We start from the raw sequence: 64,182 nt of genomic DNA, 5'->3' as shown, positions 1-64,182 counted from the left end.
CCCCTGCTCTTCCATAGCCACGTATAGTAAATATCAACAATGTATAATTAATTTACTGTGACAACTCTAACGAGAGAATAATGTAGAGTCATCTCTTTTTTTTACAAGGGTAACACACGCGCACACAACGACTCAATGCTAACGTGTTTCTTTTTTTGTCTTTGGTCCACGTATTGCTCGTTGCACGTCTTCTGTGATCTCCCCCAATCCTACAACAGACATTCGGTTTTTTTTAGATGGAAAACTTCCACTAACTTAGGCTGATTTCAAATAGGCAGCCACCAATTCATTTACATAAGAAGGCACTTCCTCAGGCCAAATCAGTACCCCCACCCAGTGCTAAACTAGTCCCACTCCCAACTAGATGATGGGAATAGTTTTATAAACCGGAGGGGTATATATGAGGGACCGAAAAGGCAACCAGAGGGGGGTGAATGGGAGCCGATTAAAAATCTTGCAAACAGAAGCTTCGGCTTTGTCCCAACGTGCACGCCCAACCCAAAAGTCCTAGGCACAGTATGGAGTAGCTATGGAGAAAATACACCATCACGAGAAAGCCCTAGGGACAGACAAGATCCAACGCGGAAGCAAACACGAAGAGCAGCACAAAAACAGCACGGTATAACTCACTGGTTGATCCGACGCTTGAATTTGAAAGGCGTCGGTTCAACCGACGAGCAGAGCCGGCAGCAGTCAAAAAGTGAGCACTGGTTGATCCGACGGATGGGTTTGAACTGCGTTGGTTCAACCGGTGTTATACATCGGATGATCCGACAAAAACAACTCTAATCGTCGGTGCAGTTGTCCAGAGACGCCTCAAAACGTGCTTAATGAGCACCGGTTAAACCGACGTTAGCAAAACCAAAGCACCGGTGCAGTTGTCCAGAGGAGCAGCAAATCGAAATAACCTGAGCACCGGTTTAACCGACGTCTAGGAAAATCTATACGCCGGTTGAACGAGCGAAACAGCAAATCCAGAAGTAGCACCGGTTGATCCGATGCATGTAGAGTTTAATGCACCGGTGCGACCACAGAAAAACCCAAAAACCCTAACATGTGAAAACTCTACTCACCGGTTGATCCGACGCAAAAGAATGTAAGCATCGGTTCAACCGGCGATAACGAGAAATCCTGCCCGAGCAGAACAGGGTTTTTCCAGCCCGCGATCTTTGAAAAACTTGACGATTTGATGATCAAATCAAGTCCAAAGGAGCTCAAATTTTGGGGAGATGAAGATGATGACTTCAAGAACACATCCCCAAAAGATTTCAATGAGAGTCCTCACGGATTAAGAGGAATCGAAGGAAATCGGAGCAAGAGCGGGGTTTTCTCAAGAACGCAAAAACTTCGATTCGAGTGGACTCGTGATTCTGGGGGGTTTAGCACTAGGCTAGATGGATTAGAATCACTTCAAAGAGTCACGTGCTCATCAAGAACCAACCCATCATCTAGTGTTCAAGAATCGACGAAGGGAAATCGAATTTCAACCAAACGAAACACAAGATGAACGAATTTGAATCGAAGTCAAAACCTCGGAGGGCACAAGGAGGGAAGGGCCTCCTTTCCCATCAAATCTCAGAGCAAAAATCTCAACAATCCATACCTCAACTTCCTAGAGAGGAGAGGGAGGAAGAAGTGAGGGAGACAGGGCGGCGCCAGGAGGAGGTGGTGGCGTGGTGCTGTCTGTGGCTGGCACGCGGGAGAGAGGAGAGGGGTGAGGGGTATTTAAGGTGCCCACGCAGGGGGTCCAAAATACCCTCGACTCAAACTAGACACTAAAAAGCCCGTAGGGGCAAAACCGGAAAAAGATACAAGGACTCATCCGACGGTCGAGGTTCTTTCTTCGAGTCGAAGTCTTCTCCGCGATGCCGCCGTGTGGATGAAGATCCGGTCCGCGGTTTTGGAGGGTCCGCGAAACCCGGGTTGGTGGCCGGTTTTGAGAAAACCGCCAAAACTCCACGCGCGGGAAGATTCCCGCCTCCACGCCGTGGCCCTAAACGCCGTTCCCGCCTCGGCCTTCTAACGGCCCTAGACGCCGCCCGATGCCCGTCACCTCCTCGCCTGCAGCGAGGCCCTAGACGCCGTCGACGCCCGTCGCCTCCGTCAGTCCCGAGACCGACGCCCTTGCCTCCACGACTTGGCGTCTTCAACCGCCGTCCGCCTCCTTGGTTTTGTGGTGCAAACCAAGAAACCCGCCTTCCGTCGCCGCTTGCTCCCTCGATCCAGGAGTGGACGCCACAGCTACCGCCCGGCATGAGCTCCGGTCCCGGCTCCCCTTCACCGCCATCCACCGCACGGTCCATCGGCCATAGCACCTCCACGGCAGCTCTCCGTCGACACTTGACGCCCGTGTATCTGCAATCCAAAGACCAAGCGCACGATCACACCGCACGGTTGACAATTCACTCATCACAAGTAGGATAGAGTACTCCACATTCCTCAATCTCCCCCTTGATAAGTGCATTGTCAACACACCACAAAGCGAACCAAGAGAGAAGCAAAAACCGAGAAGAACAAAGAAGAAAAGGAGAACTTGAACAAGTGACAAAAGCTCGAAAGAAGCAAGAACAAGTCACTTGACCAAGCGAAGATCGATTCCCTAAGACAAGGGCAACGGCTCGACGCAATCGATCAAACACAAGCATGACTCCTCAAAGACAGAGGCAGGGCTCGACACAGTCATGCCAGAAGCGAAGGGAAGACCAGGAGCTAAACAAAACAGAAACTCCATGCATTTCCCCCTTACCAGTGCAACTCTCACCACATGTATGCACTCTCAAAGCCCTGTGCACAACAAGTTTTTGTTCGACACTTTCCCCCTTACCAGTGAAACTCTCACCACATGTATGCACTCTCAAAGCCCTATGTACAACAAGTTTTTGTTCGACACTAACTTATCCCCATTATTGGCCCATGCACACATCAAGGCTTAGACCTAAAACTCCCCCTGAAATTGAGACTCCCCCTAAACATATGATATGCAATGAATGCAAGGCAGGAGGTGTAAGTGAAAGCATTCAGGGATACAAAGATGTGAGCAACAACTAGTCACAAGCACGTGTGCATCCATAAACAAGATCTGCATCTAGCACAACATGGTATATCAAATCAGTCTAGAGCTAGGCAAGTTCCAGTTTAGGAGAAATAAAAGCATCACCCATGATCTAGCACTAACAAGTAGGGAATGAAAGACAATGCTAATCAAACTCATACATGTGAGCCAAAAACATCCAAAGCATGTTGTAAATATTGATTTTGCAATCTCATTATATCAAGCAATTTTAATGTCAGGGGTTGAAAGCTTGTCATGCTTTACTTAGCAACGAGGTCAAGCCTATGCCAAAGGCAGTCAGAAGCTTAAGACACTCGTTTCAGTCATGCACAGCCTTGCCCGGGTTCTCACAAGTGCAAAGTGAGCCGTCCCGAAAGCTCGATCAGTGCGACAAGTAATCTCACCTGGATCTTTTCATTCCATTTCAAGCACAATTCAAGCAATTTTATCAATTTTAGATCATATCAAGTATTAGTTGCTGAACGAAAGGCTACACTAGCATGAATGAGATAGCAAAGCATATCAACACGCCCTAACATGCTAGTAGCCAAGACAGGGTGACCATGTTTTCAAATTTTCAAATCAAAATAGCTTAACTCAGATGATGTCATATACACAGTGGAGCAAGCTATACATGATCACATTTATAAACTCACACTAGCAAGCACTAGGAGATCATAGCAATGTATACAAGAATGCTAGTGCAAGTGAGGCAATGCAAAATGCATAAATGTACAATGCATATGCACAATGCAACTACCAATCCTAGAAAACAAAGAGAAAAACAAACAAGACCTACAAAAGCTAACCAAAGAAAAGTCAGCAATCAAAAGGGGTAACAAACCCCAAGCTCCCCTCGCAAGCGTGCAAAGGTGTCCTGCTCAAGAGGTTTGGTGAGGATATCCGCGGTTTGCCTCTCTGAAGGGACATGGATCAAGTCTATCTGGCCTCTCTCATGATTGTCTCGCAGGACATGGAACCGGATATCTATATGTTTGGTTCTGGAGTGTAGGACAGGGTTCTTTGCAATGCTAATGGCGGACATGTTGTCTACAAAGATGGGAACCCTATCGTAACTCAGACCAAAATCCTGCAAGGTTTGTTTCATCCAAAGGATCTGGGAGCAGCAACTAGCGGCGGCAACATACTCAGCTTCTGTGGAAGAAAGCGCTACGCTAGCCTGCTTGCGAGATGACCAAGACACCAAAGATGTACCGAGAAATTGACAAGTGCCGGATGTTGACTTGCGATCCAACCGACACCCACCAAAGTCGGCATCAGAAAAGCCCACTAAAAACAGAGAAGAATCCGCAGAGTACCAAAGAACAAATTTTGGGGTGAATTTCAGATACATGAAGATGCGTTTCACCACCTGCCTGTGGGAGGTACGCGGCGAAGCCTGGTACCGCGCACAGAGGCCGACGCCGAACTGAATGTCTGGCCGCGTCGCCGTCAGGTACAGGAGGGAGCCGATCATGCTCCTGTACTCCGTCTGGTCCACCGCCTCGCCGTCCAAGTCCTCATCAAGCGCCATCGAAGTGCTGATCGGAGTCGTCTGAGGAGACAAGTCACTCATGTCTAACTTCCGCAGCAAATCCCTGGTGTACTTGGCTTGATGGATGAAGGTGCTCAGGGAAGTTTGCTTGATCTGCAGCCCGAGAAAGAACTGCAGCTCACCCATCATGCTCATCTCGAACTCCCGGGACATCTGCTCAGAAAACTTGGAGACAAAAGCGTGAGAAGAGCCACCAAAGATGATATCATCTACGTAAATCTAAACCAACAGAAAGTCAAAGCCAGAGCGCATGAGGAACAAGGTTTTGTCAACACATCCCATTTTAAAACCTTGAGTAAGTAAGAAGTTTTTAAGCCTATCGTACCAAGCTCTAGGCGCCTGTTTCAAACCATAAAGAGCTTTCTGAAGTTTGTAAACACGGTTTGGAAACTTGGGATTTTCAAAGCCAGGGGGTTGCTTCACATAAACCTCGTCTTCAATAAAACCATTCAAGAAGGCAGATTTCACATCCATTTGAAAAACTTTAAAACCCTTAGAAGTAGCAAATGCAAGAAAGATCCGAATAGCTTCCAAACGAGCAACTGGGGCAAAAAGTTTCCTCATAATCAATACCTTCTTTTTGGCAAAACCCCTGGGCAACAAGACGAGCCTTGTTTTGAACAACCACCCCATCCTCACCCTGCTTGTTTTTGAAAACCCACTTCGTTCCGATGGGATTACAAGCAGGTGGAGGCTCGACTAAAACCCAAACTTGGTTTTTTTCAAAATTTTCGAGTTCCTCATGCATGGCATTGACCCAATTGGAGTCAGAAAGTGCGTGTCCAACATCTTTGGGCTCGAAAGAGGCAACAAACGCTGAATGAGCAAAGCCAGCGATACTTGTTACCTTGGGCCATGTGACTCGCTCGTTGAGGTCACCTAGCATCTGTTGAGGTGGATGACGACGCTGAATGTGTCGCGGTGCTTCCCTTGTCAAAGTCGCTTCCTCCTCAACCAAAACTGGTGCCTCTTCAAGTGCAGCTAGGGAAGGCTGAGTCACATGCTCGATCGGCCCCCGTGAAGTAGATGTAGTCGGATCGGGGCCGTCATCATCGTTCGAGCTCGTGGCAGAGGCTGCTTGGTCCACAGCACGCGTGGTAGCCTCAGCATCACCCTCCTCAACTTATTCCTCCTCATCTTCAAAGATGGAGGTGCCGAGCTCATCATCTCCTGCAACTTCAAAGACAGAAGCATTGCAAGGTGCAGTCTCGTCGAAAGTGACTTCACAAGTCTCTCTGACGATGTTAGAATCAATAAGCAACACACGGTATGCTCTGGAATGAGAAGCATAACCGAGAAAAATGCCGTCAGACGAGCGAAACTCAAACTTATCAAGATTTCCTTCTTTCAGCACAAAGCACCGGCAACCGAAAACTCTGAGATGGTCAACACGGGGCTGGCATCCGAATCGCAACTCATAAGAAGTCTTGTGCATGAAAGCACGCAGGAAAATGCGGTTGGACACATAACAAGCGGTATTGACCGCCTCAGCCCAGTACTTTTGAGGAGTCCTATGCTCGTCGAGCATCGTCCTCGCCATCTCAACCAACATCCGATTCTTCTGTTCTACAACTCCATTCTACTGTGGAGTGTAAGGGGAAGACTACTGGTGTTAAAGATCTTGATCACTGCAAAAGGTGTCAAAATGAGCGTTTTTGAATTCTGTGCCATTATCACTGCGAATCGCCCGCATGGCCTGGGGTAACTCGTTTTTCAACCTCAAGATCAAGTCTCGAACAAACTCGAAAGCCTCATCCTTGGTTCTCATGAAAAATACCCAAGAATAGCGAGAAAAGTCATCCACGATCACAAGAACGTACCACTTCCCACCAACAGACATCACCCGAGAAGGACCAACAGTGTCCATGTGTAGCACCTCTCCAGGGTGAGCGGTCATCACCTGATTGACAGGCGGATGAGAGGCGGCAATCATCTTCCCGTGGCGACACAGATGGAAAACAAGGTCCTTTTCAAACTTCAATTTGGGCAATCCTCGGATTAGGTCAAGTGAGCTAAGTCTAGACAACAAGTCGAAGCTCAAATGTCCAAGTCTCCTATCCACTTCCACATATCAGAAGAAGGATCAGCCAAAAAGCAACAAGAAGGGCCAAAAGGAGTTCCAGAAAAATCGACCAAGAAAACTCAGTCACGAGGAACGATATGGCAAACCAAGTCTCCTCTGGAATGCAAAACTCGAGAACAGCCCTCCTTGAAGCGAACTTCAAACCCCTCATCAAGAAGTGGCGAAACAGAGAGCAAATTAAAGCCAAGATTCGAAACCAAACCAACCTCTCTCAGAGTGAAGCGATCAGAAACTCTAACAGCGCCAACACCACGTACCTTGCCCTTACCATTATCCCCAAAAATGATGTATTCTTTGTGGCGCGTTGGGGTGAGGCTGGAGAACCATTTGTCATTCCCGGTCATATGGCGCGAACAACCGGAGTCCATGATCCACCTGTTCTCCAAGCCTCCGACCTGCACATCAGTAGTGAGACAAGGGGTGAGCAAATGTCTCAACACTGGGGTTAGCAAAGTGAGAAGCAAACTAGTGTCGAGCCATTAGCTAACAGAAGGGTTAGCAAGATCAAAAGCGTGTCCCCTATCCCGTCTACTGCGAGGCTGACGACCACCACCGCGAGGAAAACATGGTTCATAGTAACCTCCTCCAAAGCCTCGGTCCCGTGGTCCATAGCCGTACTGAGGACGACCAGGAGTACGACCGGTAAACAGACCACCCACTGGAGCACGGTAACCACCACCATCTCCCTGTCCTCCACCTACACAGCGCGCCCTAGCATCTTGCCTACCACCATGCCGAGAAGGACCATGCACCCGAGCAGAGTACATGTCCGGGTTGTGTCTCTCCTGCTCATGCCTCACAGCCCGCTTCCTCCTGAAGCAAAACTCCTCCAGGTGACCCTCTCTATCACAGTATTCGCAGTGGTACCTCACCTCTCTCTTGGGAGGTGGAGGCCTCGCCTGCGGATGGAAAGGAGCAGCCCCCTTCTTTTGGGCAACCTGGGCTGTGGCAGCATGGAGCGTATCGAGGGGATTCGTCAGCTCATTGGTCTTTGGAACCCAAACCTGCTTCTGTGGAGGTGCTTTCGATGGTTCTTTAAGCACACCATCCACGGGGTCAACAAGCGAAGGCTGTGTGCCCGTGCTAGCAGTGTTCAGAGCACTTGGAGCTCCAGCAGCCTTGCCGATCTTACCATACAACTTGTCAAAGTCTGACTTCGTGTATGTGTAACCGACCCCAAACTCATCACCACGATTGAACTGCTTAATCATCATGCCCAACTGTGGCTCACTAGCAGAGACCCAACTAAGAATCACCCTAAGATAGGTATTCTCATTCTCCAAGTTGGCTTTCTCTACCGCAAGATTATCCAAATTAGAGATCAAACTAGGACAAACATGACAATCAATAGGTGGGCTAGACTCCCCGACCTTAGTCTTCCCCAAAGACTTAATCAAGGCGTTCTTCTCATCTAGCTCCGACCTAAGCGTGGGACAAAGCTTACAAGCACCAAGCAGAACAGGCCTAGATCTAAGCTCCTCTAGTTCACAAACAACATTGGCAAACTTAGACTGCAAAGAAGCTAGATCAGACTTAAAGATAGGACACTCATCGTATTCAAGCACATCACTAACAATGGGAGCGTCCTTAACCAGTTCAAGTTCATGCTTTGCCTTGGCTAGCTCGTGAGACACGTTAGAAAGCGAGGTCTTGGCAACATCCATGTTCGCGACGGTCTCATCATGCTTGGCACGGAGAGCAACAAGATCATTCATGTGAGATATATAGCCAGCACACTCATCCTCACTAGATTTCTCCCTAGCACAAGCTAGCTCAGCCCTAAGCTTTCTACGCTCTCTAGCTGCTTCCTTAAGCAGCCTCTTCTGGTTGTCGAGAGCGGCGTACAACTCCCTAACCTTAGTATCAAGGAGGTCAATGGTGGAGTTTACCTCTGAATCACTCTCGGATCCAGGAGAAGAGTCGACGTGTGTCGGTGTAGCATGTTCACCTGAAGACGCACGAGCACCATTTGCTTCACCCGCCATGGTGCAGAAGCTCTTGCGCCGACCGGCCGCCAAGCAAAGGCCGATGAAGCCAGTGGCATCCTTGTCCCGCTTCTTCTTCTTCTTGTCGTTGTCGTCAGAGGTCGGTGAAGAAGAGTGGTCGGTGTCGGAGCTCTTGTCTAGGTCGTTGAGCTGCGCCAGGAAGGCCTTCTCCCGCTTCTTGGCCTTGTACTGGAAGCGCTTCTTGAGCGACTCCTTGTTGAAGCGTCCTCCCCGGTCACGACTGCGGTGCTTATGGCGCCGACGCTCCTTGTTGGAGCCTCCCTCGTCGTGGTCGCGGTGGCGGTAGTAGTTGGGGTTGTTGTTCTGGCCACCGCCGGACTTCTTGGGGCACTCGGCGATGAAGTGATTTGGATCGCCGCAGTGGTAGCACCCGGGGTTCTTCCGCCTCTGCCGGTTGTGGTAGACACGCTGGAACTTGCTGATGAGAAGGCACAAGTCGTCGTCGCCCAGCGTCTCTAGCTGCTCATCTGTAACAGAGGGCAGAGAGGCAAGAGAAAAGCCAAGAGCAGAGTTAGCGTTAGAGCTCGATCCATCTGGGCCAGTCACAAGAGCGACACTCTTGGAAGGAGGGGCACCATTGAGCTTGGCTCGTGTCTGGTTATCCACCTCCGTGGCCTTGAGCTTGCTGAAAAGCTCATTCACGGTCAGAGTCTCATAGCCAGCAGACTCGATGATCGTGTTCACCTTGAGATCCCACATAGAGCGGTCAAGTGCGTAGAGCAACTTGAGGGCCTTCTCATGCTCTGTGTACTCAAGGGCATCAGCAGATCTGTTCGCATTGACTTTGTTCACAATCGATTGAATCCGATTGAACATGTCGCCAACTCTCTCACCCGGCCCCTATGTGAAATTCTCATATTCACGCCGGTGAGTCTCGAACAGTCTGGCCTTGACCTGAGGTGTGCCCTCGTGGTAATTCTCAAGACACGTCCTAACTTTATGGGCTTCCTGAAAACCCTGGACGCGTGAGAACTCCGCACGACGCCCGTCACCTCCTCGCCCACAGCGAGGCCCTAGACGCCATTCCTGCCTCGGCCTTCTGAAGGCCCTAGACGCCGCCCGACGCCGGTCACCTCCTCGCCCGCAGCGAGGCCCTAGACGCCGTCGACGCCCGTACCTCCACGACTTGGCGTCTTCAACCGCCGTCCGCCTCCTTGGTTTTGTGGTGCAAACCAAGAAACCCGCCTTCCATCGCCACTTGCGCCCTCGATCCAGGAGTGGACGCCACAGCTACCGCCCGGCATGAGCTCCGGTCCCGGCTGCCCTTCACCGCCGTCCATCGCACGGCCCATCAGCCACAGCAGCTCTCCGTCGACACTTGACGCCCGTGTACCTGCAATCCAAAGACCAAGCGCACGATCACACCGCACGGTTGACAATTCACTCATCACAAGCAGGATAAAGTACTCCACATTCCTCAATATACAACCTGAAAATAATTGAAATTCACATACAACTTTAATTCATGGAAGATAACAATTATGGGGGCCTTTTCAAACTGGGAACCCATTAGAACTGTTCTGACTTCTGACAATACTTGCATAGTCTCCAATACAATCCAAGACAGCCCCAATGCTGATGCAAAATTCAGAGCCTGCAAGCAGCCATGGCATCGGTTGTTGGAATTAATTCAATAATTCAATGGAAAAGAATTAAAGCCCAATACTAATGCTAGGGAATTATGAGGAGGTAAATATTGATAATTGAGGAGAGTGATGGTTGGGTTGTTATTGGTGATTAAAATAGAGGATTAATGGCTGGTTAATGATGCAAATTGATGGCCATTGTTGCACCTTAAAGTGTCCAGGTTCATCCCCCTTCCTCTAGGATCAACTATATAAGGAGACCAGCCTCCTCTCATTCCAACACACCTCAAGCACTCTCCCAGGTACTCCTGCTAAGGAGACCACTCCCTTCTCCCTCTGTTGCTTTCTGCATTCCCATCACTAGCACTGTGCGCACAGTTCTGGCGAGAGCAGATCTCTAGAACCTCTGCATGCTGAAGATCCTGCCTCGGGATAGCAGGCAATCAGATTTTTGGGGAGCGTCTTGACGTGACTGCTCACTTGTTCCTTGAACGACTACATCCTCTACATCCTGGTGGCTTGAGCAACTACGTCCTCTACATCCCGGTGGCCTGAACGATTACTTCATCTACTTCTCGGTGACCGTTCGTTGGACTGCACTGCGAACATCTTACTGCATCGACGTCGTTTGGCTATATCAAGCAAGGCCAGTCGAATAGCATGTCTATTACAGCTAGTGACGGCGCAACCGGTGCTTCTGGCACTGGTCCCACCTTGGGGTACAGTCTGAAACTGAAGTGTTTCATTCTGTTTATTTTTGTGTTAATCTTGAACACTTGCACATGCTTAGATTCACTCACTATAGTCATGGAAATATTGTTCAATTACATATTTAATTTTGGAATTAAAATATATCCAAAATTGCCTATATTTGTAACATCTGTTGCATCAGCCTTTTTTTTAGGATCAACATGGGGAGAGCATCCCCACCTGATTTTATTGAAGGGCTTTAGGCAAGCCAAAATGTTATTGAGGTTCAACAATTTTACAATAGCCCAACACAACACAAAACCTAGACCAGAGAGGACTATTGCATCGGCTTGAGTCGGATCAGTGATGTGTGCCAAGTTTCCAACACCCACCGCCACAACTTCCGCGAGATGATCCCTGATGATAAAGCCCCTCCCTCCAGACTTCAAATTTTTGTGGAAAGCACCATCGACATTGGCATTCAGCTAGGTATCTATTGACGCAGGTTAGGTTAAGACACGAAGTGCTAGAACATACGGATTACAACGATCTTCACTGACGATCTCTCTGCGCCAACCGGTCAGACCGCCTAGCGTGATCGGTTAGACCGGTTGTTTAGAGAGGATCGCGTAAACCAAGAACAATGAGCTCGGAACAGGCCACTCAAGACACCTTCAAACGCTGTCGAGACGTATGAAGAACACCAAAAGGGTTGAAAAATTTAGGGTTGGAGGGAAAGGTAAAAGTAGATTGTATTCATTCAATTGTGGTTCAAAAACCCTCAATCGACCGCATCTTTTATTTTTATAGGCCGGGAGGTCATACTCCTTCCAAATTGGTTTACATTAGGACTCTAAATTACAAATCTAAACCAACTCGGACTCTACAGGCCTAGACCGGTCTGAACGGTCGGCCCGACTGGTCAGACCGATCGGCCTCAATATTTATCAATTTTGACTATCAACAGTATCCCTCCCTTAGCTTGGATCATACAATAGTTCTCGCAGCTATTCTCTCACGCTGCAAAAGATTTCAGAGAATTCCATCATGTATCTCTGAATCTGGCTACAAATCTGGGTAGCAGGACTTATACAATCCCCTAAATTCACATAATTTCTTTCCGACGGTAGCACCTAAAGAGTTGCAATGATCAACCGCTGCAATTCTTGTGAGTATGCCAATATATAGAAGTACCCCTTCAAGAGATGATAAATCTGCCATTGTTGTCTATGGTTCGTCCAACATGATGGCACATCGGGCATCTTGTGAGCCATACGCCAAGCAAACATTTTGACCTTATTTGGGCAACACATCTTTCAAATTTTTATCCAAGCGAATGAAGTGTTAGGGTATATTAGGTAACTTCGGATATAGTTAGTTTAAGATTGATCATAATTCTAGCGCCGCCACGCGGGACAGCCGATGTGTAGTCCAAGTGGCACCAAGTCGGATGAAACCGGGTTGAAAACGGCTTTAGGAGGTCCCGTGCCCGGTTTTATGAGATCAGGGAGTCCGGGCGAACGATTTTGTAGTTGAGGGAGGAAAAAAATTCCACCTTTAGTCGTGGGAGGAAAAAAAGGACTTTTTTTCCTGCGCACGGGACTAGCAAAAAGGACTTTTTTTCCTGCACACGGGACTAGCTCCAGCTAGGCGCGCGGCCCAGGCGGGGAAGTTCGCGGGCAGGCGGCTTTTTTATTTTTATATTTTTTAAAAATATTTTTTACAAAATATATTTTTAGTTTCACATTTTACAGTTTTATACACCTACCGCCCGGCAGGGGGGCGGCAGGGGGGCAGGGACCTACATGTAAATAAATATAATTTTTTTTTGTGTGGAGGCCCCTGGCGGGAGCCTGCCGCCCCCCCTGCCGGGCGGCAGGCACCTGCCGCCCGGTGGAGGGGCGGCAGGCAGTCCGCCCGCCCGGCAGGGGGGCAGCAGGCTCCCCCCCCCCAATATAAAATTGGTGCTTGCACTAAAGGTGGCAACAAACCATGTGCCCAAGCATTTGGGGCTGACCAATTTGATACAATGAACGAAATTTAAATTGAACGTTAAACAAGATACCACATAAGATATTACATTAAAGGTTTCATTCATTACCACCAAATTCTATAGAAATACGCACTGCCAGGGGCGGGCCCACCTCAATTCAAGGGTATTCAGTTGAATACCCATTATTTTGAGCAAAAAATTTTGTATATATACATGTATATGCTATGTATACACTGTAAAATGATAAATAACAGCAAAATACAACGATTCAGTGTATTGTGGCCCAAACTCGTCTCCCTCTCCGCCTCAACCAGCCAGCCCAACGGCCAAATGACACAGGCAGCCCAATAGCAGTCCCAATCCACCTATCGCCTACCCCAAACTCCCAAATGGGCAACCATGCACGCTCCTCCTGCTCCCTGCCTCCCTCACACGCACGCTCGCTCTCTTGCTCGTGCTCCCTCACACCCGCGCGCTAACCCTAGATCGGCCGTCGGCGCCGGCACTCCGGCAGGCGGCGGGCGGCGGGCGGGCGCCGAGCGGCGGCAGCAAGGCGCAGAGCGGCGCGACAGGGGGGGGGGGGGCGGTGCGTGGCTGGCGGCCGGCGGCGGCGACCGGCGCACAGAGCGGCGGCACCGCGGTAGCCAGGGCGCGGAGCGGCGGCCAGGGCGCGGCGCGGCGGCTGCCAAGCGCCAGCGCGCGGCAGACAGCCGGTCACCGCATCGGGCATCGTCCTCAAAGCGAGCCAGTGAAGTGAACCAAGGTGAGGATTGACGAATTTATCCATATTTCGTGAAAATGTGTCATTGCAATTTATGATTACTTATAATTTTGTGAAAAAATAGCTCCAATGCAGGGACGGCCAGAGACAGTGAACCAAGGTGATTTGAAATTTATTTATAATTTGTGATTACTTATAGTTATGGATTTGTGAAAAAAGTAGCAGTAATGTATACATGTAGTCATAATTTTCTAAATCTTTAATCCTTCTAATTTGTAGGTTTAAACTATGAAAAGGAAGAAGGGTGGTAGTGCCGCCATTGATTTGAAATCTTTCTTGCAAAGAGCTGCGGCAAAGAAAAAACCTCTTGAGTCAGAGGTTGTTGCTCCACCTACTAATGAAAATCAAAGGCAGATAGTGGTATTTCAAGGGCAGAGTAGCAGTGGGACAAACACCATACCTCTTGAACCAGAGAGAGATGAGGGAAAGGATTCAAACAATCAAGGGAACTTCAGGGAACTTTTGTCTTGGCTGGCAGGGAATATTGAAGAAGTTAATATGGTGGTTCTTGAAAATGCTCCACACAATTGCCAGATGATTGACCACAAGATTCAGAAACAACTTATTGCTGCTTGTGCTCAAGAAACAACCAAATTTATTATAGAGGAACTTGGTGATGAATGCTTTGCCATTCTTGCTGATGAGTCTTGTGATGTCTACCAACAGGAACAATTGGCCCTTTGCTTGCGTTATGTCAATAAAAATGGAGAACCTATTGAGCGGTTTCTTGGTCTTGTGCATGTTGAAGATACTACATCATTGACTCTTAAACAAATAATTCAGTCCTTACTTATCAAATATCAGTTGACTTTATCCAAGATACGTGGTCAAGGGTATGATGGAGCTAGTAATATGAAAGGTCATGTCAATGGTTTAAAGAAATTCTTGATCGAAGCTGAATACATGATTGAAGCACTGAAATTGGGTGAAATTGAAACTGGCCAAGGATTGAATCAAGAGATGGACTTAGCAAGACCAGGTGTCCCATCATTATATTTGTTGAATGTTCTAGACATGCTGGATGGGAAGAATTTCTTAAGAATGTCACTTCTTTCTGTGAGAAGCACAAAGTTAAAGTTGTTGATATAGATGGAAAGTATATTCCTATTCAAAGATCAGCTAAGTTCTATAGAGGTGCCACAAATTACCACAGGTTTCATGCTGATATGTTTTTGGGTGTCATTGATAGGCAACTTCATGAGCTGAATAGCAGGTTTGATGAGGTAAACACAGAGCTATTTAGATGTATGGTAGCATTCAATCCAGCTAATTCTTTTTCTGCCTTTGATAATGAGAAGTTAGTTAAGCTTGCTGGGTTCTATCCTCATGACTTTGATTTTAAGAGAGGAACCAACTTCGTTTTCAACTACGCAACTATATTAATGATGAGAACTTCAAAAATTTGAGAAGTCTAGCAGAATTGTCTATGATGCTAGTTAAAAGAGATATGGTTTCTCGGTATGACATTGTGTACAAACTTCTCAAATTGGTTCTATTTCTTCCTGTTGCAACTGCTGGTGTTGAGAGAATTTTTTCTGCAATGAACACTATCAAAAACAAGTTAAGAAGCAAGATGGGACATGATTTTTTGAATAATTGTTTGACCACATTCATTGAAAGGGACTTCTTCTTGCAAGCGAAGGATGAGAACATCATCAATTATTTTCAAGCTATGAATGACAGAAAAGTTATCTTGTAATTTGTAAGCATCCTTATCAATGCCATTTATTGTTTTAGTACCTCTATTTTCTATATGTTGAACAATTTTATTTTCTATATGTTGAACAATTTTAGAATTCAGGTTATGAACAATTTATGTTGTTAGTACTAAATCATGTGCTACTAATATGTATGCTGGGCTGTTAAATTTTTTTTTCCACTTCTAATAATTTTGAATACCAAGGTCCCAAATCCTGGGCCCGCCCCTGCGCACTGCTAACTAATTAAACAAGACATTTAGGCATACTACATACACAGTGTAATGCAGTGCGTATTATATTTAGGTTTAATTAGTTGGCAGTGCATATTTCTATAGAATTTGGTTATAATGAATGAAACCTTCAATGTAATATCTTATGTGGTATCTTGTTTAACGTTCAATTTAAATTTCGTTTATTGTATCAAATTGGTCAGCCCCAAATGCTTGGACACATGGTTTGTAGCCACTTTAGCACAAGCACCAATTTTATATTTGGGGGGGAGCCTGCCGCCCTACTACCGGGCGGGCGGGCTGCTTGCCGCCTGATTGGGGCGGCATGTGCCTGCCGCCCGGCAGAGAGGCGGCAGGCTCCCGCCAGGGGCCTCCGCGTAAAAAAAATTATATTTATTTACATGTAGGTCCCTGCCGCCCCCTGCCGGGCGGTAGGGGTATAAAATTGTAAAATGTGAAACCAAAAATATATTTCTATAAAAAACATTTTTTAAAAATATATAAATAAAAAAGCCGCCGCGGGCAGCAAGGCAGGCCAGCGGGAGCAGCCAGCCCAGTTCGACCACCAGGCCAGCGGGAAAAGCTGCTGGGTCCGCAGGCCAAGGGCAAGCAAGCCGGCAGCTGCCCAGCAGCAGGTTCGGTTCCCTGCTAGCACCGCCCACGAGGCCCTTGAGGGCGTCAGCTGCCCAGGCCCACACGGCCCACAAGTCTTATTTCTTTTATTTATTTCTTTGCTAGGATTAGTTTATTAGCTTTTTGTTGGTACTAATCCCTATTTTTACTTGCTTGCTTGCTTGCTTAGCTGTTGCTGTTCAACTTCTGATTTAGCTAATATTTATTAGTTCTTGCATGCTTAGTTAGTGTGTGTTAAATAGTTCTTGTTACTAGAGCTTTTCATGCTTAGTAGATAGAGCTTTATTTCTTTTGTGAATCCTTTTGGAAATATTATTCGGGATTTTTGGTGAATCATTGTTTTGATATTTTGGTAGATCTTTACTTCCATTTGTGTCGAGTTTTTCCTAACTGTTTCTAGGGTGACTTCGTCACGAGTTGGCGTGTGTCACCTTGACGATTAAAAGAGAGGCGTGTTAGGTTGAATTCGAAATATAGGCCTTGTTCTCTCACAGAATTATTCAAGACTCCTATCCAGCCCCTCTGGTTACCTATTTTGGTCCTACACAAGTTCTTGCACAATAACTTACAAGTCCGTAAGTCAAGAGTTCAATGGGAATAGGTAGAATTAGGCCACGAGAACTTATCTTTGAAATTTCCATATACAGAAAAATCGCTGTGCACTATGGTCATTTTTTTATTTCAATAGCTTCTTCAAACCTAAACTTCTGAACCTAATGCAAAGTTTATTAATTCCAAACCAAATGTCTTTCACAAAAAATAAATCCCAAGCAAATTATTTGTGTTTTCGTGTCCATACTGTCCATGTAATCAACATGTCACCTGTCCAGAGAACACATTGAATAGGCTTGGCCTATTCATAAAAGTGAACATTTAGAGTCACTCAGAATGATCTTGAATTTCCTGTGTTTATTTATGACAACTAAAATCAATACCTTGCCATCATGAATTTTTTGAGGATGAAAATCAATCTGTGAAATTTGAGTTGCAAGGACGATAAGAAGCATTATTATTTCAAAAGGCTTGGACTAAATGCCCTTGACTTTTCTTGTTTCTCGTTGCAAGTATTATCTTCTATAATGCAATTTTGCTGCTAGAAAAAAAGTAAGGACCCTTGGCAATAAAGCCCAGCTGTTGATCAAGGGTTTGCATGCAGCTACTCTGTAATGGCGTAATCCAATCCGGCACCTCTTGGAGATGGGATTCTTCGATGAGATCTCTGTAATTGAACCAGCAGGAGGGGAGTGGGAGTCTGGATCCATCAGCTTCATCTTCGTGGCTTTCACATGCGTGTCGCCATCACCATGGTGGTGGTGCCGCCGTCACCATGTCAATTTTGTAGAGCACCCCCTAAATTATAATTATCTATCTTACACCCTCCACTATTGCAAAAAACGATTTGTAGCAATGCTCCGCTTTTTTTTCCAAGGGAGGGTTAAAAAGTAATCGATCCGTTGCTACAAATGGAGCGGGGTTAGCAATGGCTGACCCGCCCTTGAAATACATTTGTAGGGGTAGATGACGGTGTCACGCGCCCCTAAAAATGGACGCCATTTTTCGGGGTGGGTCATGGGGTGACCCGCCCCAACAAATTTCTAGGGCGGGTCACCCCATCACCCGCCCCCAAAAAATTTGAACGCAGGGAGGGATGGTTTAAAAAAAATTGCCTGCGGCGGACCTGCTGGCGGCCACTTGTCCCTTATCCTCTCTTCTCCCATTCTCCACTATCCTCTCTCTAGTTCTCCTTTATCTCTCCCCACGATCACCCCTCTCTCTCCCTCCCTCCCTCCCCTATGCACGGCGGCCGGTGGAGCACGGGCACGTGGGCACGGCGGGGCCGAGCACGTGCGCGGGTGGGATGCTGGCGGTGCCGGCGAAGGAGTCCATGAAGGCGTCGAGCCCTATGTTGATGCTCACTAACTATCATTTCCAGGCGTCAACTTGATCAGAAAATCATGAGAGTTTATATTTCTTACACGCATCCTTATTCAATAAAGTCCCTAAACCACACTCTACCTTTTAAAAAATACAAGTTATATTTTGGAGCTAATATGCAGGTTGCAAACACACTTTGGCCCGATATAAAATCACAGAAAATATCAGAGCGACGATTTAGGCTCAAATGGATAAAATGTAGCCCAAGAACCAATCCAAATCAAGTCATGACAGGCCAACCCCAACATGGATCAGACAAAGAGGCCCAGGACAGCCTGCCAGAAGAAGTTGGGGGCGGTTGGTGGCTCGGGCAGGCCGACCGACCTACAGGTCGGCCGACCTAGCCCGTGGGCCCCACCGCCTCAACCAGGGCATGTGGCGCCTCCCCATTAGTCCCCTACGTCGGTTGTGAAGGTTCTCACCCGTGGCTCCCTGCTATAAATACAAGGAAGGGGGAGTAGAGAATGAGAAAACACACACACACACACACACCTCACACCTCTCCTTTCTTGCTCATCTTGCATAGTCTTCAGGCTTAGTAGAGTTTAGGAGAAGTATAGGAGTCATCGAGTCGCCGGAGTTGCTCGAGAGTCTGGTATGGGTTCATCTCTACCTCTCTCTTGTAATATTCGGTCGTTTGTAATAGAATTAGACTATGGTTACCGGTATCTGCTTGAAATATGTTCTGAGTTATATCGGATATATGCTTCTTGATATGGTTGCGTTATTATTCAATGCTTACATTGCATGATCGCCCTGTGCTGGAGATGGTTAGTGTTTTGTTCTTAGAACTCTATCAACTGCTCAGTATTTGTATGATTGCTCTAGTGTGATGTCTGTCCATCTGGAGGGTGGGGGCTCCGCGCGGGACGCTAGAGTATCCCTTACTAGTGTAGACATGGTGTCTAGATTAGCTAAGAGTTGCTGGATGTCAACTATACCCACGGTTTGTAGAGGTAGCCGGTAGATGGTGACAGCCCTGTCCGAGCCCGAGTAATCCTCCATGTTCGGTATGGGGGGTAGGAGGTACATAAAGTCGCCGGGGTGTACGGGCTTCTCCCGTTGCTTCGATAGCGATCTCCCTGTTGTGTAGTTTAATATCTGACGAGCTAACCAATGAGAAAGTATAGATATAGCTAGCCTAGCACAGTTGACTCGAGCTCTGACTTCTGCCTTGCTCCCGACCTAGAGCATCTTTTATTTTTTTATTTATTTATCCAAGAGGGTAGTTTGTGTGTGTGTTACACTACCTCCTACCATGTTATTATCTTACCCCTATTTATGCATGAGAATATCCAATCTAGATAAAGTTCATCAACTAGTCTATATCTCTCCACTCACCGCCTTCCCTGCGGAAATATAAATGACATCCCGGTATACTCCCGGGTAAAATGCTACAGCGGTATTCCGTGCGCTTGCAGATTTATTCGTGGTTCATGAAATACTGCCACCCCAATTGGCGTCTGCGGGCGTCATCGCTGTTTCCCAGTAGTAATGTTGGTAGGCACCAACACCCTATCAAGCCGCTAGACTACGGTGGCGGCGGATCTGGCGCATCCGGCACGTCGTCGAGCGTGGATGATGTGGCGCAACCGCTGGCCGTGGCGCTGACGCTACCGCCGACGAAGCGGACGTGGGGGTGGTGGCGGCCGACGATGAAAAGATAATTCCTATCCGCCATGTGTTTAATTTCTGGCTGTTCACCATCCTCTTTTCCCGGTTGCCACGTGCAGTTCCCGATGAGGTCTCCCTTGCGATAATGTTGCCATATGTTGTTTTAAGTTTGTCTAATTCACCCCTCCCCCTTTTAGGCTACGAATACCGATTCTTTTCAACAAAGAAGTTAATTATTATGACTTCATTCCGTAGCAAATGAAGCACACAACAATAATTACTGATCCATGACGAAATGTTTCAGGCACATATGTTCTGCCAAAAGTAACAGGATATCTGCTGCCGTCACGCACCAAAGCCTTCCAATTATCATTTTTGGAGTTTGAATTGATATCCCATAACAAAAAAAAACTTAAAATAACAATGTTTGATTGTTTGAAGCAAAAAAAAAGAGGTGACGTTGGATACAATACTTTGTAATTTTCTATCTAAAAGGTAATACCTTGTCATGCCGTTCAACACTAGTGATATGGGAAATCTAGATCGCAATCAACAAGTCATACGCCTTTTCCTCTCCTAGAAAGCAACCTGAAGTAAAGTGTATGCTCATTTGGCTGAAAAGGAAACTCTTCCAGGTGTAAGGCAATCGAAAGGACTGAACACCAAATGTCACCACCAAAAAGAAAACATAATTCCTAACCTCCTAACTGCGATACTCTTGATCTCTTTTTTTTTTCAGTAAGATCCTAGCATATATGCAGCGATCTTATTTTCGGTTAAAGAAGAGAGATCATGTGATGATATAATTCTGAAAAATATTTTAGCGTGTACAATGAATCAAATGATTGGGCAGCCTTTGGGATCAAATGTTTGAGCTTCCTTTGAGTTTTATAAAGCTGGGATCCAACAAAACTACAAGAGGAAGGGGCATCCTAAAGGCAAGCGAAGGCACATGCCAATCATCTATCTGAGCCCAACTAATCATGTGAAGGTACTTGTGCCTTTGGGCCCATGTAACGAGTTAGATGTGTGCACTCAATTATTACTTACTATCCTTAATCTATACTATATCTCCTCCCTTTTAATCATTAGAAGGTTCGTCTATTTGCATCAGAGGACAATCATAAGAGGCCTTGAAAGGTGATCTTTCGCCCAACACGCGCACTCCATTTGATACTAGTTGTACAAATAAACTTGGATTTTGTTGCGATGCATTGCAGCAAAAGTAGATTCCGCGCCGTTCCTTCCACGCCCTCTCATGCTTGTTACATGCAGATGTTCATCATGTTAACACAATAACACTGATGAAGCCTTTTGTACAACTATACAATCGAAACAGATGTGTTTTGTGGATTAGTTGTGGGGGCAGAAAGTGGATGGAGATAGTGTAATTTCTGATGTGGATTCAGATGCTTAAGATCATGAGTTATTAGTTATCGCACAATTAGATCAATCAAACTAATTGCAGATCAGTGTTGTCTTTTCCCTGGAAATTATCATCCAAAAATTTCTACTTTCTGAAGGACCGTGAATTGATAGCACTAGGTGATTAAGTGCTTATTTAAGAAAAAGATAGGACAATGCCCAATTCGTTCAGCTAGCATCTTGCACTAGCTAGAGTGCATGGCATTATTATATGCCTTCTCATTTTATTTGATTAATTAAAGAAACAGTGTTGATGTGAATCATGTGACAATGCTAATTCATCAGTTCGTTGCTAAGCATGAATTAAGTTATAGATTAATTTGATTCTCACCCATGTGGCATATGGTTGGGCGCTATAGAAAAGATTTGAAGAAGATATGAGGAATGTTGAGTACTCTATCCTGCTTGTAATGAGTGAATTGTCAACCGTGCGGTGTGATCGTGCGCTTGGTCTTTGGATTGCAGGTACACGGGCGTCGAGTGTCGACGGGGAGCTACCGTGGAGGTGTTGTGGCCGATGGACCGTGCGGTGGACGGCGGTGAAGGGCAGCCGGGACCGGAGCTTGGACCGGGTGGCAGCTGTGGCGTCCACTCCTGGATCGAGGGCGCAAGCGGCGATGGAAGGCAGGTTTCTTGGTTTGCGCCACAAAACCAATGAGGTGGACGGCAGTTGAAGACGCCAAGTCGTGGAGGTGACGGGCATCGGTCTCGGGACTGACGGAGGTGACGGGCGTCGACGGCGTCTAGGGCCTCGCTGCGGGCGAGGAGGTGACGGGCGTCTGGCGGCGTCTAGGGCCGTCAGAAGGCTGAGGCGGGAACGACGTCTAGGGCACGGCGTGGAGGCGGGAATCTTCCCGCGCGTGAGGTTTTGGCGGTTTTCTCAAAACCGGCCACCTACCCGGGTTTCGCGGACCCTCCAAAACCACGGAATGGATCTTCATCAAGACGACGGCATCGTGGAGAAGACTTCGTTCCGAAGAAAGAACCTCGGCCGTCGGATGAGATCGTGTACAGGGGGTGCTGCAGGCCAACCGGTCTGATCGGTCCCTGGCACCGGTCTGACCGGTCTAACCAACCGGTCTGACCGGTCCAGCGTATCGGTCTGACCAGTCCCGCGGGTATAAATACCCCTTCACTTGTGTTAGGTTAATTGCGGCTTTTAGAACTTATCCGTGAATTCTCTATTCCTCCAGGCCGCTGCCCCAGTGTTCCCCTCCCTCTGTTCCTCTCTTTAGAGTAGATTTTGTCCATGGATTATTGAGACCTTGAGTGGGATTTGATTGGGAAAGGAGGCCCTATCCTCCTCGTGCCCTCTGGGCTTTTGAATCGATTCAATCCCCTCGTTTTTGTACCCATTTGTGATGGATTTTGGCTTCGTTTTTGGTGCACACGATTGCGACGGTTCCATGAGTTCTTTGCTGTGATTCTCGTGCTTCTAGCTCTGTCCTAATCCCTCTGGAATCACTAGCTCGTTCGAATTCGATTTCTTGAGTTTTAGAGAAAACCCCACTCCTTTTGATCTCATCCCGAAATTCTCGTGCTATGGATATCCTTAGGGTGAGATCTCTTGGGGATATGTTCTTGGGGTAGAAACGAAGCCTTCCTCCGAGTTTCATCAATTTTCGTGGTCGTTTGGTCGAGATTCATCGTTTGAATCCAAGTTTTCGGGGGTTTTCTGGGTGCCACCGGTCAGACCGGTAGGCAAGACCGGTTAGACCGGTCTGCAAGTTTTTGAACAAGCCGCGACCGGTTAGACCGGTCCAGTGAACCGGTCAGACCGGTCCAGGCAGATCAGTTCTGCAGCTTTCCCGATTCGCTTCCGATTTGCTTCGTGGTTTCGCTCGCTCGTTCGAGACTTTTTGTGTTGGTTTAGCTTTTCCATAGCTATTCCAAACTCTGGTCAGAACGCTTGAGGGCTTGGGTGATTTTCGGGATATAGGCCGACGGTTTAAATTTCGAAGAAATTTTGATCGGCTCCCATTCACCCCCCTCTGGTCGCCGGCTTCGGTCCCTCAAGATAAAACAAACAAATTAAGTTGCAAGGATCTGCATTCTGCAGCACAAAAAACTGCATTCTAAAAGCTAAACAACTAGCTAGTGAACCATAGCTTGACGATGTCGATCGCAAACCGACGAGACGAGGTAGCATTGATTGTACACCGAATTTTTATAGAACAGGGTATTCGTAGATCACCTAGTACGCTAGCTATCGTCAATTCAACAGGCATACCGTGATTGAATTTTCTCCAGTGTGTAGTGAGTGGAACGAACAACTATATAAAACAACTATATTAGGTATTAGGGGGCATGTGAAGTTCCAGTGCTTGTAGTAGCCTTCAACTCTGGCACCTACAACTTTGACCTGGACTTGGACTGTTAAATCAAGCTAGGTATCATGGACAAAACAGATCACAGAGATATTCTGTGCAACTTGTCATTAGGATAACGAGAGCCACAGTTTGGTCGGTTTGGACCTTGTTGTGTGCAAAATTAATTAAGCAAACTAATGAATCTCAAGTTGAAGATCACCGTGATAAATAATGTAAGTGAATTTATGTTCTAACTCACTGATCACATGTATAGACGACGCGATCCACCATCCAAAACTTCCTGTTGGATCACATTTTTGTGACATTGCAGCGTATTTTTCATTAGAGTGGTGAACCACTCCGTCAGAAGATTCATGTGATCCAGCAGGAACATATGAACCTGCGTTACTTCTAGATCACATCAAGCCAAAGGATGCTAGCCCAGTTGGTTAGTTACTCCGGCGGCATCCCTCAGGTCCTGAGTTCGACTCCCCGTGGGAGCAAATTTAAGGCTGAGGGTAAAAAAATCCCCTTGCTGGCCCCGTGTGCCAAAGCACTGGTTGTGAGACGACCCAGGTCGGCCTGAGGACCCTTACATGGCCCAGGCAGGTAGTTCCCAGGGGTTACGTCTCCCAGTGTCAGGGCGGGGTCAGGGTTCGGGGATTTTCTCGGTCGGGGAAGCCGAGACTTCTTCTTAAGCTAATACCGGTGGGGCGGTCTTTCCCCACCCGGCCGAGTTTTTTCTAGATCACATGAACCATCCGAGAGTGGTTCACCTATTGTTAGATGAAATTGCACCCTCAATGCTAGAAACATATGTGCATCTATATATGCTTCAATAATTCACCCTCCTTTCCCTCTCACAAGCCTTGCTTGAAAGCATAGTCCCTAAATTAGTTTGGGTATCATGGTATAACTATTTGCATTTTAAATTTAAAAACTATTTTTTCTGTCCTTAATAAAGTGGTGGTGCTCTCAATTTCGTAGCTGGATCTGCTCACGACTTGGCGATCTTTATTCTTTGGTGTAAAGCAACTCTAACTATACATCATTCAATATCCCACATTGCCATTTGCCCTTATTAATGCCCCTTTTTTGGGCACGTCTGGGTTCGAGCTCGGGCGAGCGAGCTCCCACGACGGGAGGCTCCGCCTAGCTCGGTCTCCCTTAATGCTCTATTTTGTACTCGGCTGTAACTATGGTTGTGGGAAGCAACTTCTGCATTCATGACTACCTCCTTATTAACATCAATACATCGAGTTTTTGGTGGTTGCCACTAACACACTCTAGTGCAAAGAAGTAACCAGACTTATGAAGCATTCCATTTCTGTTAGTCCCACTGAAAAGTTACAGATGTTAATGTGTTCACTACTAGAATTCTAAAATTCAATTGTTTTTTCAAATGGATGAGTTATTACCAGTGTTTTTTGTTATATTTTTTTTTCAAAAATCCAAGTCTTCTTTTTAGCCTCAGTGAGATAACTGCTAAGGCTTATTTGTCAAGCGACTGATGTTTTATTAAATGTTAGTTGGGGTTTCTTGGTTGTCAATTTATTAAACCTCTCCACTTGATAAGAAATTAGAAGAACAACCCTTGGCCATTTAAGAGTAAAACTCAGGAAATCTTTCGTATCATTTAGTGGTTTCAAAAACCCCCTTGACGACGCTTAAAAAAAAAACCTTGACGAGACTTTTGTACCTTCCATATATTTGAATTTGAATTACTCAGTTTAAAAAAGCACGATTTTGGAAGTTCAAATGACATTTGGACGTTTAAGAAAACATAAGAACTAATAGTATTGGGCCCCTCACGTTGTTGCTGAAGTTCCTTTTTGGTTGGTTAGATCGAATCAATGGTGGATGCTGGGAGATTGAGAGCACGCCGTGGACGGATGCAACTTGAGAGCACCGGAGGTCGGTCACGTTGATCCCATCATGCATCGTGCAGTCACCCTGCCCATGCCACCACCGGTCTAAATCATTGGTTGACCGCTTTTGCCGCCCCCACACACCACAACGAATGAATTGAATCCAATTATGTGGGACCCACGCATCCATGCCTACTACCATCACTGTACCTCCTGCTAATCATTCCTAAGATTGGCCATTACCACCTCACCATTTGTTTACTTGTTGCTTCTTTGCTTTCCCGCCACTATATATACTCCCTCCATGCAACCGCCCCATGCACCTCCAGCAGCAACCACCAACGACCACAACCAACTCTCTCTCTCTCTCTCTCTCTCTCTCTCTCTCTCTCTCTCTCTCTCTCTCTCTCTCTCTCTCTCTCTCTCTCTCTCTCTCTCTCTCTCTCTCTCGTCTCTCCTGTGCTGTGTCATTGTGTGTGAGCGAGCGAGCATGGACTTCTCCTACTTCTTCTCGTCGTCATCAGAGAAGAAGTCGTCGAAGCGCCGCCAGCAGCAGCAGCAGGACAGTGGCAACGAGACGAGGTACCTCGGGGTGAGGCGGCGGCCGTGGGGCCGGTACGCGGCGGAGATCCGGGACCCGGCCACCAAGGAGCGGCACTGGCTCGGCACGTTCGACACGGCGGAGGAGGCCGCCATCGCCTACGACCGCGCCGCCCGCAACCTCCGCGGCGCCAACGCCCGCACCAACTTCGCCTACCCGGACCTGCCGCCGGGCTCCTCCGTCACCCCCTACCTCTCCCCCGACCTCCCCGCCGACCAGCTCCAGCACTACTACGCCAACCCCCTCGTCACCGCCGCCGCTGAGTCGGCGCCGCCGGCCTGCGGCCAGCCCGCTCATGGCGGCGCCGGCGGCGAGGCCTACCACCAGTACCACGTGCCGGCGGAGATGTCGTACGGCTCCGTAGACGCTTCGATGGCCTACGGCGGGAACAACGGTGCCGAGATGGACATGTACTTCGACGGCGGCGCCGCCGCCAGTGGGGGTGACAGCAGGGCGTGGTGCGACGCGTCGGAGCTGGACTTCGGCGGCGGCTACAACGACGACGCGGCGGCGGCGGCGGCCAACGCGTCGCACGGCGTGTACTTCGAGGAAGGGTATGTGCACAGCCCTCTGTTCTCGCCGATGCCGGCGGCCGATGAGGTCAACGGGTTCCAGCTCGGCGGCTCGTCGTCCTCGTACTACTACTGATCGCGATGGGTTCTCGTCGTCGCCGGCGGCTCGGCGCCCGCTGGAGGGGACTGCATATATATCCTCCGGCGTGGCGAGTTGTTTGTGTGTGTGGTTCGTTGCTTAACTAGTTGTTTGACCTGCTGTGTATTTTAATCATCAATTCATCATCATCGGAGTGCGTTGTGAGTCAGTGGACCCGGCCGGTCTTATGTTTTGGTGATTTGGGCCTGAAGTTTGTATGTGCTTGTTTTATCTGGCATCAATTGTATTATGTGTAAAGTTCAGTCGGCATGTATTCTGTGGTGCTGGCGCTTTCAGTGCAATCTCTTAATTTGCTTCAGTGCAAGATACTCGTTGGTTTACAGGAAGGTGAAGATTCTCCTCCATTGTTCAAGGTTCTAAATAGATGTCTTCAGAACTTCAGGAAAGAATTTGCTTTGGTTATTGAAAGTGATCGGGTGCTCTAGCCTAAGAGGGGGAGGGGGTGAATTAGGCACTAATAAAAACTTAGACCTATGGCTCCAACTAGTTTGCACAAAGCTTAAACTAAAACAAGCTATCTAGATGTGCAACTAGATTGTTCTAGTGTAAAACCCCTATACCAAAAGAGTTTAGCAACCTATAGCCTTTCCTATCAAGAAACTATTCTATGAAAGTAAAGGCATACAAATTACTAGAATGAAATGCGGAAGCTTAAAGAGCGGGATAGGAGATAGCAAACTCTTGACGCGGGTGTTTATCCCGTGGTTCGGTTAGCCACAAAGGCACACCTACATCCACGTTGTTGTAGCACTCACTAAGAGTATTGCTACTCGGCCACCAAGTCTCTTCCGTGAACACAATCACGGTCACCTTGGCCCCGGGTTCCACTAAGGAGCTTCTCCACAAAGGATGGGGGTCTCCACGTCCCCCGCACAAAGGTGTCGTCGCCGCTCCACACCAAGTCGGAGGGTCGATGACGTTGCCGACGAGCTCCACGCTCCAAGGTGCCGGCGCACCAAGCTCTTGTTTTGGTTCACTAATGAACCACAGCACAAAGGCTCTAAGCCTTGCAAACTCACTCACTAAGAGCTAATCCTTTACACAACACTCTCAAAGTGTGCTAAGGGCTAAGGATATGATCTTGATGCTTTTGTATGGCTTGGAGATGTTCTTGGGTGTGTGTGGGATGTCCAGCAACTCCAGCAATCTTCAAATGGCCGGGGTGAGGCGTATATATAGGCCACCAAGTCTTGTAGCCGTTGCTCCAACGGTTAGCTGAAAATCTGCGTACCACCGGAAGAACCGATGCCTCTTGGCAGGGTAGCGTCGGTTCATCCGGTCACTCATAACACGAAGTAGCCGTTGGACTCCTGATGGCTGACGCAGAGACCACCGGTTGAACCGATGCTTTGCACCGATGCCTCACCGGTTCAACCGGTGCTGAAGGAATCTTCTCCTGGATGCTGACGTCATTACACCGGTGGTATGCACCGATGCACCGTCGGTTGAACCGGTGCTGAAGAAACTTCTTCTGGGCACTTGACATCGTCTCTGGTACAAAGGACGGCCATTGCACCGATGCCCTATTTTAGACCGTCGGTTCAACCGGTGCCTATAGGCTGACTTGGCTTCGATTCCCTTCTGCACCAAAGTATCAAGGCGTCGGTTCTTCCGACTACCATCGGATGCTCCGATGCCCTGGCGTCGGTTCTTCCGGTGCTCCTGAATCGAAGAGCTTTCAGGGCGCTGCCCTGAGACCCGCGAGGGGCGGCTCCCCCTCGACCCCCGTCCGCTAACCGGGTAGCGGAACCCCCGTAGGGGCAGTCCATCGGGCCTTGCTACGCCTATCTTCTCTTTCTCTTTGTCATCACTTGAACCTAAAAGCCTGAGAATGATTATCTTAACAATCATATTAGTCCAAGTGTTGTGTTGTCATTCGATCACCAAAATCACTCGAAATGGCATCAATGGTGCCATGTTCGTTACAATCTCCCCCTTTTTGGTGATTGATGACAACACAATCAAAGCAATCATAATTTGCATAAAATTGACAAATTTAACAACTTGATACCAATTGAAATTAATTGAAAACCGCTTACGCTTGCTTGGATGTTTACCACCATCCAATGACGACTTGGCCTCCCCCTAAAACCATGATTCCCCCTTTTAACCTCCCCTTATGTTGATACTTCTCCATCATGACTTGATTCACTTAGGTATTTCTCCCCCTTTGGGATATACTTCTTCAATTTGCTTAGCAAGGAGCATGAAGAGCTCAAACTAAAATTTGAGAGCATTAATGATACTAATGACTCTTTGGAAATGAAGCAAACTATCCCTTGTGCAATTCCTATCTCTAGGGTAGATGCTTCAACTTCTTGCATTAATTTAATTGATAATTCTTGCTCTAACCCTTGCAATGAGAAATGCAATGAGAATGTTGTTGTAGAATCATGTGATGATCTCATTGCCAAGGAGAATGATGAGCTCAAGCAAGAAGTGGAAAGGCTCATGAAGGACTTGTATAGATTGAAGGGCAAAAGCATGAAGAGCAATGTCCAACCTTCTCAAGATAACCGTGAGAACATGGTGAAGAAGCTTGAGAAGGGGTCCATCGTGACTTGCTCTAAGTGCCACAAAGAAGGCCACAAGTCCAACAAGTGTCCTCAACCAAGAAAGAAGCTTTCGGATGAGAAGAACAAGAAGAAGCTAACAATCAAGAGTTCTCTCATCTACACCAAGCCCAACCGGAGGAACAAAAGCAATAGCACCTCCTATGTGATCAAGAAGAAAACAAATGGCAAGGTGGTTGCCCACAAGGTTGGGAAGCAAGAAAAGAGTTGGAACCGCCCCATTTGGGTGCCCAAGGATGTCATCATCAATATGAAGGGGCCTCAAATGGTGTGGGTTCCAAAGGAGGTTTGAAGCCCATGGAATAGCTTCGGGGGATTTGGAGGCTTAGCTCACAAGTTGAAGTGAAGGTTCAAACCAAAGAAGCTAAGCTCACAACTTGGACATTTGATTGCCCAAGTCCCCCATAAGGTAATGGTAGCTAAAAGTTTCAATTCAAGCATCATGTAGCTCCATTGCTCTTGCTAGGTTGTTTGCATTGCATCACCTAGTGTAATATATGGTGGGTTGCTTGTGTCATGACTCTAACCCATGAGCAACCTACATGGTTTGATAAGTGTGTAGAAAGCTACACAAGGTTACCCTTCATGGTACATGCATTTCATAAGGTATGTATTTCATATGTGTACCATGAACACAAGCTATAGGGTAAACTTCCTAATTGTGTCAAAATTAATGTGCATACATTTGCTTGGTGATTCAAACACTAAATGCACACTTTTAGGGGGAGTTCATCCTATAGGTTGTGATTTTTGAGACTAACATGTTTTCTAGCTTATCTTTTGTAGTCTCACGTGGAGTTAACACTCTAAGAGAATGTTTCTCACGATCAATGTGAATAAACAACTCTACAAGAGTGATTAGATAAATTGTGCTTCATGCATATTGAGTCATGCTCTATTGAACTTAAATGCTCATATCTAAGTTCATAGGCTATGTACTCATACATTTGCTTAACCTTGGTGTACCAAGTGCTTCTTGTTTAAAGACTTTCAATTGATTGCAAGTCACTTTCTTTTAGTACATGCAAGGTAAACAAAGAAACCCCCGGAGGTATGTAAGGTTCTAAACTAATTAAATTGGTATCTTTGTCATATCCTATTTACTTTAGAGCTACCTCCGTGCATGATATGATCTAAGCTTTCTAATTATTACTTCTAGTTGTGCACTTGATTTTCACATTATCATTTTGTGCACATACTTATGGAAAGCTTAGCTCATGTCATGCTAGTTTCGTGATTTTGTGATCCACCATAGTATAGTTTTCAATTGGTATCTTCATTGATATCATACAATTGGATCATGAATCATGAACTAACTCTCTAGGCTACTAATCTTCTCTTGAGCTATATTGTTTTGCAAGACCTTGTTTTTAGGAACAAGACCTTTTAGGTGATTTGATTCCAAAGGGGGAGAAATGTGGATCAAAGCAAGGTATTTTTCTCAAGGAAAAGAAGTATATCCCAAAGGGGGAGAAATACCTAAGTGAATCAAGTCATGATGGAGAAGTATCAACATAAGGGGAGGTTAAAAGGGGGAATCATGGTTTTAGGGGGAGGCCAAGTCGTCATTGGATGGTGGTAAACATCCAAGCAAGCGTAAGCGGTTTTCAATTAATTTCAATTGGTATCAAGTTGTTAAATTTGTCAATTTTATGCAAATTATGCTTGCTTTGATTGTGTTGTCATCAATCACCAAAAAAGGGGAGATTGTAACGAACATGGCACCATTGATGCCATGTTCGTTACAGTTATTCTCAGAGCAAAGACACGATGGAAAGATACAATGTTAGAATGGTTAGAAACACTAGTGTAATTGAGCTAATTTTTTTCTTTTCTTTCTTTGTTTCTTGAACTTCCTCTGTAAACACTTTTTGCTTCTTTAATATAATATAATCAGTAGGGGAAACCCCTCTTGTTTCATAAAAAAAGTATTTATCCCGATAAAACCGGCTATAGCACGCTAAACGTCATAACGGCAGTCCTGCCACTACACCTTAGTCGGCGATTTAAAACCATGCTATTATCACAAACATCCTAGAGTATTTTTTTTAACAAAATATAATCAGTTTTCGAACTATGCGGCCGCATATAGCCAAATTTCATATTACCTTCAGCTCAAGAGCTAATCACAAATAATAGAGGAAACAGTACACAAACTAAAGGGAGAAACTAAAAAGCAAAAAGCATTAGTTCACTACCGAAAACGGCAAACGTGGCTGTTGGCGCAAATTTAGGGCCAACACACACGAATGCGCACGATTGCGCAGCGAGCGACGGCACAGATGTGGCGCCGATGCTCAGGGCGGTCAGACCGGTTCGCCGGCGAAGAACGGCGAAGTCCGACGAACGCTCACCTGGGAGGGACCCCGTCAGGGCGGGCGCACGTATGGTTGTTCTAGAATCGGAAGGCCACGTAGAACGCCTTCAGACGTCGCGGAGACGAAGGAAGAATAGTAAAAAAGGGTTGGAAGGAGCTAGGGTTTGGAGATAAAAGTAAAGGTAATAAACATAAACAAAAGTAATATATTGATGTGTTTTTGATCAATTGGATACCCTCAATCGACCATGTCCCTTTATATTTATAGGGAGGGATGGTCTTATCCCATAAGGAGTTGAAACCTCAATTAAAACCGTGTCAAAATACAACTCCTAACTCGGACTGAGCTGCCTTGACCGGTCTGACCGCCCTGGACAACCGGTCTGACCGGTCTAGGTCTGGGTCAAATCTTCCCGAAGTCATAACTCTCTCATCCGAACTCCAAATTGGACGTTCTATATATGAATCTTGATCTACTCGATGAGAGCTATCCAATGGTGAAGTCTATTTTGCATTTTGAATAAGTTTACTAGACCGGTCTGATCGGTTTAGGGAAGCGGTCTGACCGGTTCGACCAGTTGTGCCAATTTTGGTTGTCAACATTGGCTTTGCAGGTCGAAGTTTGCCGTGAGCGCTTCGCCGTGGGCGGCACACGGCAAAGTATAGACAGAAGCCATGGATGTGATGGCTAATGCGATCGCATTAGTGGAGCAGGTGAGTTGCTGTTGCCGTCCATTTTGACTGTGGTTGTCTGCCTGTTTGCCGTTGGCAGCTTGTCGCATTCGCGTGATGCCGATTGTGAAATGTGAGTCCACCTGGCAGCAGTGGCGGAGCTGGGATTCAAATTGAGGGGGGGCTCATTTTCTTTTCTTCTTCCTCCCTCCTTCATTTTTCTTCTTCTTCCTCCTCCTTTCTTCTTCCTCTTCTTCACTCATGCTTGAAAAATGTTGGGGGGGCTTTGGAGCGGGGGGGGGGGGGCTCCATAGGTTTCCATGGGAGTAGGGGGGCTGGAGCACCCCCAACACCCCCTGGCTCCGCCACTGCCTGGCACCCTTCTTTGAGGCACCGAAGAGATGTGAGTAATGAGTAGCTACACACGGAGAATGGAGAGAGAACTTCATGGGCCAAGAGATCAATGTGGATTGTGGACTTCTGAGCAACCGTATGATATTGTGAGCTTTTGTTGTGGGTAAGGTGGATTAAAATATATTAAGAGGTACTTAAAAATTAAGTTGAGGTTAAAGAGTACTTAAAGAAATTTCTGTTAGGGGAGGGGAGCCATGGCCCCTGTCAGCCCCTTCAGTTCCGCCGCTGCCTCTTTTGTCACAAACAACCTAGAGTTTTTCTTTTAGAAAATAGAATTAGTTTCCGAACTCTGCGACCGCACATATAGCCAAATTTTATATTGCCTTCAGTTCTCGCAAATAATAGAGGAATGAGTACACAAACTGAAGGGAGAAATTAAAAGCAAAGTGCATTATCGCCTACAGTTAGGCACCTGTGACTGTGTCAACGCGATACTCTAAAAAGATCTCCATTTTGGCAACCATGATCTTTAGAATTGGTTAGAGCATCTTCAACAATTCCTCATCTCTCTTCCCCATCCTTATTAAAGAAAAGAGAAAAAACAGTTTTCAATAGTTTCCATCCTACTTTCTCATCTCCTAACAATTGTCAAATTGACCATCTTTCTGCGTAAATATGCGTACGCCCTCCCACGTTTTTTTTCTCATCGCTACAAAAAGAACACGGCCGCCGCAGCCCCTTCGAACCCCCTTCAGCTATCAAATTCGACTGCTACGACGTTCGCCTGCTCAAGATGACGGCATCATGACGATCCCCTCGACGAGATGACTCTTTTTTGCCACTCCCCGTCGCTTGCCGTCCGCCGGAACACCGCCATCCACGAGGAGCTCTCGAATCGGCTGCCGTCGGCCAGAGGGTCTGCTCCTCCGTGGGTGTTGACCCACGTGAGTTCCCTTTGCCTTGCTCTTCCTTTCCCCACCTGATCCGAGCCAGGCGCCCATCGAATCGTTGGCGGGCTGGACCAACCTGAGATTCGGCCGCCATGGCTAGGAAAGCTTCAAGCTTTTCGCACGGATAATTTTTGGAAAGTTAAAATTGAGTATTTTTTGAAGATAGTCTCTTTTTTTGCCTCTCCATATTTATTTGGAGAGTTAGCAAATAATAATATTTGGAAAGAAAAAAATAAGAAACTATTGAAGATTCTCTTAGAGTTCGGGGTTTTTTAGTGGGTTAGGGCAACCTTCGAGGCTAGAGCGGTGCTGCGAAGGCAATTTGATTGACGAAAGCAACGCGCGGAACGGCAAGGTGGGGTGCCACCAGCGGCAGAGAGCATAGAATTTAAAAGTTAGTCTGAGAACTTTTGTAACGTTCGGCTGATATATATATTCAGCTTATATATATATATATATATATATATATATATATATATATATATAGGTCGGGCTAATTCTTTATTATATAAAAAAAACAGAGGGCATAGGACGACCAGTGGGCGATGTTGATGGCAGAAGAGCAGCAAATAAAGTGGATTAGTGGGGTGCCTTAGAGGCAACTGTGGTGCACCTGGCATTGAAGCAGCACTAGGGATAGCCAGAGGAGCGGTAAAGATGGCATGAGAAGAAAGAGCGATGCAAGGTAGACGATAATCCAGACCCATCGCGAGATCTACCTATCCGATCTTTCAGAGGTACTTATAAATGTAAGATTGCGTGCACTTTTAAAAGTAAGTATGTGTTCATGTTTGTGAGCATCTACGTTTACATTGTACTCCCTTCATTCATGAAAAAAAGCAATTTTAAGATTTGAAATTTGTCCAAAAAAAAAAATACAACTATAGCATCTGCCAGCTAGGTTGGGACCTACCAGCCTTGGATTCACTAAAAAAATCACCAACGGAAAGCCCGTGCTGCGGTGCCGGAGAGAAAAAACATCAAGAGTTTTCCGTGCCTGTAGTGTGGGACCCATCAACTATGTCAGCCTTGGAGTGTTCGAGAGAAAAATCATCTGACGCTGGAGCCATTCCTTCTCCATTTAAATATTGAGTATACAGTGATCTGTTTGTACTATACTAGGGGTATATGTGTCTTTTTATTTGTTCCTAAGTCTGCATGAAGTATACAGTGATCTGTTTGTACTATACTAGGGGTATATGTGTCTTTTTATTTGTTCCTAAGTCTGCATGAAAAACGCTAGACTTGCATTTTTTCCAGATGGAGGGAGTATTTTGAAAAAAAAATTATATCATATTCACACTCTACTCCCTCTATTTTTATTTACGTGTCTTATTAGATTTGTCCTAAATCAAATTTCATAAACTTTGACCAAACTTATAGAAAGATGTGGTAACATTTATTATACCAAATTTGTTTCATTGAATCTACCATGAAGTATACGTTGATAGTGTATATGTTGGATAGTATAGTTGTTATTAAATTTTTCTATAGATTTGGTCAAAGTTAGTCAAATTTAACTTAGAACAAACCTAATATGATATGTAAATAAAAATAGAAGGAATACGTCTACATTCAAGGTCAGCATCGCGTCCGTCGACTGGGGACGACGCCATCCCAATTGGAGGGTCATGGACAACCGGGTCGACGTCTTCATTCCGATAGGATCACGCACAGTCGTATAGATCTACTCCATCCATCCCAAAATACTAGTCATCCTGGGATTCAAAATTTATCCCAAAAAACAAGTCACTCTACTCTATTTAGAAAGTACATGTGCATGTAAAAATCAATTAGTGTTAAATATGGATAATATATAGGAGTAAACATGGTCATTTTACCTACTTATTAATTTGTTTGGGACGAGAAAATTTGGTTACTCAGATTTTGCTGCCAAATGGTGCAAACTGCTGCAGCGGACACCGCGTGTGTGTGCGTTTTTTTTTCTTTTCTTTTTGCTGCTGATGCAGAGTAGATGAGAACGGGGGAGGAAGGAGATGGAGCGGCTGCTGCTGCTTTCATCCACTTCACATATAGACTTATGTTGGATGAGTTTTGGAATGCCTGGGCTACCAATCGGCAGCCAAACTAATCTTTCTCATTTTTGTGTGCTTTAATATCTCCTACTATCTAAAAAATCTAAAAAAGTACGAAGTTCTGTTGACACTCGCGTGCGTCTGCCCCCCTCCGTGAGTCTGCCCGCCGCTCGCGCAAAAAAAGCCGTTCGCATCGGCAGTTCCCCGCTCCCCGTCGCCCTTCGCCTCGCGTCGCACCTCGCCTCCCAGACCGACGCCGCTGCTCCCGCGACTCCCAGATCGACGCGGGCAAGCCGGCGCTTGCGTCTCCCATCGCCTCCCAGATTGGGCCCCCTCCTCGACCGCCGGGACTTGAGCTTCGGGCGGATCGATCCGCCTCCTCCCTCCCTCCTTCGCCGCTGGAACCCTAGCTGTGGGCGGCTGAGCCCCCTCATCCTCCCTAGCTGCCGGTGAGTCACAATACTCGTACGATCTACTCACCATCATCGGCAAGGATGAGCCAGAGGAGACCAACCTGCTAGCCATCATGCCCGACAGCCACCCCATCGCGACGCCGGCCAGGTCCAGGGCGTCTTGGCTGGAGGTGGTGCCCGCGGGGTCGCCACCCCCGCTGGCACATGTGGAGGCGGGCCAGCCATGTGAAATTGGAGGAGGTGGAGGTCAAGGTCACGCCGTGGTAGACAGAGAAGGTGGCCAAGATCAACAACCGCTTCAAGCAGGAGGAAGTAGTCATCAACGGCTGAGGGACCGAGCAGGTGGGGAAGGCATCCGCATTACTCAAGAAGATCGAGGTAATCAACCTTTTCTTAACTTGTCCTCTTTGTTCCTCACCTATGAAGATTTCAGTACGCAATAGCTGCTCAGGAATCGGGAGTGACCCTAATTTCTCAATTCTTTTTTTCGCAAGACAATTTCTGAATTCTTATGAGTGCTTGCAACTATTGGCTTCATAGATTGAACAGATCAAGCGAGGTCTGATATATGTCTGCAGCTGAGCTTAATAGTTCTTTCATGAGAAAAAAAGAGAGAGTAAAACATGGCAAACACATATGCCAAATTGCTGGTTTTTTATACTTGTACAAATCAATATGGTTTAAGATGATCATCGATGCAATTAGCATCTGTGTGATTTCTGACAGGGAAACTGAAAAAGTGGGCCATAGTATCTTAAGAGAAGTCAGAAATATTCAGCCTCTTTACAGGAGAAAAAAAGGGGATACAATTTGCTCTGAAACTTAATTTCTATAAATGAAATAAAATGTATCTTCAATCATGTCCTATACATGCTTAGCTTGCTGTCCCGGATGTTCATCTCAAACACAGTATAAATGTAGCGTTTAAGCAACTTGTACACAAGTCAATTTCCTTGATCATTTGGGCGTGGCTTACTGATGGATTCGTTCCAATCAATTCAACTATATAGAGGAAGCTGGACGAGCAGCGTGCCAAGGCGGTGGAGAAGACGTAGAATGCCATTGCAAGGTGATGCCACCGAAGATCTGTGCCGGGAGGCGCGTCCCCCTCGCTCTCCGGCCTCCGAGTGCGTTGGGCGCCTCCTGCCTCGATCTAAACCGTGCCTCCCCGCATCTGCAGTATCCAACTTCAAAGGAGCTGAGCATCGGTAGGGTCAGGTTCAAGGCGTTCGGCCTCGACGGTCACCAGATCAACCACTCGCGTTTTGGACCCCTGCGCCAAGGTTGCCGCTTCTTACTCCTAGCATTGATATTATTTGTTAGAGTGCTTCATGGCATAGTTTGGTTTCGGTTTGGCATTCGAACTAGGGTTGAGACAAAGATGTTATTAGGATTTTAGATACATGCTGGCTTCTAATCCAGTTTTGTATTGCAGCTAAAATGGCTTCTCATCCAGTTCTGGCTATCTATTTGATGGTTGTCAAAACTGTTATAGCATCTTACTTTTTGTGCTGATGTAGTTCATTTTTTTTTGTGTCTGAGCGTCTTTCATATTTCCTGTTCTATTTCCATCTGTCCACTTAGTGTGAGGCAAAGTACTGATCTCGCTTCAGTACCTGGGCACTTTCTGAGGTACGGAATTTTCTGCTTGTTAACAGTGCAGTTGCAATGTCAAATGTTCTGCAAACCTGTCTTGCCTTCTACAGCCTCCTTTTTTGATCCAAAGGAGATATACTTGGCAATGGGGAAGACGGGAAGTCATCACTTTTATCTGACTTCTCTTACATTTTTTACCTATGATTGTTTGGAGTATCATTGTACTGATGCAACAACTTTTTGCAAGTGCAATCCAACAGTGGCTTTGAGGTAGTATTCCTCAACCTCTGCAGTAGTGCCTTCCATGAAGCAGTTTGCCATAGGAAACCACCAAAAGGCTTAGCGAGATTTTTAAGTTAATGATTTTGTTTTCTTTTGTAGGTTTATGCTGGGCCGCTCAGCAACTAACATGAAGCATGTTGTTCTCTGGGGTACAGAGTGTTTTGTTTGCGAGAACATAGCAAGTACGGTTTTTTTTACTGCAAAAATGTAGGCTTCAATTCACTACGAAGTGGCTCGGTTGCTATTATTGCTTCGACTTCAGATTCTCTTCTATACTTATTATCAGGATTTATCTTGTGGTTTACTAACTTCTCAATGCAAACATCAAACCTGTACTACCTAATTGGTAAAAAACTATGCATCCATTGGTGAGTTTTTTTTGGGCAACCCATACTTCAAACTATCTTTGGCTAATTTAGAAGCAAATACCAATGTACTAAAACAAAGAAAAAAAAGTAATCTAAAGGACTCATTTTGTATGAAATTTTTAATATTCATAAATTGTTGACTGGGTTGTGAGGGTCTACAGGAGCTTGTAAAAACTTAAATCTTCTAAGCACGGATGCATGGATTCACGTCCATATCCTGCATAGCACGAGATCACCTTGGTTATCTCTTTTTTGGACTCATCACCTTGATATGTTTGTTGCAATGCTTAGTGATTCTTAATTAACTATTTGCCAACTGCACTTAAAGTGCGAGATGGACTGCTTCGTAGGAAAAATTAAGGTTGACCGTTGTACCTGGTAGCACTTAGGGATTTCTGCTACTTGGATTTGCTTCAGTACCATGACTTTGGTATGCTTGGCAAGCCTTCTCCCCTCCTTTTATTCATCACAGGAAGCATGCATTGAGGAAAATAAAAAAGAGAGGATGCTGATGTACACTTGCAGATTGCAAATTCGCAATGATTACTTGACCCTATGCGAGTCTTTTCCAGCGTGGTGTTTGAGAAGTGGTTTTTGGGTTTAGTTGGCTTCAACAGTACATTCTCCCTATGTTCATATATGTTTGTTACCTTCCCTGGTAGTACTTGTATAGACATGCCACTGTTTGTGTATGTGTACAAATAAATATAACATGCCTATTTGAGTGTTCTTCAGCAGGAATGCATGATTGATGGATGTTGAGAGCGAAGCAAAAACTGACACGATGGATCATGCTGGAGTTTATTTATTCATTTTGACGAATATGAGGTTTCATATTGAGATGTGTGGTGGTGTTTTCGACTAGGCATTGTGGAGGTTTCATATTGAGATGTGTGGTGGTGCTTTCGACTAGGCATTGTGTCCTCTACCGATATCAATTTTCTAATAGACTTGTATTTATAATTGAAGGAAGTACAAGGTTTGATTGTTAGTTTTTTGTCTATTTTCTAGGAGTGGTATCAGTTTGTCATTGGTTTCAAGGGTTTATTTCAAAAATTATAGATATATATGCTCTATATCAAATTCATTAAGCAGTTGCAATGGCATGATGTGTGCTGCGACGAAGTCTATAGTGTCTTGTGATCTCTATGTAGTGCCGTGTTCTAGTTATTGTATCGAAATTTTCTTGACTCCTGCTGCTAGAATTACTCTAAATTATCATGAAAAGTATGGTCACCAATAGCAGCGCACGGTCAATCTACTATAATAAAAGTTTTTATTATAAATTTTTGATACCCGTGGCAACTCACGGGCATTCAATTAGTCTTTGTGCATCTCTGGAGCCCATCTTAGCATTTGCTCATGTGCATCTCTAGTTGTATGACATTGAGAGGTCAATGACCCATGTGTGCTAAACTACTCCCTTCAACCTTTCATTTTTAGACATCCCGACCCTGGCCCCTCAATCCTCATGACCCGGTTGACTTGGGAATTTTGACCCGGTTGACCTGGGAATTTTGTGACTATGGTCTCATCAATTACGGATATATGTTTTATTTTTATGTTTCTATAATATTCTATCCATACCCGTATATTTGAAGATATGAGCATGTATATGTGCATAAACATATGGAAAATGCACTATCAGATTCGTATTTTTTGGCAAAATATACAATTTAAATCAGAATAACTCACTACTAGAAAAAAACCCTGTAGATACGCTTTAATTTTAGGATAGCTACACTTTATTTCATCCCTAGTGGAGTGTAGATACATTTTAGCAAAACGTATCTGAAGCGTCTCCGCTGGACCGTGTCAATATTTGTAGAGACGATTTTCTAAATGTGTCTATAAAATATAATAAAATGGACCGTGTCAAGATTTGTAGAGATGATTTTCTAAACGTGTTTATGCATGGACCGTGTCAAAATTTGTAGAGATGATTTTCTAAATGTGTCTATAAAATATAATTAAAAAGGAGAATGAGGATTCAAACCAAGGTCTCCCAACTAACATCAACACCAACTGTCCGGTGCGCACCATCCAATTTATTGGTACTAGTATCGCTTTTACCTTGTTTGTAATCTACTTTTTGATCCAAAGGCCAGCCTTGGACTTGATTTCAATGCCTCCAACTCCTTCCTGGCACTGTGAGTGGTCCTGATCTTAATTTTGCACAGATGCTGCCAAGGCATTAAGGAATATAATTGAGACAGAACTATGGGAGCGGACCTCCGCGCCCACAAGGGGAGGAAGACTCGATGCATATATTTTCTTGGTACTTTGCCGCACCATATATTTATCAAATATATAAATGCACTAGTGGTTATGCACGTGCCCAGGCACGTGTTTGAAACTAATTCTATATCAACTCTATGGAGGTACATAATATACTCCATGGTGTAAGAGTTCTGCTATGCGGACAGACCAAAAATATATATCACATATTCGTCAGGACCCAACGGATAGACCAACATAATAAAATTAATATATTGTATGCCCCTGCGTTGCTACAGGTAATAAACAAATCAAATTCATTCATACATGAATGTCTTGAAATGAAGAAAACTCATCAAATATTAAAAGAATAGTGGGATATGATCATTCTATGAGTAAAGAAGGAAGTGTAGCAAACTGGTATTGAGATAATTGGTTGCAAAGATATACAATAGTAATAATAATGTATAAGAAAGTTCGTCAAAAAAAATAATGTACAAGAAAGTAACGATGCGTGCCTTTCCAATCCAAATGCAAGAAGTTTTAGTTCTTTTACCATTCTGCAACGTCTTCCTGAAAACATTTGGAGGACAATTGTGTGATGAACTTTACATGCTTTCATGCACTGAATGTGGAAAATTATAGTTCACAAGTGTTAGATGGAGAAGAAACAAGTGTAAATTCTAATCTAATACTTGGAAAAGAAAAAAAAACATTGTTATCCATTCAATTCACTTTTGTATATATTTCTACCCACCACCAAGATTCAAATGTGCCATGTACTTAAACAAAATTGCAAACTCATCACTCATGGTAGCATAGAGACACCAGAGTCAACAATGAGCACCAGGTAAGTAATTGAAGCATTTCATCAAATATGTAGATAGCATTTCACCTGATGTGTGGGAATGTCACGATTATAGTTGGCATATTATAAATAACAGGAGTTCCAGAAATTCAAAAGGAACAATGTGCTATCTATAGTGAAATACTGATGATAACATAAGTGCAGAAATTTTGCACTTTGTTTTCTCAGCCACAATTGGAAGTTAAAATTTGCTCGAGTGATTAAACTATTCTTGCAAGGCATGCATCGTCTATTTTTTATAATTAAATATTGACTGGAGTGATTAACAAATATTACCTTGTGAGTTAGCTGAGCTTGCTCTTCATTTTACATGATACATGATGTTGCTGACGCAACATGATTTTAGCTGAAAATAAAAGATGTTTTGATAGCTTACGCACCTTTGCAGTCTGCCACTTGTGAGGCCTTCTGATTTTAACTTGCAAAAGGCATCCCTTCCCCTACTACATGGTCACATCATAATAATCAGGCAAAGGAGAACAATGACCAGAGTTGTAAAAGAAGGAAAGTTTCTAGATTGATACAGAAGCAAAACTTCTACACTACTATAGTGGGCAGATCTGCTCACCATTAACCTCTGTCAGTGTTCTTGATTGCCCACCAATCTAACTATTGTTGCTGGTGCCACACAGCCCAGGAATGATGTTAAAAAGAGTACTGACCAATGAGTACCAATTTCTCAGACATCTTTACTCAGTCACAATATCAGGAAATTAGCTTTAGCTTGTTGGTATGCTAAGATATACCTTTCTCCACATAATGAGAAAAATAGGGCATCATTGAATCAACATAAGAATCAGAAGGCAGATATAATATGATTGCATCATGTGAAACTGCTCAAATCGCAGACACTAACCTGTACAAGTTCTCTGATGCTAACATGTAGATTTAATAGTGAGCAATTGTCGACCTTTTTAAATTCTCATATTATTTTACAAATCTATTCATCATACTAATTCTCTTTCATTAGCAAGAACTTTGCATGAATTTTTAGACCACATTCAATTTCACTGAAAAGTGCAACAACTCTTTCTGGAAGCAGAAAAAAGAAAATTAGGGAGGTACGACAACAATGGAAGGGGTGAAGAAATATGATTCTCCAGAGCAACAAAATGCAAGCAATTCAAGTTTTCCCATATATCTAAGTTGCACAGTATATCTCGCCATGGACAAACATTATCCTACTTCCCATCCATTATTGATCCTAATGATGTTCAAACATGTTTCGTGCATATAGGAAAAGCAAACCAGTTTTCTCATATAATTCCCAATTTATTTAATAGGGGTGATGAAGATTAAATCTAAATAAGGTCAATTTAGAGAAGTCAGGTATAGACAACACATCCTACTGCAAATGATAAATCCTCTCTCAAAAGGATTTCCTCAAACAGGTTGTCTCCCATGACCAGTCTGCCAATGACATATCACACATATATACAAAACCACACCAATCAGAGGGGAATCTACTTCTCGATGACCATAGGCAGCAACAATTACCCTGGTGTTTGCCATCTTGAACAAATGGGAGAACTGCAGGACTGCAAGAGCATTCATGGAAGTTTGGCAAAAAAAACATGTGGTGGTATTCACAGGTAAAATTTCATCAAGCACAAAAAATGCTGCTAATCAGAATCCATTTTAACCATTTGGAGAGATAAATCTATGCTGCAAACCTATCATCAATCAATATTCAACAGATACAAATTTTAGCACTATTAACGTCAACTGAGAGAGGAACACACACCTGACCTTGGGGATGGTGTTAAGATCCTCCTGGAGGAGGTAGTGGATAGCCTGCCTGTGACTCCAACGGTGGCGTCCAATGGCATGACAGTGCCGCTGCCCGCCGCATTGCGCCCAGGCGAAACCCTCCAATGTGACAACCTTGATGATCTCGTTTTCAACACTGAGTTCGGAGAAGCCTCCAATGTGCCGCCCTCCCCCAAATTCCCAAATCAATCCATACAGCTAGTATTGCCCACCTCATTTTAGAACTCTCCATATACACATGCTAATGTTGACCAACAATCTACATGGAAACATTTACAAAAGAAATTTGATTCTCGATGGGCATGGGAAAAATCTATACACGGGCGAAGTCTTCAACACCGATAGGCAAGAATCAAGTGGGGAAACAAAGGAAAAGGAGATCTTTACCTCAACATGCACCATAGATGCCATGAGCCGAGCCCGGAGCACAAATCTCCTATTTCCCTTGGCGTCCTGGTGCGAAGCGCCCAAGATAGAAGCACCCGACACCGGCGGCGACACCGACGCCGATGAAATCCATACCATAACGTATTAAACAATTTAATCCCTGCTCTTACGTTGCTACTTATTACCCAACCATATGAAACCTGCCGGAACTAATTATTAATCAGAATGCCTTGAAGCAAATTGCCCAACCATCAATTTGTGTATCTCTGAAGCAGACATTAATAAACTAAATTGATGATGTAGATTAATGTGGATAACTAAAACATCCAGTTAGATTTCGTAGGATGAACATGAGAGACCCTCCACCATTCCTCCAAATCGGAGATACACTACTGCTACAAACAAAAATATCTGTTTTACATATCTATACTATAAAGTACATATCTATACTATAAAGGATGAAAGAATTGAGAAACTTTCTCACCTACATCCCGCAGCTTTTTTAAACCCGAGCTTGGAGCATGATCTTAACTCCATGAGCATGCCACCAGACACTAAATCCCACAGCTTGCATTCTCCCCCTCCTAGAGCAGGTGCCGGCAGTGGCGGCCAGCGCGTATGCCACCAAGAAAATAGGAAAGGCACTGCCGGCGTGGCCGCGTGGGCGCTCGGCGTTCCCTGCTTCCATGTCGGAGGAGACCCGCCGTCGGGAGGCGCTCCTACCTTGGCCTTGCGCGCTCAGTGCGGTACCCTGCACCGGCGCTCGGCCGCATGCTCGTGGCGCCCCGTGAGGGGCTACCGCCGCCTGCTCAGAGGGCCGCGCCGCGCCAAGGCCCGCCGCCGCCGAGAGGCCGCGCGAGGATGCGGCGCTCGGCTGCACGCTCGTGGTGCCCCGCGGGGAGCCGCACATCGCGGAGAGGCCTCGCAAGGGGGACTCGGCAGGGGGGTGGAAGGTGCGTTGTTGTAGGGGGAATGGAAGTTGTGGCCGTGGCCATGCGGGGAGGCAGATGGAGATGGCGTCGGTAGAGTAGGCGAGCGGCGCAAAGAAGGAAAGGTGGGGAGAGAGGATCCGAGAATGACAGCTTGACGCGGGTGCAGGGAAGGATGAATGCGACAGGTGCAGAGGCGACTGGTGTGTGTGATCTCGGGCACCGGAAAAATAGAAGACGACGGTGATTGCCATCCAACCAAACCAATCCGCGGGCGGGTACAGGAGTGCAGGTAAACGCAGGCGCGGTGTCAAAACTATTCGATTTTTGGCAGAAACATTTTCTTTGATGTTCTTTTTTTGCCACCCACCAAATCATGTTAAGCACCTAATCCTTCTATGTGGGCTTTCAATAGGGGATTTGTGAGAGGGATGACTGGGTTAATATAGGTGAGAAATGTTCTCAATTCTTTTATCATTTATAGTATAGAATACACAACCAATTGTGCTTGTTAGTTGGTACATGTCAGAAGCTTTTTTTTTTATCTAGAGATTGCAGGTTCGAAGTACACCCTGCTTGTTGGTTTTCTACATTTTTCAAAAAACGCCACTCTAATTTCTAGAAGTGTATCTATAACACTTCTACCTGGAATCTAATGTGTGCATCAGCATGTTTTTAATGCGCTTTCTTAATACATATCAACACTATTTAATAACATATCTAGATACTAACTTTACAAGTGCTTAATTAAAAAGTGTCAATACTGGTTGAAAAAACGTATCTAATAAGTTGTAAGTTTGAAACGCTTATTGAAACGTATCGACAACCATGTCTAATAGCGGAACCACACAAAATTTAGACACGCTTTCAATGGCATAGCAATGCAAGGGTAGCTGGGCGCAGTTATGCATCGCTTCAGGTGATAGTTAGCGGAACCATCACCTGAAGCGCGTGTGATTAACTTTTCTCATATCCGAACGACATGTTGGGCTGTATAGGTTGTTTCGTTTTTTTTTCTGTGAGTTAACTCTTCTGCTGACTGTTTCCGTGCGCAAGTTGCTAGCTAGATAGGAAAAAGAATCTGCCATGCATGCAGATATAGACAAAATGCTGACATCACCTATGTGCATGCAAATCTAAACTAAAAAAATTATAACTATAAAACTGAGCATCCAAATTAAATTTAGATGGCACTATTAACTTTCTTATGATAAGATCTTCAAAACAAAACCACTCTTGTCTATGTTTGCTCGATATTTTTAAAAACATTTTATTAACACTAAATAATTAATTTTAAAATAATACGAACAAATATTTTGACACCATGAACAAATAATTATTCTTACGAACAAAAAAACTAGACGTCACGAACAAATAATAATGTACAACGAACAAAATAGTAAACAGTACGAACATTTGATTGTATAGGATAACTACTGAAAAATAAATATCGCAAACAAATGAATCAACATTGCAGAATAATTTAATCTACAAAGTGAACAAATAATTTAGCATTACGAACAAATTAGTTATACGCAGTCACGAAACAATATATCTACATTTAGAAAATATCCTTATAAGCATATATACACATATTAAATATGCAAATAAGAGGAAATAAATAGAAAATAAAAATAGTATAAAATATTAGCAAAATAAAAATGAAAGGATAAGTAATGGAAGAGAAAAGAATGGAAGAAAACAAAACAAGCAATGAGGGGGGAAACGAGAATTTTTTTTGAAAGAAATAGAAACAAGTAACGTGAATAGCAGCAACGCGAGCGTAAAAAAGAAAAGAAAAATAGAAACTGTAGAATGTGACGTGCACACCCTTCTCTCCCGTCAAATAAATCATGTCTCGTGTAGTGGGCTAGGCTCATACTATAATTAATGGCAGAGCAGGGATGAGCCGGCGTACCAATAAAATCAGCTAACAGTTTATTTGGCTGCGAGAATCAATGATAGGATTGAAGAAAAAAAAGTGACATTGGGCCTAATTCATATCACTAGCGGGATCGTTCAGAAGAGCGCACACGGGATCCTTCAGGCGATGGATACTCAATTTGCAGCCCGCGCGATATATAGTCGTGGTGAGGATAGCTACCATATGATTTTGTTTAGCTACCATATGATTTTGTTGTAGTGACTTAGTTTCAAGTTTTTCAGTCCCATTTAGAAAATTCAAAGCATGTAAATAACTAATTTTCGTCCCAATAATGCATTTCGTGCAAACCATATCTTTTATAGCTGCATAGTCGTCCATTTTTATAGCCGGATTCGCCATGCGTCTGCGCTGGTTGTTGCTCAAATCAACTGAAGACAACTGGCAACCGGCCGTGGGAAGAACTCGATCTGACATGGATCAAGAGTCGTGATCTCCGAGCCTCAGTTCACGCTGATCTATCCGATTGGCTCGACTACACCTTGTTGAATGCTTAGCTAGCTAGGGCCAACTCTGTGCATGCTTGTTTAATCAGAGTCACAGAGTGTCATGAACTCACTCGGAATCACATAGCTATAGCTAACGGGAATGGATAAATCTGGCAAAGAATAGGAAGAAACAGAGGCAGAGGCGCAGAGCACAAGAAAAGAATAAGAACAGAGGAATTGGGGGTTCGGTTGCCAGTTCATTCATAATGAGAACATAGTTAAATGGTGGCTTTATAGCGGTTTTTTCTTTTTTATATTTTTAAAAATAAAAATTTCAAAAATATATGTCCATTTTGAAATATTTCAAAAATACCCCCGGTCGCCCCCCATAGGGCGACAGGCCTTTAAGTGTAATTTTTTTCAAATTCGCAATGAGGTCCCTGGAAGAAAAAAAAGGCCATGTCGCCCCCCCAACTAGCGACAGGGGCCTGTCGCCCACCCCTCGGGCGACAGGGTCCTGTCGCCCACCCATGGGGCGACAGGGGCCTGTATATTCTCTTTGTCATTTGAGCCTGCCATATGCCGCCATTCCCTTTATCATTTGAGCATAAAAATTCAGGAAAAAAGAGAGGGGTGAGAAGAAGAAAAACGGCGAAGCTCTGCCGAATTGCGTACTTTTTGAAATGGTGGAAGGGCACTGCTATTGGGTCACGTATGTCTGGGCAAAGAATGCCACATTTGGGAAACCCGTGATCGCCGTGCTGAGCAGTGGCAACCTGTGATCTCGTACTCGCAGCTAGATACACTATGGTTCCTATTTTGAGCTATTCGAGCGTGTAGTCGTCATCATCGCCGGCAGGATCTCGGCCGCTAACTCCTACCGCACCTAACTTTTCCTTCATTAAATCACGGGAAAAAATCGCAAGAATTTCCCTTATTTCACGAGCATTATGGAACCCACAAACATAATAAGTTCACATCAATAGTATCTATAGAAACAAATGACAAGTAAACTACCACAATCATAAACATCGGATACAAATAAGCGGTCCACAGCTATCTCATTACAAATAAACATCAGATACATCTAACCACCCCTAGGGCGTCGGACCCTCTTAGCCCTCTGCTGGGCACGGACATGGCCCTCGGAGTAGGTGAGAACATCCGGAGACCTCACCTGTCGCTCAGGACGCGCAAAGGGGCTGCGGTGTCTGCTGCTGAGAGATCCCAAGTGGTGCTCCTCCTAGCTGTGAATACCCCAAGACATCGGGGTCACCTTGCGCGGCAGGCTCTTCTGGACTCAAGTTGTCGAAGTCGTCTAAGGTGAAGGTCTCGTTATCTGATCGAAAGGAGGAAGAAGAAGGTCCGGCGCCCGCATGGGGGTAGAATCCTACGCAAAAAAATATGGATGTTAGCGTACGCTCGTATATTTTGTCATGACATGTAGAAACCGAAATACGAAACATAAACTAACCTGTGTAGGCCGGTATCTGTGGCCCCGGTACCATCTCTGGATATGATCCGCCAACTGGTGCTGTCCCTCTAAACATTCCAGTATGGCCGAACGCAGTAGCTGGATCGTATCCTGTATGTGATATTAGTAAATATGTAGGAACACTAGATGTAATTTTAAAGAGATATGTACGTTACCTGCACTTGGGAAGAACTGCGACGTCGGCCCGTGCATGGTCGACGGACACGGGAACGACGACGAGGCCTGAGACGACCCGTGGCTGTCTTCGTACTGCACACGGCTTCCGAAGTTGTGCACTACCTGACGCAACTGATCACGCGTCTCCCAGACAACGTCCTCGGGCGTCAGCATGTCGAGCTCTGAAACAAACTCAGGATATGCGCGTCTAACCTGCGCATACGCCCAGGACCTCTGCATTCGGAATAAGTAACATTAAAAGTGCGCTAATGCATCATGTAACAATGAATAACAAAATTAGATGTATAAGAACGCACCTGACGCCAGATCCAGATAGTTCCCATAGTGGGCCTCTCGTCCTCCTCTTCGCCGTACATGCCCCCGTGCCATGAGTGTTGTTGAACATGATGTAACCAAACAACTAAAGTAAGTACGCCTCCAGCGATCTCGTCACACTGTACTCGTCTGCATCCGCAGCCAACAGGGCAGGCTGCATAAACAATTAAGATTAATGGTTTCAACTGTCAATGGAACATTTGAATTATAACAATTAAATTTATATATGGAATGAATACGTACTGTAAACTGTAGGAACCAGGTCTTCGAAGGACCTGCTGCTCGCGGGTGCGGGTTGATCGGACCTGCTTCCTCCACGCGGTCAACCAGGGCAAAACGGGCCTCCAGCTCATCCTTCCACGAGGCCGCCACCACACGCGGACCTACAGCCTCCCCGACGATAGGGAGGCCGAGGAGGTAGGCCACGTCCTGCAGCGTAGGAGTCATCTCCCCACACGGGAGGTGGAACGTGTGTGTCTCCGGCCTCCATCTGTCAACGAGCGCCGTCAGGAGGGATCGGTCGAGCTGAATAGGCCCAACCTCGACAAGACGGCTCAGAGTCAGTAGACCGGCCTCACGTAACCTGAAAATAAACAAAATTGTCGAAACAAAGGAATACCGACGAATACATAAGTGATAAACAATAATATTTCATTACATACCGGTCACATCAATCGTGGTGTATAGAGATCGCCTCCTCGGGTGGACGAGGACGTAGCACCTCTAGGGCTCGGTGCTCAACAGCTGCAAAGTAAGACCTGTGGCTCGAGTCGATCACTGGGTCTAGCACTCTCCTGTACCACCCTATCTCTACGGATACCACGACCAGTTCTATCCTTGCATAGAACCTCAAATCTATGCTCCATTGTACCTGTCGATATGACCGGAAGACAAAACTGAAATGCTCTAACACAAGCACCTATGCAAAAGAAGGCTCGTTGCATAATTCTTTGTCCCCTAGTCACGGCTGGTACGAGGTATGTGTCATAAAAGCTTCCAGGATTTCTAGCAGCAACCTGGGATAACATACGAGGTAGGTTATCATATGAAGCCTCGTATGTGCCGAACCGCATCTCCAACACCCTTTGTTTAGCCCTCCATGCCTTCAAATAACTGATGGTGTACTGGTAAGTCTGCTCAATGTGTCGAACAATCATTTTTGACTCATAATTAAGGTTGTCCATAATAAACCCATACATTTGCTTTGCAACAAAGTCGCATGATATATTGCGATGCGAGGGAAGAACTTCTGACAGCAAACAAGTGTGCTCTGTGACAATGGAACATTTCCAATTGGACTTCCATTTTTCCTTGAATGCATGTACTCGCCATGGACATCCATCATTCACACACTTCACCTCATATTCTTTACTGCCAGACTTTACGACTCTGAATTCTCGTTTCAATGATATTGCCCATAGTCTCACAACATCTTTTACGGCTTCAATGTTTGGATATTTTGCACCTTGCACTACCTCATTCCCTCTGTACTCCCACTCCTGATTTCGTACATCTTCTGCGACATGACTGCCAAAACCATGCTCCTTTCACTCTTTTGGCAATGAGTACTGCTCGTCATCAGATGAGCCCTCATATTCTTCCATCTCTATTGTGGTTTGATCTTCTGCCTCCATCTCGTCCACAATGCTATGTATCCTCTCTCCCTCATCAGCAAGGCCCTGTGGTCCCATGTTTTGGTTCTCTGACTCTTCTGACTCATCTTGCTCAACATAATTGGTCTCTCTTCGAATACTCGGAGTTCCTTGATCTGCACAATGTTGGATTTCATTTTGTCTTCTCCCGGATTTGAACAAGAATGGCCAGAGGCCACCCACGCTCTAGAGCTGCTTGCATGTACTTCTGCCAGTCATCAGTGCTGTGTATCATCATCAATTCTCATAATTCACTTTCTACCTCCCAATTAACAAGAGACTGGACAGTGATCACATGTGTCAACAGATCAACATGGAACCCACGCTGCAGCCACTTACATATGGAACCAAAACTCCTTTCCAGAGGTTTATCTATGCCGCTAGATGTGCGCTTAAAGGCAGAAAGATCTACTCCATTTGGCCCATACATAACATTGTATTCACCATAAAATACTTGAAACTGCATCTTGCTCGACATATCTGTATATCACATAATACTTATCGAGTTATACTCTTTACTTCACTAACTTATTCAATAATCCGTAAAAACTAAGTATGAAATTCAACTACAACGTATAAGTATTCATAACTACGTGATGACACTCAAATTCTATACTGCATATGCCAAATTCTATTCTAAATCATAATTAATTTATAAACACATCTCTAATAGTACTGCAATTGTAATAATAAATGCGTAGAACTAATTTTCTAAACTAATTTACTACTACGTAACTACAAACTAAAGTATCATTGAACTCCTACTTAAATGGTTCTACTATAGCACTAATTAAATTAAATTACTCACCCCTACTTAAATTACTCATATTTAAATACGTAGTACTTAAATATAACAATATATAAACTAAATGTACTAACCTGCAGATCACAAGTGCTGAATCCGGCAGGGCTTCGCCGCTTTCCTTCTCCTCACTCCTCTCTTTTTTTCTGGATTTTTGGTGGAATTTTCGGGCTCAAATGAGGAGGGAAGGGGAGGGTTGGAGCTTTTATAGGGGGAATACCCCGGTCGCCCGAGGGGGGGGGGGGGGCGACAGGCCCCCCTGTCGCCCGCAGGGGGCGACAGACCCCCTGCCGCGCCCGTGGGCCGGGGCGCGCGCTGGGGCGCGCGCTGGGCCCAGCGGTCGCCCGAGGCGGGGGCGACAGGCCACTGTCGCCCGTTGGGGGCGACAGGGTTTTTTTTTTTCCAGGGACCTCATTGCGAATTTGAACAAAAAAATTACACTTAAGGCCTGTCGCCCTATGGGGGGCGACCGGGGGGTATTTTTGAAATATTTCAAAACGGACATATATTTTTGAAATTTTTATTTTTAAAAAATATAAAAAAGAAAAAACCGCGGCTTTATACATCAGTGCACCGACTTTACACGGGCCAAGCCCAGGTAATGTCCTACGAAGTGAAGCCCATTAAGGAAATCATCACGATTGTTCACAGGTCGGGAGCTAGCCACGGCTGATCATGACACATAGCACCAAGTGGCACACGGTTGAGCAAGCATCGCGACAAGCAATGATCTGAGACATCACTGGATCCCGACAGTCCAGATGATCGCCGGATAATTGGAGCTTTTGGTGACGATTCCAAGTCGTCGTCCACCTTCCAGTCTGGAACTAAGGAGCTCATCGCTCACGAACTAAGTCGACTCCACCTGCTGGGCCTACAAGATGGTCTTTGAAGGCTTGATCTGTTTGGCGAGAGCAAACTTATTCGGAAAGTTTAGGCATTGCTGATGGTCATATTCTTCTTGTGCCTCTCTGCGATGTGGCACATATGGACTGTTGATCTCCAGAAATGCCATGGCGCTCCTAAGCGACGTGACTGTACAATGTTATGGATGGAAAAATGCCTACAAACTGAGAGTCTCATGACACACACGACAATGTGCAGCTCTGACTGGATAGACGACACTTTATCATCCAAGTGGACCATAGATCACAATGACGAGAAAAATCAAGCCGGCTAGAGCCCGATTCACATATTCTAGACTTCAACACTTGCGATTCAAAACCAATTGCAACACCTCCCGCTACGGATTGGATTATTGGATTGGATCGACTAGGGACCTATTCGATTCCGCTTATCTAGACCTCGCTCTCTGAAAAACCTATTGTCTGAAGAATCAGCTGTCTAGAAAAGCTAAGTGTTTGGTAATCCTGATTATTTTGTCATTCTCTATCTTGAGTGGTAAAATGCCTGAAATGCCTTTAAGGTCAATGATATCTTATTTTTTTCCTAAATACACGTAGAAGTCAATAATTCTAAAATATTCTGTGTTTCTTGAATATATAGATATTATATTACAGTAATATCAAGTGCATGTAAAAGGTAATAGATTACCAAAAGATAGACCAATACTAATATCTAAAGTCCTAGTACATTAGTGATGGGTACATTAATTAATCATGAAACCATAGCGATAGCAATAGCATCACGCAATGAACGGCCTTAGTAGCAAAGAAATTGGAGGGGGTCTGAAAGCGGGCCCCTAATTTGAGTTTTGGTAATTAATGACAATGGTTTGTGGATTAACGATTTCATTTGAGATAATAAGTATAGGTTGATCCATGGATGAAAGAGATTTGGTTGTGAACGTGTGGAGTTTTGGAGATGATGAGCAAAGCTCGGGCTCAAGGCAAAGGTATAAAATAGGGGTTTTGTATTTTACCGGTCACAAGGTGTTTAGTGGATGAAAAGTGACCGGATTTGTTGGATAGATAGCCGTACTATCAAGAGGGGTCGAGTACTCGTGCTTGACGGGTCGTTAGTGCCATTTTGCTCAAAATATCTAGGTGCATGCATGAGGGCTAACGACATTTTGAAAAGATTTGAAAAAGATCAAGTTTGAGAGCTGACTGCATAAGGGCGGACAGTCCGCTCCATGGATCGCGGACGGTCGGCACTCGTACCAGAGAGCATGTTTGGCTCTGGTGGAAATTAGATGTGACTGGCGGACAGTCCGGCCCAGGTGGGCAGACGGTCCGCAGCTCTAACTCAAATTGTACCAGAAAGGGTGTTTTCTCTGGTTGAGGTTATGATCTGTGCGGCGGACGGTCCGTCCTTGGGGCGTGGACGGTCCGCCGGCTATTTGACAGTTTGTACCAGAGACATTGTTGTCTCTGGTGGATTTCAAGGATGAACGGCGGACGGTCCGCCCCTAGGGCGCGGACGGTCCGCCGGCCTTTTTCAAAGTTGTACCAGAGATGATGTTCGTCTCTGGTGGTGTGGAACACATAACTGCAGACGGTCCGCCCCTGGGGCACGGACGGTCCGCCAGGGCTGTAACGGCTAGTTCTGACACGCATTAAATGCACTCTGACTCACTGGTTTATAATGGCGAACGGTCCGCGACTTCGCAGAAAAGAGTGTAATGTCTAGTTTTTGAAGGGATGTCTATATATACCCAATGCCCGGCCATTGGGTTACTCTCTTGGCCATTTGGACTGCATACTTGACACTATAGAGCTAAGGCATCCATCTCTCACACACACTTGCTTAGAGATTGCATTCTTGAGGGTGTGAGGGCTTCCTAGTGCATTGCATCAAGAGTTTGAGCTTTGTGGCACTAGGGAAACTTCAAGCAAGCGTCATCGACTTGTTACTCTTGCGAGTTGCCGCTCCCTAGATGGCTTGGAGAAGAGGATTTCGTGGAGCTCCTCCAAGGAGATTGTTGAGGAGCCCCGATTTCGGTTGTGAGAGGTCTTGTGCTCACATCACTGGAGTGGTGAAGAGCAACTCTAGTGGAATCGAGGTGTGGAGCGGTTCCTTGATTCAAGCCGGCTCAAGATCAAGAGGTTCTTGATAGAGGAGCGGTTGATTCTTGGAATCCACCTCAACGTGGATTAGGGGTGACCAGCAAGTCATCGACACCACAGGATAAATTCGTGTGTTAAGCTTGGTTACCTCTCTTGCTCACTTTATTTCTTGTTTTTACTTTGAGCAATTTACTTTACTAGAGGTTATTTTGTATCTTGTCACCCTAGATTGCAAACCCATCTAGAGATAATAGTAGCATGACATAGGGCATTCCTTTGTTACTAATTAAATTTCTCTAGTGTTGTTGGTTTTAGATTTTAAACCGCCTATTCACCCCCCTCTAGTCGGTGTTCTTGATCCTACAAGTGGTACCAGAGCTAAGTACTCTATTAATTGCGGATTTAACCATCTTGGAGTAGAACAATGACTAGTGATAATGAGATTCATGTTGGGAAGCTACCGTTCTTTGATGGGAACAATTATGATTATTGGAAGACTAGGATGTCGGCTCATCTCAAAGCCATGAGTAGAAAGCTATGGAGAGTAGTAAGTGATGGATATTTTATTTTGGACCCAAAGAGTTTGACACCCCTAGATGAGGAAATGAGATACTAAATGATCAAGGGGTTAATGTGCACTTTAGTGCTCTTGATGTGACTGAATTTAATAGAGTCGAGAGCCTCACAAATGCAAATGACATATGGAAGAAGCTCATGGAAATTCATGAGGGCACATCAAGTGTGAAGGAGGCCAAGTTATATTTGCTTAAGGGCAATTTTAGTGAATTTACCATGAAGAAGGATGAGAGTATAGCCGAGATGTTCAACCGGCTAAATGACATTGTGAATGACCTCAAGGGACTTGGATTTGAGGTACCGAATGCGGATTTCAACCACAAGTTTCTTAGATGTCTTCCGAAAAGATATGACACAATTGTGACCTTACTTGTAAGGTCAAATGTGAAGACAGCAACTCCCACACAAATATTGGGAGAAGTTCTCACCCATGATATGTTCAAGAAATCTCAAGATGAAGCTGTTGTCGGTCAAAACCCACCGGCGAGTAGCGACAGGCAACACGAAGAGCCGGGAGGTCGCCGGGGCGCTGGCAGGCACTGCTCCCTCCTCAACGGCCCGCAATTCCAGCACACGCCGCGGCTTCTGAAGACGCAGGGCATGCCACCTGACCTATACCCGATCAGGAAGGTGCGAACGTGCTTGCAACGATTTGCCTGCATACACAAACATGTGGAAACATAAGTCCGAGCCGTGGTCGGCTCCCCGGGACGACTCTTGCATCGGCTTTAAGGAGCCGACCGAGTCCCGGTGTCAGATTGGATCTGCATGTATCCGGATATTGATAAATGAAGCAAATAACTGTAAAACTGCTTCAATTAAATCTAGCTAATCTAATCCACAATGGTAAAAGCTTCATTGCTAGATCGTAACATCCTACACGTAATTGAGCCTAATGAGCGTAATAAATAACTAAACCTTAACCAGAATAGAGGCCTAAGAACAAGCTAAAGCCGATTCCCGGATCAATTCCCTGTTAAGACTAAGGCAAAGCATCTAGTACGTCACCGGATCATCCAATCTGTTTGCAAGGCCTAACCTAGTGGATATCACGCCGATTCTTAAGTATAAGAACAAACCATAATGGACTGGATCTGCTAAACGTAAAAGAAGCAGGGTGTTGTCTCCGTGCAACTAACTCTATGCAACAAGAATTAGCATAAGGTTGAAACGTGACTGCACAGAAACAACATGATATTCGTAGATGGTAAGCAACAAAAGCACGATGAATCTAATAAAAGTCATACTACGAACATCAGGATAACTAGTATTACTCGCCATAAAAAACGCTTCAGTACGAGTAACACCAAGGTAAAAGCAAGAACAACGCTGCCCTGATCGTAAGAAGCGATCAGGGCAGCATGACGCTTACTTGGATGAAACCCTAGGATTAGGGGTGGCGGTGCGCCGAGAGTTGTTGTTTGCAAATGTGATGACGTTCTCCCTTTTCGAATAACATAAGGTACATATTTATAGTCTGGAGACTTGGGAAACAATCTAAACCTAATCGTGTCCAGAACGGACTCTAATCTAAATTGAATCTAAAGATACATGGCCCACATGGCCCAAATACTCGCACAGGAGCCGATTTACAAGCCTTCTTAAACTTCTGGTTTAAGCCCAACTCGCTTACGGCCCATTAATTAACCCTGTTAATTTATGGCGATAAAACATGCCCCCTTGGTTTTGGTAATGATAATTCCAAAACCACTTCGCCGCTTCACCTTCCCATTGATGCTTCATTAAACGCACAACAACCGCCATGGAAGACACAACGTCTCTGCAACTGGCTCCTCGTAGAATGTGAAACTGCCGATCCGTCTTCCATTTCTTACTATTTAATCTCACCCAAATCGACTCTCTTCACGGCAAACTCATCTTCCTCCCAGAGACAAGTAGCACAGAAAACCCAAACCTTCAGTAGCCATGGCGATCTCCTCTTCCTCCGGCTCTAACTCCATCGTCCATCCTTCTTCCCCATCTTCTTCAAACCTCTCTGCCTCCTCCCTTGACTCCATTCCTGAGAGCCGGAAACCGGCGCCGGAGTACGACCCAACGGCGGCGTACAAGGCGCTCGCTCCTCTACATTGGGATGCAGAGGAGTTCGACTTCGGGATCGCCTCCGAAGACGACGAGCCCCAAACTGAAGGCGAAGACCTCCAACTCCTGTTCCAGGAGGAGTTGGAGAGCAGTAGCGAAGAAGACTCCTCCCGGGATGAGCCGATTCCTCCTCGGAAGAGGAAATCGGCTCCTCCTCCAGCAGCGACGAACTGATGGGAGGAAACCCCTTCTGATTCCTCGGGTCCTCCGAGGAGGACAGCGAGGAAGAAAGCAGCGGCGGCGGCGGCGGTGGCTGGAGCAGCGACGCCGAGACCGACGGCGGCAGCAGCGCCTTTGACGGCGCCAGCGACGACGACGATAGCGACGGCGGAGATGCGCCGGCTTGAAGCCCCAAGCGCCGTAGGTACTATGTACCTACAAGCGGTAGATGTAGGTAGTAGTGTAGAAGTAATAATGTAAAGCCGAAGGATTCTTCCTTTGTCAAATCGGCTTCTCTGTAAAAATCCAACTTTAATGAAGTTTATTATCCCTTAACCTCATTTGTTTGCTTCGAATCTCACCCCAAAAAGCCGATGGCATCGCATCAGGCTTTACTAATGTCCAAGAGCTGACGGAATTCAAAATTGAAAGCAACCCGCATAAGAACAGAACACCACTTCCACTCTGAATCCGACTCGAAGTAGACACTCCAAATCTGAGCGTAATTCGAGAATCCCGCTCCATAAATTCAAGCAAAACTCGCAAGGCATCCAGAATTCGAACCAGAGCCCGCAGAACAACCAAACCCTAAGTCAGCAGATCTGAACCATGGCGGACTCTGCAGCTCAAACAGCGGACTCTGCAGCTCAAACAGCGAACTCTGCAAACAAAGATGCAACAATTTGCGGCCTGAAGATAATATTCAGCCTACCCTTTCAACTTTCTTCAGCTCATTGAGCCTCCAACAAATTAAATTCTGAAATATGACACCACATGTAAATTTCTGAATCTCTGAACTTCAGGTGTCAGACATCCTCCTGCCGCATCCTTCCAATCCAAAATCCTTTTGTCTTGGCCCACGAACTTATGAAAATCCCACAGATTTAGTCTCCTTTGAAGAAAATAGAATCCCTTCCGTAAGTCAAAACATCGATTTGAACTCCTGGGCCGACTGCTTAAGAGCCTGGCCCAATCTACCTGAAAGCTGGATTACATGGTACAACAGAGTAGCAAAAGCTCATATGCGCGCGCTTGTGGCAGGACCTAAACATAGCTGATGCACTTAGTTTATCCTTGTCTCCTCTTGACAAAGACGAAAACCTTCTGAAGACCATCGGCTACTTTTGGTCCGATGCTCTGAACTGTTTTCTCTTCGGTCATGGACCCATGACCCCAACTCTGCTAGATGTTACCATGATCACTGGCCTTGACATTGAATCTCCAAATCCTGCTGCTCACAGAATGGTAGAAGTCCCCTTCAAACTCTCATCCAAGGTAGAATGCACAAACTGAAGTACTTACATGAACCAACACATTAAAACAAAAGGTCAAGTGAGTAAAAAGGAACACACAGCCTTCTTGACATTTGGTTAGAACACTTCATCTTCTGTGGTTCTTCCTTAGCTCCAACTAAGAATTATCTTCCTTTGGCCTACCATCTGGCCCATGGCAACCACACTAGCCTAGGCAAACTCTTTCTTGGAGAAACAAACAGATATCTCCATTTGATGACAACTAATTTGCTCAACCAAAAGAAACTCAGAACTGGAGGTCCTTGGTGGTTTATATAGTTATGGGCACAACTCTATTTTCAGCACTAGATCCCAAACTTCCAAAGCCTGACCAAGAATTCCTTCCCCGATGAGAATGGCAAGCCAATTAGATGTACCAGCTATAGCTGAGCTCTATTCAGCCTTCCTGGCAGTAAACTGAACCCAACAGATGCAGCAAAATAGTTCAGAGTTTTCTACAAAGGCCTAGAGAACCCCCTCTACTTCCCATTCACTGAATCTGAAGCCTTTGAAAACCCAATTGCCTTTAGACTGGATAGTTTTGCCGATGACGATAGCACTCGGCATCTGTATTCTTTAATGATCCGACCTGGCTTCCTTCCTGTTGGCATCAGCACTTCCAACAGAATCATCAAACCAGGTTATGAGACTTATCAACCAGTCATAGCAGCTTGGCAATTTGGCTTAGGACAAGTCCCTCCCCACTTCCATATTCATCACTTGGTGGTGAGCAGAGCCGATCTGCCCGATGGTCTCACCAGTTCAAGATGCTACAACATGTTTGACAATCTCCACATTCCAATACCAGCCGATCTATCCTTTGCTCCTTCATCAATCGGCTTTGGCACTTGGTGGGGAATGTGGAAAACTCATGTATTTTGAAAAGCTTTAGGTCCTCGACTGTAGCAAATTGATCCTGAATATGTAATCCCCGAAGAAGAGGTACTGAATCTGTGCACTTACTCTTTCTAACCCCTCTCCCAATTTCTCTAGGCTAATCCTTACTGACATTGCTTACAGCAACAAGATGGTCCAGAACCTGTAGCCAATAACGGGGAACCATTCCACTTTCTTCCATCCTCCCCTGAAGTTCTCTTTTGCAAGGGATCACCGCCAATGAAGAAAGTGATAATGACTGCTCGGCCAGACTCACCCCAGTCGGCCTCTAAGCGGAGACAATTCTCTGGAAGTGTTGCCCCCCGAGTGCCAACTAAGAAAAGGAAGATCTTCACGAGACGGGTCATCAAGAAGACAGCACAACCTTCTCCAAGTCCATCAGACTCCAACACCAACCAGGTAATCCATCTTTCAAAATCTTCCCGAATGTTTTCCCCTTTTATATGCACATATACCCTGGTTGATTATAATCCTTTCTCCAGGACACAACTGAAGAAATCCTTAGCACTGGAAGCCCATCACAACAGAGAACCGCTGTTCGTGAAGTCGATACTGGAACAACTAAAATCCCTGAACAGCAAGAAGCAACCATCGTCCAAGCAGAAATTTGCAGCGAAGAAACTGCAACAAATGATGTGATGATGGAAGCCCAACCCAGAACTCCTGAAGCTCCGATAGAGATGAGTGATGAACAAGCCGACATAGCCGATGCTACTGTCGCTGCCCCAATTGAGCTGATCACACTCGGATCGACCATTGCTTCTTCCTTACAACAGGTAACACTACAAGAGCCACTTCTAAATCAGCCGATAACTCCATTAATGCACTTTGCCCCCACACTAACTCTAATATTTTCACAGGGCTTTGATATTTCAGACTTGCTCTCTTTTGACCCGGCATCAATGGGTCTGACTGCCCTTGGAGCAAAGGTACCATCTTTACAGCAATCGGCTAACCTTGCAGATCAGCTTCAACTCATCAAGGATCTGCTATCTGCCCCAATCAATACTCTGGTTGATGATTCTAGCAAGATAAAAGAAATCCTTGAATAGATAGAATCCCAACTTCTAGAGTCACTTCGAGTCAAGCTTTGGCCAGCCGGCCATCTTCCTTTCTTTCGAGCAGAGGTGAAAGCAGCACAACAGAGAATAGAATTACGTCATTCTCAGATCCCTCTGAAAGCTAACATTGCTCAAAAGTGCAAACTTCTCAACCAGAAGAAGGCAACTCTGGATGCCAAAACTGATATCTCAGCAAGTACAAGGCGACTCAGCCTCCTGGAGAAAGAACTGGCAGAACTCGAAGAACAAGTCCGCACCACACAAAGACTGATCCAAGAGGAAAAAGCCTCGATTGCAAACTCCAAGCGAGAAGCTCAAGAAATAACCGAGCAAATACGGGCAGAGTTTGTAGAAATCAACACCTTGAGTCAACAGATAGTAGCAGGCGATGACAAGGATGACGAAGCAGTCATAGCGAGAGCCGACGCCGTACGCACAGAAGCCATCCATGCCATAGAAGAGTTTCTGAACTGATAGAACAATTCAGAAAACATTTAATGTTGCCTGTTAAACCTGAAACTTCTACTCATTAAAAACATCTTAAGTCGATGATTACACATCGGCTGCCTTGAATCTCATATAATTTTTTTTGCTGGCCAACTCAACGTGTTGGCCTCTCTCTCTTTTTTTTACTGGCCAACTCAATGTGTTGGCCTATCTCATTTTTTTACTGGCCAACTCAACGTGTTGGCCTATCTCGTCACTTTTTTTTACTAGCCAACTCAACGTGTTGGCCTATTACAATGCAGCCAGATGGATCTCATCGGCTCTTTGTTAGTCGCCTTCCCACATGCTCGGAAAATACTTCTTGAGGTGTTGGCCATTGAAAGCTACAGGAAACTTGACACCATCTAATTCTTCAAGCATGTACGCATTTCCAGGCAGAACCTGATCAACCTTGTACGGTCCATGCCAAGTAGGAGACCACTTACCATACTTCCTGTCTTTAGTTCCCAATGGTAGCACTGCCTCCCAAACTAGGTCTCCAACCTGGAATTCTTTCGGCTTGACCTTTTTGTTGTATGCACGAGCAACTTTAGCCTTGTTTTTCTTGATCTTCTCAAGTGACCAAAGTCTTAGCTCTGTAAGATCCTCCACATTATCGCTCATCAAGGTTGCATACTCTTCAGCCGATAGATCATTCTGAAACTCAACACGCCTCGATCCGGTCGTGATCTCCCACGGTAACACAGCGTCTTGACCGTAGACCAGATGGTATGGTGACATCATGATGGATCCGTGACACGAAATACGATATGCCCACAAAGCCTCTGACAACACCTCATGCCAGCTCCTAGGATATTCATCAATCTTCTTTTTGATCAGCTTGACAAGGCTCTGGTTGGATGCTTCAGCCTGTCCATTAGCCTGGGCATAATCAGGAGATGATCTGATCAGCTTAAACCCCGTGTCATTGGCAAACTTTCTAAATTCCTCTGATATAAAGACTGATCCTCCATCGGTCGTAATGGTCTGAGGAATCCCAAACCTATGAATGATGTGCTCTTTAACAAAACAGATCACATCTTTCGATGCCACCGACATCATGGGAACCGCTTCCACCCATTCTGTGAAATAATCCGTGACAGCTAACACCCATTGGTGACCTTTGCTAGATGACGGATTAATCTGGCTAATCATGTCCATGGCCCAACCCCTGAACGGCCATGGCTTAATGATAGGATTCATTACTGATCCCGGTACCATCTGAATTTTGCCGAATCTCTGACATGCCTGACATCCCTTGTAATATTTAAAGCAATCCTCAAGCATGGTAGGCCAGTAATATCTCGATCGCCTAATCAGTCATTTCATCTTATGAGCCGATTGATGAGTACGGCAGGCTCCTTCATGAACCTCATGCAAGAACCGATTCGACTCCGAAGGTCCCAAACATTTAAGCAGCAGTCCTTCCAAGGTCCTGTAGAACATGTCATCCCCTATCAGAACATACTTCATAGCTTTGAGTATTATCCTTCTGGGTGCCCCCCGAGCCGAATCCTTCAAATAATTGAAGATATCGGCTCTCCAGTCTCCAGGCTCTAGAAACTGAACCTCTAGGTCGACTCCCTCGGCTGTTTCTTTGTATCCAGAAGCCATCTGTGCCAAGTCATTGGCTTCACTGTTCAAAGTCCTTTGTATCCAGTGGAAATTAATGTACCTGAATCGTGACATCAACTCACGGCACTGCATCCATATCGAAAAAAGAGCCTCGCTCTCACATTTATATTCTTCCGTGAGTTGAGAAATCACAAGCTTCGAATCCCCAAATATTTCCACTGCTTCTGCACCAGCTTCCAAGAGTAATTCCATTCCCTTGCGAACGGCCTCATACTCTACTAAATTATTGGTGCATGGAGTAGCCATCCTGATGGAAAAAGAATATGTCGCCCCACGCGGCGATACCAACAGAATTCCTACGCCGCACCCATCATCACAAGCCGATCCGTCAAAGAACATGGCCCAGGCATGTACAAAAAGTGCAGATACGTCAGTGTTGACTCTGTCTGCAATGAGATCCGCCAGTGCTTGCCCCTTGACTGCCTTTGCAGGTTGATATCGGATATCGAATTCTGACAATGCAAACATCCATTTTCCTAGTCGGCCTTTTAGAATAGGAGCCGACAACATATGCTTGATGACATCCGATTTACATATGACAATTGTTTCCGCCGAGAGCAAAATATGTCGAAGCTTTGTACATGTAAAGAATAAACAAAGACAAAGCTTTTCGATCTCAGGATACCTGGTCTCGGCGTCCAACATGCGCCTGCTGAGGTAGAAGACGACCCTCTCCTGGACGTCATGTCTCTAAATCAGAACCGAGGCGATGGAAGTGTCACCCACGGACAAGTACACGTAGAAAGGCCTGTCCGGCCGTGGAGGAACCAAAACTGGAGACTTCGACAAGTATTCCTTGATTTCATTAAAAGCCTGCTGCTGCTCCGCCCCCCAGTGAAACTCATCCTCGGACTTAATCTTCTCTAGACCTATGAAGGGCTCGATACGCCTAGACAGATTGGATATAAATCGTCTGACAAAGTTGATTTTGCCGATAAGCTTCTGTAACTCTTTCTTTGTAGTAGGCGGTTTCATTATTTTTACCGCTTCTTGACTCTTCAAGCCGATCTCGATTCCTCGCTCATGTACCAGGAATCCTAAAAACTGACCGGCTGATACGCCAAAGGCACATTTCTTCGGGTTCATTTTGAGCCCAAACTTCCGAGTTCGCTCCAAAACCTTACGCAAATCTTCCAGATGCCCCCAGCAGACATGGACTTGACCACGACATCATCAATGTAAATTTCTACCAGCTTGCCGATGAGATCATGAAAAATGTAATTCATGGCGCGTTGATACGTTGCACTAGCATTTTTCAATCCAAAGGTCATAACCAAGTACTCGAACAAGCCGACCGCGCCTGGTACTCTGAACGCAGTCTTGCTTATGTCTTCTAGGGCCATGAAAATCTGGTTGTAGCTAGCGTTACCGTCCATAAAGCTCAGCATTTTGTGACCGGCAGCTGCGTTGATCAATGTTTCTGCTACGGGCATCGGATATTCGTCCTTTGGCGTCGCTCTGTTGAGGTCTCTGAAATCCACGCAGACTCTCCATCGGCCATCCTTCTTCTGTACAGGGACCACACTGGAGATCCATTCTGCATACCGGCATGGCCTGATGAATCCTGCATCCAACATCTTTTGCACCTCTTTCTTGACCTCCTCCAGGACTTCAGCCTTCATCTGCCTTGCTCGTTGTTGAAACAGCCGAAATTCTTTCTTAAGCGGGAGCCGATGTTCGACGATACTTCTATCCAGACCCGGCATTTCAGTATAATCCCACGCGAAACAA

At 45.4% G+C, this 64,182-nt stretch overlaps 2 protein-coding genes across 6 annotated transcripts; both read left to right on the top strand.

The window, feature by feature from the left end:
* The first annotated feature begins 25,950 nt into the window (after positions 1 to 25,950).
* On the top strand, positions 25,951 to 26,709 carry LOC120656678 (ethylene-responsive transcription factor LEP-like). The gene is made up of 2 exons (XM_039934861.1): positions 25,951 to 26,368; positions 26,426 to 26,709. The coding sequence occupies exons 1-2, from the start codon at positions 25,951 to 25,953 to the stop codon at positions 26,707 to 26,709; spliced, it is 702 nt and encodes a 233-aa protein (XP_039790795.1).
* A 9,047-nt stretch (positions 26,710 to 35,756) lies between these two features.
* LOC120703110 lies at positions 35,757 to 39,381 on the top strand. 5 transcript variants are annotated; one of them, XM_039987130.1, is made up of 5 exons: positions 35,761 to 36,426; positions 37,059 to 37,117; positions 37,229 to 37,331; positions 37,707 to 37,914; positions 38,026 to 39,381. In XM_039987130.1, exons 1-5 carry the CDS (start codon positions 36,162 to 36,164, stop codon positions 38,135 to 38,137), a joined length of 747 nt encoding a protein of 248 aa, XP_039843064.1. In that variant the 5' UTR covers positions 35,761 to 36,161; the 3' UTR covers positions 38,138 to 39,381. The 5 variants fall into 5 exon arrangements, with proteins under 5 accessions (XP_039843065.1, XP_039843076.1, XP_039843064.1 ...); XM_039987142.1 differs by lacking the exon at positions 37,707 to 37,914 and having other exon boundaries at positions 35,760 to 36,426; XM_039987126.1 differs by having other exon boundaries at positions 35,767 to 36,426; positions 37,059 to 37,331.
* Positions 39,382 to 64,182: the final 24,801 nt, after the last annotated feature.

Source organism: Panicum virgatum, chromosome 1K, assembly GCF_016808335.1.
Source record: "Panicum virgatum strain AP13 chromosome 1K, P.virgatum_v5, whole genome shotgun sequence".
NCBI classification, from domain to species: Eukaryota; Viridiplantae; Streptophyta; class Magnoliopsida; order Poales; family Poaceae; genus Panicum; species Panicum virgatum.
The sequence above is the reverse complement of the archived record's forward strand: the minus strand, read 5'-3'. Positions and strand labels throughout refer to the sequence as shown.

Coding starts and splice junctions, on each gene's coding strand:
- LOC120703110 (XM_039987126.1), top strand. CDS start 36,162: ATGCCCGACAGCCACCCCATCGCGACGCCGGCCAGGTCCAGGGCGTCT. Junction 36,427..37,058: donor CATTACTCAAGAAGATCGAG/GTAATCAACCTT, acceptor TCAACTATATAG/AGGAAGCTGGACGAGCAGCG. Junction 37,915..38,025: donor AATCCAACAGTGGCTTTGAG/GTAGTATTCCTC, acceptor TTTCTTTTGTAG/GTTTATGCTGGGCCGCTCAG.
- LOC120656678 (XM_039934861.1), top strand. CDS start 25,951: ATGGACTTCTCCTACTTCTTCTCGTCGTCATCAGAGAAGAAGTCGTCG. Junction 26,369..26,425: donor GCCCGCTCATGGCGGCGCCG/GCGGCGAGGCCT, acceptor ACGGCTCCGTAG/ACGCTTCGATGGCCTACGGC.